Source organism: Haliotis rufescens, unplaced genomic scaffold (genome assembly GCF_023055435.1).
Source record: "Haliotis rufescens isolate VD_foot unplaced genomic scaffold, xgHalRufe1.0.p SCAF_59, whole genome shotgun sequence".
Lineage (NCBI taxonomy): Eukaryota > Metazoa > Mollusca > Gastropoda > Lepetellida > Haliotidae > Haliotis > Haliotis rufescens.
In genome coordinates, this window is record NW_025964323.1 from 2,334,716 (window position 1) to 2,406,804 (window position 72,089).

General features: G+C 38.9%; 1 protein-coding gene and 3 long non-coding RNA genes across 4 annotated transcripts; all 4 read left to right on the top strand.

Moving 5' to 3' along the window:
• Positions 1 to 2,197: 2,197 nt before the first annotated feature.
• Positions 2,198 to 23,882, top strand: LOC125374588 (keratin, type II cytoskeletal 1-like). Its single transcript, XM_048385497.1, has 3 exons — positions 2,198 to 2,211; positions 15,763 to 16,014; positions 23,737 to 23,882. Exons 2-3 carry the CDS (start codon positions 15,774 to 15,776, stop codon positions 23,805 to 23,807), a joined length of 312 nt encoding a protein of 103 aa, XP_048241454.1. The 5' UTR covers positions 2,198 to 2,211; positions 15,763 to 15,773; the 3' UTR covers positions 23,808 to 23,882.
• Positions 23,883 to 29,152: 5,270 nt separating this feature from the next.
• Positions 29,153 to 31,863, top strand: LOC125374581. Its single transcript, XR_007218677.1, has 2 exons — positions 29,153 to 29,189; positions 31,472 to 31,863. It is a non-coding gene; the product is annotated as an uncharacterized LOC125374581 (long non-coding RNA).
• Positions 31,864 to 37,544: 5,681 nt separating this feature from the next.
• Positions 37,545 to 39,841, top strand: LOC124142844. Its single transcript, XR_006862208.2, has 2 exons — positions 37,545 to 37,589; positions 39,465 to 39,841. It is a non-coding gene; the product is annotated as an uncharacterized LOC124142844 (long non-coding RNA).
• Positions 39,842 to 49,987: 10,146 nt separating this feature from the next.
• On the top strand, positions 49,988 to 53,587 carry LOC124142843. The gene is made up of 2 exons (XR_006862207.2): positions 49,988 to 50,110; positions 53,220 to 53,587. It is a non-coding gene; the product is annotated as an uncharacterized LOC124142843 (long non-coding RNA).
• The last annotated feature ends 18,502 nt before the right edge of the window (positions 53,588 to 72,089 follow it).

The following is a 72,089-nucleotide window of genomic DNA, read 5'->3' on the forward strand; positions in this document are numbered from 1 at the left end:
CTAGACTCCATACACAAGGGACCGCCTCCGTGGTCTTGTGGTAGAGCGTCCGCCCGGAGAGCGGAAGGTCCAGGGTTCGATCCCGGGCCGCGTCATACAAAAAGACGTTAAAAGATTGTACCCAATTTCACCTCACCTCAATACACAAGGAGCATGCAAAAACAGTAGTATTGTTACCCCAATCAATGGATCAGTAGACATTCAGTCATAATTCTTAGTTCATTAGGCAAAATACAACCCAAGCTGCCTTCTCAGCCTGTGAAGCGCCAGAAGGTTAACATTCACATTACCATCTCATACTACCGGGTACCCATTTTAATGCGGGGTGACTAGGGCATATGTGCTACATGTGCTTTAGTGTCTGGCAGTCTCATGAGCTGGTCACACTGTCCACACGATCGACTAACAGTCTAAATAGGACCGAGGCAATATACTGTTATTAATAACTGTTTCATTGGTTTACAGAAATGACAATAAGCTGTGAGAGAGAAAATACAATCAGCATAAAACAAATAAACTATTGGAATTGTATGAAATGTGTAAAGGAACATAACTGTTTGTAGGGTGATTACGTTTCTCCTTAACGAATCAGTGTGAAACACACCGACTCTAATTGTATGTACTACCAAAGAGTGAGTTGAAATTTAACGTCACATCGGCATTATTTCAGCAATATAGCGACGAGACCAAGTTAATATGCTTACAATTGAGTCATTTATGCAACGTTATATTTAAATTTTTTTATGAAACATATTTCAGCATATCAATATCAAGTATACAATTTTAAAACACGGGCTATAGACCACGAGTAACCAGCCACCACGCTGAGGATCATGGGGACTTACATTACTTCTGCTTCCTACATGATACCCCAGCAGGATTTACATCATCACTTTAGCTACTGGTTGTTGTGCACAATGCTAGCTAAAATTAAGAAATATTCAACAATGAGTTGACTTAAAAACGCTGGTTGATTATAGTTTCATCGATTATGATAGGATTACGTGTCACCCAGGGGGACAATAATTTTACGATACTTTAACCTCCTGGACAGAGGCTTCAATAATGTCAGTTGATAATAGCATCACACCAAATTTAAAAACAAGCATTTTGCTAATCACATACATTTCTAAAATCTATTATACAGACCAATTTATTTCATGTAATTTATGATGAGATGCCCGCTGACCCTCTCAAAATGTGAATACCTTGCGATTGCAAAGTCCACACAGTCGAGGAAAATATGCTTGACGGTGAACCTTTCATCACAAGGGAAACACTTAGGAGATTCGTCCTTATCTGTCTTAAGCAAATATACGTGAGTAAACCAACTGTTGCCAATACGACATCGTTGTAAAACGACCTCGTCATGTCTTGACTGACAACCCAAGTAGGTTTGACCGATTGTTGGTTTTAATTCGTGAAGTTTATTGCTTCCTATCTGGGTGCCCCTATTACCAAGCAGAGTTGCGTCCCGGTTCGCCCCGATTATGTTTCTAGGTTTGTCAGCACCATACCCGTGCTCGTGGGTTTCACCGAAGTGGTAAACGCCTGAGACCTGCATCACTTGGGGCTTTCCTCCCACGTTAAGCTGACACGCCGTGATATAACTGCAATACTGTTAAAAGCGGCATTTAACCCAACTCACTCACTCACTCACTATTACCAATACCCAATTGCGTGGATTGATGCGCATGATATCAATCACTGGATTGTCTGGTCCAGACCGCCGTCATTTAGCGGGAATATTGCTGAGTGCGGCGTTAAACAACAAACTAACCAACCTACCAACTATTACCAAAGATGAAGCTGGGACTGAAACCTTGAAAATACATCATCTGGAAATAAGAACATCACCATGAAGTAGGGCAAAATCTTATGAAAATTCCCTTATTTCAAGACACTTTTTAATTTCTTTTGAATTCGTACAAAGGGATGGGTGAATATATATGTTAAACCAAAACAGTGAAAATTTTATCCATTATACTTTTTAAACTTTTTAACTTAATCTAAAACATCAATCATAATTCATTTATCTTTAAAGTATAATAATTCAAAATAACTCTTCAGTGACCTGAGCTGCACCAAATCTTGACGAGTGTCACACACAATGATCTAGTACCGAAAAAAATAGGACCAAACAACTAATGTGATCTGTATATAAGGCTTAGTTACTGGAGAAAACGTTACTCTGAACCTCGTCGCAGTTCGGTGAGTATACCTTGTTTCAAGTGAGAAAGAGAGTATGAGTTTTGTTTAACGCTGCCTCAAATGTTGTCACGGTTATATCACGGCGTTTCATCATGTTATAGGAAGAAAGTGATGCGCATATTACACGTTGGACATATCCAACTTGGTAAAACCCACGACCCAGCTATCGATCAGCCTCAGAAATTACATTTCGAAAGATTGGCACAGTGTTGTTTCAACGGTGGATTAATGTTTGTATTCATGACTATGGCCTTTCAACCATCATTTTGGAACCTGCATTGTTATGCAGCAGACATGTTTGATAAACATTATGTGATTGTTGTGAGACGTTGTTGTGTCTGTTTTTATCCCCAGTACAGGTTCATGTTGATGGTAACAAAATTACATGATGACAACGAAGAAAATATTATTATAGGGACATGAAATATACTAAAAGGGGTATTTTTAGTCACGTCAATGATTATTATTCGATAATAACCACCTTTTGTCGCGTGATTGCATGTTTAATGGGAAAAAAATTGTGTCAAACCGGGTGCCCAAATGATGGCTGAGAGACTTAATGTACATACCGTACCATGCAGATTGAAACTGTTGTCCAAACGAAACTTGTTTAGATGTCACTTGGCAACTGATACATGCTGCAAGGTCAATTCACGCTTAACCGATGAATCCTACTATGCATACGTTATGGAAAACAGCGATCAAACCACCAAATTATTCTAAAGACACATCATGAAAAGGTTCATGAAAAGCATCCTCTTTTGACATGGTACTTTCTGACAGCTTGATTTAGGGCTATGAATAAAAATCAAATGTTCTTAATCAAAATTTAGATATATAATGATTGCTTTTTCGAATACATTATGCAATTTATTTGTGAAGGTGAGGTGAGGTGAAATTGGGTTTAACGTCACGTCCAAGATTATTTCATTTATGTAGCGACGTGCAATTTATTTAACACGTCCCATTTTAATTCTGGAAACCCAAAAGTCCAGAAACTCTACGCTCTTTGCCCAGTCTCGGTTAAAGATATTTACAAAATTAAACATGCCGTTTTCATGGGAACATACCAAGGAAGAAAAAATGAAAAAAAAATGTTTAAAAACTCAATATTTAGACTATGTCGCCCATGGGCCTGCCCATGGGCGAAGTCTGGCCCATGGGTAGGCCCATGGGCAGGCCCATGGGCGAGAATATGTTCCTTTACTTAAAACTCATGTTTTTGATTCGCAAATACATTTAATGTATTCATTCAAGTATCATGACACAATATTTAACTCATTTTAACTTAATTCAACGATTTTATAGCGATATTGAAATATTTCGCCCATGGGCGAGAAAAAGGTTTGGCCCATGGGTAGGCCCATGGGTAAGCCCATGGGCAGGCCCATGGGCGAGAATATGTTCCTTTACTTAAAAGTCATGTTTTTGTTTCGCGAATACATTAAATGTATTTATTTAAGTATCATGACACAAAATTTAACTCATTTTAACTTAATTCAACGATTTTATAGCGATATTGAAATATTTCGCCGATGGGCGAGAAAAGGGTTTGGCCCATGGGCGAGAATATTTTCCTTTACTTAAAACTTATGTTTTTGTTTCGCAAATACATTCAGGTGTTCTTACTATTTTCATGGCACATAATGTAACACAATTTTACTCAATTCAGCTATTTTACAGATTTATTGAAATATTTCGCCCATGGGCGAGAAAAGGTTTTGCCTTCGAAATCCTTGATTATTATATCATGCCAGAGTTCTGAAATTCAGTGACAATGCTGTTGAACAGTAGAATCTGATTGACGTATTGTGCAGAACCTGTTTGACACTATGGGTTCCAGGACCACTAACACTCTGAGCTGAAAAAGTTTGGTCCTAACCGCACCCAACATCTTTAATGAACCCGGCCTTATCTCTCAAAACGTTTTGGCAGTTTATCATACGAATTCATGTGCGTGTACAACATTAAATTTTAGTTAGTTTATATTTCATTTCCCATTTTATGACCCGTTGATACATCCCACTGTGCAATTACGTGACAGGTACGCGTGCGCGTATTTTAATGGAAAGAAACTATTCGTCTTTTATTGCATAACGTTTGGCTGAATATCTTACATTCTAACGAAATCTCGAAATAATTATTTAATTACAAGCAGTGTCGAACTGACTAGTGGGAATTATGTTTCAATGCGATTGAGGAAAACGTGAGTGAATATTGTGACACTAAAGCAACTTTTAACTGCATTGTCTCTTTTAGTATGAAAATGGTAACAGTTCAGAAAAAACAACAGCCTTCTTATGATAATTCTCATTAGTACGTTGTATCTAATTACAGTGTCGGCCTTATTTACAGGTGATTCTACAATACCTGCTCTCGGTCAATTACGATCTACCACACCACGCGTGAATAAACAGTTATGCAGGTGTTGCTGTGGGCAAATACCTAGCCTGAAAATGTATATTTTTTTTAGGATACATGTTTTACAAATGTTCGTTGATATGTGGATATATTAAGCACAAAGACAAAAAAATGTTTTTTAAAGATGAATTAGTGCCTTGATATATTCATCGAGATGTGCATCATCGTTTAATGGGGTCATTCAATAAACGTATGTTTGGAGGAGATATCAAAGGAGCCGCCCAATATACACAGTGTCGTCCGGTGAACTACCACCCCACCCTGTCCATTAGAGTTATGTAATCGGTACACAAATATATTTGATGCGGTGTCAGTGCGGAAGGAGTTTGAATTACGTCCGCCAGTTGTCACAGAAATCCTCAAAGTATAGAAACAATAAACAAGGTCAATCCGTACTAATTACCTAGTGACGCACGTAACAACGACTGTCAATAGGGAAAATGGTGAAGACAAATTGAAATAGATTTTAATAAAACATTACTGTACTACATAACTCGCAAAAGCGGTGCCTAAAAGTTTTGACCGTGTTATGTGTGTTGTAAACTGACGAATAGCAAGTAATTGTCATGCCGTACGCATGGTTCCATATACAAATTCAGTTATACAACCGGTATGAAACTGAGAACTGAGATACCAAGTACAACCTGCATTCACACACGGAAGCAATATACTTGTGTGTATGTCCTCTCCTCTAAAAAATGTATCACTAAAGTATTTGCATTGTAATAAATATAGTAATGATAAAACTTGGTAATTTGGTAGGTCTCCGACAGATATGATTTTCAGTTTTTTTACACCTTTGATTGATACGGATTACGTACCTGTAGTCTAGTCACTGTCTCTAATGTATCTGCTTGTTAGAAATTTCAAATGTCTTGTTAAAGCACTGTTCCTAAAATACGGCAGTTTCTTTTATCGGGTATAAAAAGTTGATTCGTCTGGTCACGCAGTCATTTTTTACTTGATCGAATGATTTCCACAAAAAATTGCGGCAGAGAGTTTTGTATTTTATTATATTTTTAGAAGATTTTAGAAGATGCTTACATCACTGTATCTCAGAACGTAAAACTGATAACATTCAAACATGTAATTAGTACACAGTTAATTGTTACATATAATTTCCTGCATATTCCTTTTTGAACAAAAAGAAGAAGAAGAAGAAGAGAAGAAGAATATTTTATTATAGTGTCACCCGCTGTACATATAAAATGACAAGGCAAGATGTAAAAATTCAGCGGCCGGCCAAAATGGCCTACGAGACACTAAAAAACTCATAAAAACATTATTTTATATATGTACACACCACATTTAATAGCAATTATGAAAATAACATTCATAATATTATCCCCCATACAAAAATCCTATATACACACAACCACATCCATTCCCACATCCAGACCTTCACCCACAGCAGCTTACGCAAACCACGCAAACACACCCGCACATTCAGACACACCCAAACCCTCATTGACATCACTTCAATCACATCCGAACCCTCACCGTCACAAATCACTCTCACACACACTCTATTTCTTAAACACACCCTCACCTGTATCCGTTCCCGCATCCACACCAACTCCCTCATCCGCACCCATCAACCACGTCCTCACTCGCATCCTCATCCCTCCCCGTCTCCACAAAAAAGAAGCACCAACCACGCACAAAGACACCAACAAAGTAACAATCTACCGCCGCATACACACACTCCCCCCCCCCCCCCCCCCCCCCCCCACACACACACACAACATGAAACAAGCACCCATCACAACCTCTCGGGCCAGCCACCCATCACAACCCCCACACATCAACCCTACAACACAGCAAAACATGATAGATGATAAGAATTATCACACGCACACAACTACCCAGTTTATTGTTTTATATATTTTCTTCTCCGATACATTGAGAAGATTAATGCAGCAAGTGGTTTAACCAGTTCGTCGCACTGCATTAAGAATACGGTTTGGTCTGCCGGAGACATCGTAATAAACGAGGGGTTAATAAGGGATACTTTCTGCCAAAGATTAAGTCTTAGCTCTCTATAACAGTCACACGTTACCAAAAAGTGAACTTCATCTTCAACAGTTTGGCCGTTACATAGTTTACAGACGCGTTCAGAAACAGGGGTTTTCGGGCGTGTATAACGACCTCTTTCTAATTCTAAGGGTAAAGTTCCACAGCGAAGTTTAGCTAAAGTGCTTCGTCGTGATCTATCCAGAATATGGCGTACATAAAATGAAACATTCAGTGTATTTTTAAACAATCTAAACGTTCTAAGCTTATTGCCTGTAGTATGGCCAGTGTCATTCCAAACTCCACGCAACCAGTTTTCTCTGTCAAGTTCTATCAGTTTTGATTTCAAAATTTGGAAATCTATATTACCAATATTATAGAGATCCAAAAATGGTAGATCAAAAGAACCAAACATTCTTACAACTCTGCTGTCCCAGGACTTTCGGTATGACAGAGACCAATTTCTGATACGAGCTATAATTCTCTGCGGGGGAGCTGAATTCAACTTCTTCCAGAAACGCACAACTTCGATTTTATGTTTAGTAATAATCGATGACCAACCCATCTCCCCTCTTACGGCCAAATTAGAAGTAGTTTTTCCTACACCCAAGAAAAAGCGGCACGCTCTATTTTGGATGGCATTTATGCAACTAAATTCTCTGGTTCCCCAAATTGCTGCACCATACGTTAAGATAGGTTGTACAAGATTGTCATACAAAGTACTGAAAACATCATAGGTCATTCCTCCAACTAATTTAAATTTACTAATAATTACACTGAGGGCTCTTCCGGCAGATTTAGCAATTTGTTTAGCTGTGAAATTTAAATCTAGGTGTTCCTGGAGCCAAAGTCCCAAATATTTATATGCATTACAAATTTCAATATTCTCTCCTCCACAGTGAAAACTGACACTGGAACGCGTAACAGACTGCTGTCTATAATGGACAATTTTAGTTTTTTTGATATTAATTTGAAGACGCCATCGTCTGCACCAATTATCAACGCAATTTAACATTCGTTGTAATGAGTGCTCGTCGCCGGCTATAAGAGCAATATCATCGGCGTATAAGAGTAAACTAAGCATAGAATCATCGCCGATGTCAACACCACAGTGCAGGTCATTAATTTCCTCAACCAAGTCGTTAATGAACACGGAAAAAAGTGTCGGTGATAACACACAGCCCTGCTTCACTCCACTGTACACAGGGAAATCCTCTGTCAAGTATCCGTTAAGGGACACACAGGATCGAGTGCCATCATATAACGACTTCACTGCAGAAAAATATTTTCCGTTAACACCAAGTTTAAGTAATTTGTACCAGAGACAATCCCTGTTTACTCTGTCAAACGCCTTCATTGCGTCTATATAGCATACAAATGTAGAGCGTTTTTGAGATTTCCTATTATTAATAACAGAATATAAAGAGTATATATGTTCTACAGTGTTCCGCTTTCTACGGAATCCATTCTGCTCATCGGCCAAAATAGTATTACGTTCAAGCCACTTTGTAAACCGTGTGTTTAAAATGTCAGAATAGACTTTACAAGGTACTGATATTAATGAGATCCCACGGTATCCAAGTGGGTCTCGGGGATCGGCATCTGGTTTCAGGATTGGTGAAATAATACTATGGCGCCAAACATCAGGACAGGTATTATATTCAAAACAAAAAGTAAAAAGCCTCAGTAAAATGTCCACACAGGAACTATTTTTGAGCGCTTCTGCAGGTATAAGATCGGATCCCGCCGCTTTGCCGCATTTAACACGGGCGAGTGCATTTACAACCTCTTCACGAGATATTGGTACATTTAGGTGACTAGCATCGAAGGGGGGATATTCTACTTTGTCACTGTTAATTTCGGATTTAATTTTCTGAAAATGAGCATCATCAAAGGTATTTAATGGATCAGCATTATATAAACTGCTGTAATTTAAATTCCAAATATTAAGAACATCCTCCTTGTTTGTGATCACACTTCCGTCACGAATTACCTCCCATGGGATAGAGTTTCGCCTATCACTAGCAATACCTATTTTGCCAATAACTTTCCAAAACTCGCGGCTATCATGATGTTTATATTTGTCAAGCAAGCGCTGTTGTTCTTGTAACTGGTACGAGCGTTTATAGTTACGATGCAGTTTATCAAAATCTTTCCGTTCAGACACATACTTCTGTTTTAACATTTTCTTTCTTAAAGAAGATTTACTTTTCAACCAATCCTGTTCGGCTAAACAAACAGAATCCCATTTGGATTGGAGGGCCTCACACCAATAAGGTTTATACATGGATTTACCTTTTGTTTTACTGATATTGCTGTGAGAGACAACATCAACATTCCTGTCCAGTTCAGAATATAAGCATGACAAAAACTCAGTACAAGCAGCATTTACATCCCGCTGAACAGACAACTGTGTCTCTATCTTATGTATTGTCTCTGTTACCATGGCTAAAGCCTCCTCACTCTGGAGAAAATAACTGGTAATGTCACGTTGTTTATAACGTTTATGTTTGGGGGCTCCAATCATACAGTCAGAATCATCAGTATGGCTAACTAGTCTGGGAGCTAATATATCACATACAAGCACGGAGTGGTCGGGGATGACGTCTGGTGCATTATAACCATTCACAAGAGATGACATTTTGATCACATTAAAATCTTTAAAGCAAGATAAGTTTTCATGTGTTGTTACAATATAATCTACCACTGAACAGCCGTTTTTGATGTAAGTAAAGTCATGATGCCCCACACGGCCGTTCAACATACACATATTACAGTTTATCAGAAAATCAAGAAATAGATCACCATAGCTATTTTCTTTAAAGTCAATAACCATCCGATCACAAACCTCATCGACGCCTTCGATATAATCCGTCTTGGTTCCAGTTCTTGAATTAAAGTCTCCACATATGCACATTAATCCTTCATTTTGGAAAAAAAAGCCTACATGTATACTGATATCGGTGTCCACTGTTAAAAGGGTATTAGTGCAGTCAGCCATGGTAAATGGAGAGACAATAATAAGGTGATTAATTATAGTCTGTTGCAGAATATGCGGTATAAGTGTAGTCATTGATACATATACACATTACACATATACAGATGAAATACACGATATGATGCAGTGCAAGAACAAATTAAGATACGGTTTCTATTAAAAATAATTATACGATTTTGGATTTAATTAGCATGTTTAAATTTTCAGGCCAACACGGCTGAGATACAGGATCGGCATACTCAACTGGAGTTGTTTTCTGCCGGTCGTAAGTTCATTGTTTGACTGAGCACACTCGTGTCGGGGTTGCGATATTTTCTTCTCTTTGTTGGCAGCCTGCCACCGGTCTGAATTTTGAGAAAGGTCTCAGCATGGGACTGTTAATTACTTCTTAATGATGTCTACAAGCTTACAAACTTGTAGATGTTGGGTGCGGTTAGGACCAAACTTTTTCAGCTCAGAGTGTTAGTGGTCCTGGAACCCATAGTGTCGAACAGGTTCTGCACAAAACGTCCATCAGATTCTACTGTTCAGCAACATTGTCACTGAATTTCAGAACTCTGGCATGATATAATAATCAAGGATTTCGAAGGTGAACGAGGGGAAAGGCAGACGCACGTGGATTTACCCTCAGGTTATTATTGTCTGGAGTTCACATTTTGGGGCATTTCATATACTAATTGAACAGAGTTCACCTGCACATGTCCACTTTAGTGATACAGACTGTAACCAAAAATGCAAAAGAGCCGTAGCTCTTAATCCCTTATAACAACGGTAACAACAACCAGGGTGAGGACACAGTAAGGTTAAACCGTGTCCAACAGACAATCTGAGGTGGCTATCTCCCATCAAGTCAGCTCTGCTTTTAAGCGCATAGTTTTTACATATTGATATAACAGGAATTTAAAAAATTATATTTAACAAACCTACACATTACCAAATACAAAACTGTATAACCCTCTCTAGACTTCGTTCCAATTAACCTGGATCATTCAACTCGCTCGCGAAGGTCGTATGCGACTTTAAAGTGAATACGTCTACAGTGTACAAGTAACTTTTAACTGTATCATATATACTCATGATAAGCAATTATTTTCGTTCCTAATTCGAATGAGCACATTCTGAGGCTAAATCTGCAAGAGGACAGATAAAATATTTCTTTGTACAATGCAAACGATACAAATGTAGCGGCTGATAATAGATACAATGATTTAATAACCTGCAATATATCAAGTGTTCTCGTTCAATCTATTGTACATATTGAAGTGATTGTAAAGTTTCAAGGAGTACTAAAATGTTGTGGTATTATGAATGTATTTAGAATATGAATAGCGAAAAACAGTCACCATATCGGATGTACATGTATAACTTGTCTTCCAACACCACGCTTGTGCCGAGGCCCATGGTCATAAAACTAATCGGTCCCATAAAAGGAGCAAATAGTTTCGCAGATACTTCTTGCTATGGTTCACTCACAATTGTCAGACGACCTAATCATCAGTCAGACCAGTCAAGTGTGACCAGCGTACCTGCCTGGTTTGGGCTCCTAATTACTGAACTGCCCAATACTTTCATACTGTGGGCAAAGTAAGCGGCCTCGTTGAGTGATACAGACTAACCAGATTATGATTGTGTTTGTAAGTTGCGTTTAATCTGTGTCGGGTTGCAGTTGTTTTATTAGTCAAGACTAGGGGTAGTTTTTTCAATGAAACCTTTTAGCCGTTGAGTTTGTTTTTCATTCATTTCATTAAATACATTATGAGGTAGAATAATAACATCTCCCTAATCTGAGTATAATCTCACATGTACTCTAAGTACCGTACTATATTACTTTGCGGAGACACTGAGTGTAATTTTTTAGTTGGCATTGTATGCTGTCTGAATGACTTTACACAAATCCCTGCATTCAATAGACCCGTGAAGATCTTCAACAAACCATTCTTGGCGTAAAAGGGCGACAGTGCTTGTCGCAAGAAGCGACTACCGGGATCGGGTGGTCAGGCTCGCTGACTTGGTTTGATGCATGTCATCGTATCCCAATTGCGTGGATCGATGCACATGATGTCAATTACTGGATTGTCTGGTCCAGACTCGATTATTTACAGACCGCCGCCATACAGCTGAAATATTGCTAAGTGTGGCGTTATACAACTAACAAAACACAAAAAGAGAAAGTGTATGAGTACTAAAACTTGCAATAGATATGCGTACCCTACGTACACACATGAGTCCCATTCGACAGTCTACAACACACGAATAACTGTCAAACAAGTTTGGGTACCCTTTCTGTTCAGGCAAGTTATTTAGTTCGATAATTTTGTATTAAAATCCTTTTCAATTTGTTTTCATCCTTTTCCCCTATTCCATGCATGTTTATGTTGCTACATCTTATTGCTCATGTTTCCAAGTATTGTAAAACACTTTAATGTTTCTCCTTCTTAATCTAACGTCATAACATTTCCGGTCATTGCCATCATCTAATACACAAGAGATGATACCAAGACATACTTTATTCGGTTTTATGGTCTATGTGGTCTTACAATTGATTTTATTAGTCTTTAAATCTTATGTCTAGTAAATATTTTCACAAACAGGGCTGTTAACTGATATAAGGAATGTAACATCCAGTTGAGGACTGAATACGACGTACGTTATTCTGGTAACGACATTTCTACAATTAATATTTTGAATAAGCCGTTAATACGCCAGTTGTGACAGGGATGATGGTATGGTAGATGTAGCAGACATATTGACAGCCGTTGTTACGCGAGTCACTAGGTTATTAGTACGGCATTGGCCTTGTTGATTGGTACTATACTTTCTGTGGCCACTGGCGGACGTAATTCAAACTCCTTCCACACTGACATCGCACCAAATATATTTGTGTACCGATTACATAACTCTTACTGACAGGGTAGGGTGGTAGTTCACGCGAAACGGACGACACTGTGTATATTGAGCGGCTCCTTTGATATCGCCTCACAACATACTTTTAATGAATGACCAATTAAACGATGATACACATCAGGATCGCGGAGAAAATACAAGCTTCGTTCGCGTTGAATATATATATCAAGGCACAAATTCATCTTTCATAAACTTTTTGTGTCTTGGTGCTTAATATATCCACATATCAACGAAAATATGTAATACATGTATCCACAAAAAATATACATGTACAGGCTAGGTATTTGCCCACAGCAACACCTGCATAACTGTTTATTCACGCGTGGTGTGGCAGATTGTAATTGACCGACAACAAGTATTGTAGAATCACCTGTAAATAAGGCCGACACTGTAATTAGACACAACGTACTAATGAGAATATGAGAATTATCATAAGAAGGCTGTTACGTTTTTCTTAACTATTACCATTTTCATACCAAAAGTGACAATGCAGTTAAAAGTTGCTTTAGTGTCACAATATTCACTCACGTTTTCCTCAATCGCATTGAAACATAATTCCCACTAGTCAGTTCGACACTGCTTGTAATTAAATAATTATTTCGAGATTTCGTTAGAATGTAAGATATTCAGCCAAACGTTATGCAATAAAAGACGAATAGTTTCTTTCCATTAAAATACGCGCACGCGTACCTGTCACGTAATTGCACCTTGGGATGTATCAACGGGTCATAAAATGGGAAATGAAATATAAACTAACTAAAATTTAATGTTGTACACGCACATGAATTCGTATGATAAACTGCCAAAACGTTTTGAGAGATAAGGCCGGGTTCATTAAAGATGTTGGGTGCGGTTAGGACCAAACTTTTTCAGCTCAGAGTGTTAGTGGTCCTGGAACCCATAGTGTCAAACAGGTTCTGCACAATACGTCAATCAGATTCTACTGTTCAACAGCATTGTCACTGAATTTCAGAACTCTGGCATGATATAATAATCAAGGATTTCGAAGGCAAAACCTTTTCTCGCCCATGGGCGAAATATTTCAATAAATCTGTAAAATAGCTGAATTGAGTAAAATTGTGTTACATTATGTGCCATGAAAATAGTAAGAACACCTGAATGTATTTGCGAAACAAAAACATAAGTTTTAAGTAAAGGAAAATATTCTCGCCCATGGGCCAAACCCTTTTCTCGCCCATCGGCGAAATATTTCAATATCGCTATAAAATCGTTGAATTAAGTGAAAATGAGTTAAATTTTGTGTCATGATACTTCAATAAATACATTAAATGTATTTGCGAAACAAAATCATGACTTTTAAGTAAAGGAACATATTCTCGCCCATGGGCCTACCCATGGGCGAAATATTTCAATATCGCTATAAAATCGTTGAATTAAGTTAAAATGAGTTAAATTTTGTGTCATTATACTTCAATAAATACATTTAATGTATTTGCGAATCAAAAACATGAGTTTTAAGTAAAGGAACATATTCTCGCCCATTGGCCAAACCTTTTTCTCGCCCATGGGCGAAATATTTCAATATCGCTATAAAATCGTTGAATTAAGTTAAAATGAGTTAAATATTGTGTCATGATACTTGAATGAATACATTAAATGTATTTGCGAATCAAAAACATGAGTTTTAAGTAAAGGAACATATTCTCGCCCATGGGCCTACCCATGGGCCAGACTTCGCCCATGGGCAGGCCCATGGGCGACATAGTCTAAATATTGAGTTTTTAAACATTTTTTTTTTCATTTTTTCTTCCTTGGTATGTTCCCATGAAAACGGCATGTTTAATTTTGTAAATACCTTTAACCGAGACTGGGCAAAGAGCGTAGAGTTTCTGGACTTTTGGGTTTCCAGAATTAAAATGGGACGTGTTATTTGTATATAATTCAAATACAATCGATACAAATTTGATTATCGCTATTTTGATTTGTGTATTTGCACACAGCAAAACAGCCTATGCGTCGAATGCTCCCTTTCCATAACCTTACTCCATTATAAAAATCTGAGTGAACAACACAGCAAAATAATAGATATTAGATGACAATAGATAACACTGGTTGAGGATATCTTTATTTGTAAGATGAAAAGTCAAAGCAGATAATCTTTGAATGAGGGATGAATAATTGTAGTGGACCTTATCATGGGATGATCGTTTACTGTAGCCATGGTTCCTCGTATGCCTTTGCTAGTAAATAAAATATTAAACACATTTATAGAAATCTAACAAGGGCAGGGTCACATGTATGCAGCAATGCAAGGTCATTAGGAAAAGTAATATGTGTAGTACTGACCGTCCATTCTATTTTCTGGGAGCCCGAAAGGTCTTTGAAAATACGTTCCAGAAATACTTAACATGTCACTTTTACCTCAGGTTTTAGGGGGGAAATATATTCTTTGCTGGATATGCCGATATCCTGGATATGGGGGATATGCAAAGCCATTAGTAGACACACACCTAGAATATTTAATGGTTAAATATTAGTGTATACTTATTCAGATTAACAGTATGCATATTTTCAGCACATAACTCAGACAGAAGCTAACTTAATAAATAATAACATGTTTTTCATGGCCTCTCAGTCCATACAAAGGGGCCCGGTCGTCTAAGGTGCCGCGATTCGCTGTGCAGAGTTGCAGAAACCTATGATTGTAGGTTCGAATCCCAGTTCGCCCCGATTATGTTACTAGGTTTGTCAGCACCATACCCGTCCTCGTGGGTTTCACCGAAGTGGTAAACGTCTGAGACCTGCATCACTTGGGGCTTTCCTCCAGCATTAAGCTAACACACTGGGACATAACTGGAATATTGTTAGAAGCAGTGTTAAACCCAACTCACTTTAAGTCCATACACATCTATACATTCGAAAAAAACAACAACAGTACTCTGGCGATCGAACATGTGTCTTATGTATGTAACAGAAGGGAGGCACGAAAACCACTGCGCACTTCCGGAGTAGCTGTCAAATTAGAGTAACAAATCCGAATGCAACATTGTCTGCCATTTCCAACGTTAGGCTAAAGTCTGAATGCCATCTGAGCAGGGTATGATGCAAACCTTGTCATATTTGGTATGAACAACACACAATTACATATTTACACAACCCAAAACAAATGTGACTTAAAGTTTGACACCAATTTTGTTGAATTTAATCTTACGCTGCATCCTGATTGACCAGTTAACGTTTAATTCTCTCAACAGAATCATCAACAATGAACACCCTCGCTGTTGCACTCTGTTTGGTTCTGGTGGCGATGGCCTCAGCCACATATCCACCAGGAGGAGGATACGGCCGTGGGGGAAATGACATCTGGAACAACCAATACAAAAAGCAGGTGGCTAATATCAATCAACAACAGTCCAACAGGCAATATGTTGATCAAGATCAGTTTAACCGCGGAGGACGATTCCCCTATAGCGGCGGCTATGGCGGCGGCTATGGCGACTATGGCTTTGGCGGCCCTGGCTTTGGCGGCCCTGGCTATGGCGGCAAGGGTTTCAGATATTGAGATGGGTCACTGTTTGATGGAATATACACACTGAGTATGTGAAGTGTATGATGTAAATGAATAAACCATAGCTGCACAGGTTTTTTAACTTGTTACTTCTTACGAATTTCCCTGTACATCAACTACCTTCAGAGAACTCAGATATCCTCAACTGACACATATTGTACTGGATTTAGTGACACCTCAAAGGTAGACAATGACTAGGAAACTTGGCAGTTCCTGCACGTTTTATTCAATTCATCTGAACCCATTCTCTGCTAACACAATTGATATTGCATATTAAGCTTAGATTTTATTTTTGACCTATTTAGACAAACGCAATTTGTTGAAGTTTCTACTTTTCAAAGTCAATATTGAAAAGTACAATGAAATATCCTCACACTTGGTGTCAAATTATCCGTAACCCAAATGGAAATTGGATACCACAGGTTTATTCTTTGTTTTTTACGAGTGGAAGTTCATAGTGACGTTTCCAATTGAACGTTTACTTGAAACCTTTCTTCTGATTGAGTTTCAATTTCGGACACCAAAATTTAACTAACATTGTTGGTATCCACTGTATAAAACTATCAAAGCCTACAAATCTTAAAAATGACACTGGTGAGTTTCAGGTTGTTATGTGAAACTTAATGGAAACAATAAATTAAATATTACTAAACTTGAACATGACGCTGACATAAAAAAACCTGGATAACAATTTCAATTTTATGTTGTTTTTGTGTGACATTTTTGCAAATGATAAATGTATATTTGGTTATTATCTCCCTTTATTATCTCCACTTCAAAGTGACTAATGTATAGGTACAACCAACCCACCAAGCAATCAAATGCAGTCGATAGATGGGAACTAAGGTGCTACATCATATCTAAATCGAAACCCCAAACAAATCGTGACATTGTTATCATGCATACAACATCCAAAGCTGTTTCAAGTCTTGTCTGTGCCATGCATTTATGGGTCACAGTCTTTGCTTGCGTACAACAGTTTACAATCTATCTATAATGCTGAAACAGAGCTTGTACACTTGACAGAAGAAGAAACACTGCATGGAGCTTTCAGTTTGCATGCTGATAACAGTGATTTTGTAATAGAATTATGCACCTGTAGTGTCTTTATAATTTTACCTCAGTCAGAATTGTGTAGTGGAACTCACAGCAAATTATATCTCAGGGGCTGTTATGTACACAAATCATTCTAAGAGAGTGCTTAGCCACCAAACTCAATCAACACTTGCTTCTCAAGAAGAGATCATTCTTGAATTACTCCATCACCCTGTCCGGAGACCAGCGACCGGCACGATCGAACGTGTTGTTTATCTCTCCAGCAGTTGGCTATATAAGGTGTCAGACTGAGTCATTCTTCTGCCTTTTGGAATTGAAGAGGATTTTGTCTTGTTTGTTGTGCTGTTGTAGCACAGGGTTCTCGCATCATATGGGAAGTCAAAGTGGTGTTTTTGAGATCACCATTAACAGTAGCTATGGTTGGTTGGTTTGTTGTCTAACGCTGCACTCAGTAATATTCCAGCTATATGACAACGGTCTGTAAATAAACGAGTCTGAACCAGACAATCCAGTGATTAATATCATGAGCATCGATCCACGCAACTGAGATCGATGACATGCATGAACCAAGTCAGCGAGCCTGACCACCCGATCCCGTTAGTCGCCTTTAACGACAAGGACAGTCGGCTGAGTCGTCAGCACCATACACGTTCTCGTGGATTTCACTTGGGGCTTTCCTCCCACTTTAAGCTGACTTGCCGTCATATAACTGTAATACTGTTAAAAGGGGCGCTAAACAGTACTCACTCACTATTATGGAGTCCAGAAAACTTTGATACAATAGAAAAGGTACATCTATTAAAGGATTTTTAGAATTCAAAGGCTGCAAATGTTGCAGTTATTTGTTTGTTTGTATGACGCCGCACTGAGCAATATTCAAGTTAAATGACAGTGGTCTGTAAATAATCGAGTCTGGACCTGACAATCCAGAGAACTAGCATCGATTCACGCAATTGGGATACGATGCCATCATCAACCAAATCAGCGAGCCTGATGACCACCCGATCCCGTTAGTCGCCTTTTTCGACAAGCATAGTCGCCCTTTACGCCAAGCATGGGTTGTTGAAGACATATTCCACCCCGTATCTTCACGGCTCTACATATATTAAGAGGGTTTCGATTTGGGGCGGGGTGGTTCAAGTGATTTTGTCTTTGGAGATGGTTATTCTGGGGGTTAGTATAGTATGTCGGCTGCATGGTTTTTTGTATAAATATTCAGTAACTGTCAATCAATAAAGATGTTATCTCAGTCGCGTTTATCAATCTTAAGAAAACGGCGTTTTCGATAAGAAATAATATTTCATAACTATAAAATATTAGGTACCAGTAGGTTTCCCGTTATTCTTCATTATATGGATATGGTTCGATTGATTCTAAATATATTGTAGGACCATCTGGAAAGATCTGTTAAAATGAGCGCCGGAGGATGAAAACCTGCTAATTCATTTGATAGGTTAAAGCGAGCTATGGATGCTGTTATCTCGAGCAGATCTCACCACGCAAAGCTGCTGTCACGTTGGGAATACCAAAAAGTACTCTTCATGACGTACTCTTAAATAAAGTATCCCAAAGTCTCATCACCCATACTATCACAGGAAGAGAAAAGACATCTTCCTGATTGGCCTATACACATATCGAGTACAGGGTACGGTCGGACAAAGGACGAACTGTTAGAACCGAACGATAATAATGCTGGTGAGTCGTGTTTCTCCATGTTTCCATGGAGTGCTTCCAGTACTCCAACAATGTGTGTCAGTATTGCATTATCAGATGTAATATATTGCCATTCAGAAAGATTATATTTTTCAGGGTACCTGTATTGTACCAATTCTCTGTCTGAACAATTCCAGAATGGCTGACATGGTATTAGATATGCATCATCTCGTGTATTCGACTCGCTAGCATTTGGATCAGGGTAGAATCTTTCCCATGACAGACTAGTCTTTACCCGTCCCAGGGGATAAGGCACCTCATCGTTGACCATACTTGCACAGCACCTCGGGTTGAAATATTAGTTCAAGCAAAAGACACTGTCAATTCTGTGCCGTAAATAGAAAAATTAAAAAGTTTCCAGCACTATAACTAGTGCATAAATTGAAATTGATATCAATGATGTTGTCAATAAAAAAAATCAAGTACGATGTTTTCTCTCTCTGCCGAGAAAACACGTCTGATATCTGGGAAAGATGCACACGCTCTGAATCTAACATGTGCAATTCGTTCTAATATGAACCGGGACGTGACTGGTTGGTAGAATTGATAAATTAATAAATTAAACGAGGGTTACATGATAATAACAATGGATGTGTGTACTTATATTGCACTAGCATCCATACACAAGGAGCATGCAAAAAACAGTAGTATTGTTACCCCAATCAATGAATCAGTAGACATTCAGTCATAATTCTCAGTTCATTGGGGAAAATACAATCCAAGCTGCCTTCTCAGCCTGTGAAGCTCCAGGAGGTTAACATTCACATTACCATCTCATCCTACCGGGTACCCATTTTAATTCGGGGTGACTGAGGCATATGTGCTACATGTGCTTTAGTGTCTGGCAGTGTCATGAGCTGGTCACCCTGTCCACACGATCGACTTGATCTGTTATGTTATGTCATGTTATATTTATCGAATATACAACGCGATATCAAGTTAACCTCAAGCATTTCAATGATGGAGTGGATCAACAAGCGTCTCGCTAGAGTATTCCAACTAACAGTCCAAAAAGGACCGAGGCAATATGTTGTTATTAATAACTGTTGCATTGGTTTACAGAAATGACAAAAAGCTGTGAGAGAGAAAATACAATCAGCATAAAACAAATAAACTATTCGAATTGTATGAAATGTTTAAAGGAACATAACTGTTTGTAGGGCGATTACGTTTCTCCATAATGAATCAGTGTTAAACACACCGACTCTAATTGTATGTACTACCAAAGAGTGAGTGAGTGAGTGAGTTAAAATTAAACGTCACATCGGCATTATTTCAGCCATATAGCAAAGAGACCAAGTTAATATGCTTACAATTGAGTCATTTATGCAAAGTTATATTTAAAAACAATTTATGAAACATATTTCAGCATATCAAGTATACAATTTTAAAACACGGGTTATAGACCACGAGTAACCAGCCACCACGCTGAGGATCATGGGAACTTACAGAACCTCTGCTTCCCGCAAGATACCCAGCAGGATTTACATCATCACTTTAGCTACTGGTGGTTGTGCACAATGCTAGCCAAAATTAAAAAATATTCAACAATGAGTTGGCTTAAAAACTCTTGTTGATGATAGTTACATTGATTATGATAGGATTACGTGTCACCCAGAGGGACAGTAATTGTACGATAGTTAAACCTCCTGGACACAGCCTTCAATAATGTCAGTTGATAATAGCATCAAACCAAATTTAAAATTTTTGTTATTCACATACATATCTAAAATCTATTATACAGGCCAATTTCTTTCAGGTAATTTATGATGAGTTGCCCGCTGACACGGGAAAAGAACTTTCAGGTTTACCCTTTCATTATGTGAATACCTTGCGATTGCAAGTCGAGCAAAATATGCTTGACGGTGAACCTTTCATCACAAGGGAAACGACCTCGTCATGTCTTGACTAACAACCCAAGGAGGTTTGACCGATTGTTGGTTTTAATTCGTGAAGTTTATTGCTTGCTATCTGGGTGTCCCTATTACCAAGCAAAGTTGCGTCCCTATGATTGTGGGTTTTAATCCCGGTTCCCCCCGATTATGTTTCTAGGTTTGTCAGCACCATACCCGTGCTCGTGGGTTTCACTGAAGTGGTAAACGCCTAAGACCCGCTTCACTTGGGCTTTCCTCCCACATTAAGCTGACACGCCGTGATATAACTGCAATACTGTTAAAAGCGGCATTAAACCCAACTCACTCACTCACACACTATAACCAATACCCAATTGCGTAGATTAATGCGCATGATATCAATCACTGGATTGACTTGTCCAGACTCAATTATGTACAGACCGCCGTCATTTAGCGGGAATATTGCTGAGTGCGGCGTTAAACACCAAACCAACCAACCTACTAACTATTACCAAAGATGAAGCTCTGACTGAAACCTTGAAAATATATCATCTGGAAATAAAAACATCACCATGAAGTAGGGCAAAATCTTTAATTAGAATATTTATATGAAAATTCCCTTATTTCAAGACACTTTCTAATTTCTTTTCAATTCGTACAAAGGGATGGGAGAATATATATGTTAAACCAAAACAGTGGAAAATATAACCATTTTTCTTTATAAAGGAGGATATGACTTAATCTAATACATCAATCATAATTCATTTATCTTTCATGTACAATAATTCAAAATAACTCTTCAATAAACTGAACTGCACAATATCTTAATGAGTGTCACACATAAGGATCTAGTACCAAAAGAAATAGGACCAAACAACTAATGTGAGCTATATATAAGGCTTAGATACTGGAGGCAACGTTACTCTGAACATCGTCGCAGTCCTGTGAGTATACCTTCTTTCAAGTGAGAGAGAGTGTGTGAGTTTTGTTTAACGATGCCTCAAATGATGTCTCGGTTATATCAAGGCATTTCATCATGATATAGGAAGAAAGTAATGCGCATATTACACGTTGGACATATCAAACTTGGTAAAACCCACGACCAAGCTATCAGTCAGCCTCAGAAATTACATTTCGAAACATTGGCACAGTGTTGTTTCGAATTCAACGCTGGATTAATGTTTGTATTTATGACTTTGGCCTTTCAACCATCATTTTGGAACCTGCATTGTTATGCAGCAGACATGTTTGATAAACATTATGTCTTTGTTGTGAGACGTTGTTGTGTCTGTTCTTAACCCCAGTACAGGGTCATGTCGATGGTAACAAAATTACATAATGACAATAAAGAGAATATTATTATAGGGACATGAAATATACTGAAAGGGGTATTTGTAGTTACGTCAATGATTATTATTCGATAATAACCACCTTATATCGCATGATTGCATGTTTAATGGGAAATAATTGTGTCAAACCGGGTGCCCAAATGATGGCTGACAGACTAAATGAACACACCGTACCATGCAGATTGAAACTGCTGGCCAAACGAAACTTGTTAAGATGTCACTTGGCAACTGTTAAGCATACGTTGTGGAAAACAGCAATCAAACCACCAAGTTATTCTAAAGACACATTATGAAAAGGTTCATGAAAAGCATCCTCTCTTGACACGGTACTTTCTGAGACAGGTTGATTTAGGGCTCTGAATAAAAACAAATGTTCTTAATCACAGTTTAGATATATAATGATTTCTTGTTCGAATACAGGATGCAATTTATTTGTGAAGGTGGTGTGAGGTGAAATTGGGTTTAACGTCGCTATTGCACTTATATATTGACGTGCAATTTATTTGTATATCCTTCAAATACAATCGATAAAAATTTGATTATCGCTATTTTGATTTGTGTATTTGCATATAGCAAAACAGCCTATGCGTCGAAAGCTCCCTTTCCATAACCTTACCCCCTTAGAAAAATCTGAGTGCACAACACTGCAGAATAATAGATATTTGATGACAATAGACAACACTGGTTGAGGATATGCAAAGCCATTAGTAGACACAGTGTATACTTAGTGTATACTTATTCAGATTATCAGTATGCATATTTTCAGCACAAAACTCAGACAGAAGCTGACTTAATAAATAATAACACATTTTCATGCCCTCTCAGCCAATACAAAGGGGCCCGGTCGTCTAAGGTGCCGCGTTTTGCTGTGCAGAGCTGCGTCCCTCGGGCACACCAGAAACCTATGATTGTGATTTCGAATCCCGGTTCGCCCCGATTATGTTTCTAGGTTTGTCAGCACCATACCCGTCCTCGCGGGTTTCACCGAAGTGGTAAACGTCTGAGACCTGCATCATATGGGGCTTTCCTCCAACATTAAGCTAACACGCTGCGATATAACTGGAATACTGTTAAAAGTTGTGTTAAATCCAACTCACTCGCAGTCCATACACATTTATACATTCACAAAAGTCAACAACAGTACCTGGCGATCGAACATGTGTCTATGTATGTAACAGAAGGGAGGCGCGAAAACCACTGCGCACTTCCGGAGCAGCTGTCAAGTTAGAGTAACAAATCCGAGTCCAAAATTGTCTGCCCTTTCCAACGTTAGGCTAAAGTCTGAATGCCATCTGAGCAGGGGTATGATGCAAACCTTGTCATATTCATCAACTTTACACAACCAAAAACAAATGTGACTCAAAGTTTGACACCATTTTTGTTGAATTTAATCTTACGCTGCATCCTGATTGACCAGTTAACGTTTAATTCTCTCGTCAGAATCATCAACAATGAACACCCTCGCTGTTGCACTCTGTTTGGTTCTGGTGGCGATGGCCTCAGCCACATATCCACTAGGAGGAGGATACGGCCGTGGGGGAAATGACATCTGGAACAACCAATACCCAAAGCAGGTGGCTAATATCAATCAACAACAGTCCAACAAGCAATTTGTTGATCAAGATCAGTTTAACCGCGGAGGACGATTCCCCTATGGCGACGGCTATGGCTATGGTTATGGCTATGGCATTGGCGGCCCTGGCTTTGGCGGCCCTGGCTATGGCGGCCCTGGCTATGGCGGCAAGGGTTTCAGATATTGAGATGGGTCACTGTTTGATGGAATATACACACTGAGTATGTGAAGTGTATGATGTAAATGAATAAACCATAGCTGCGCAGGTTTTTTAACTTGTTACTTCTTACGAATTTCCCTGTACATCAACTACCTTCAGAGAACTCAGATATCCTCAACTGACACATATTGTACTGGATTTAGTGACACCTCAAAGGTGGACAATGCTCGGGAAACTTGGCAGTTCCTGCACGTTTTATTCAACTCATCTGAACCTTGATTCTCTGCTAAAACAATTGATATTGCATATTAAGCTCAGATTTTATTTTTGATCTAATTAGACAAACTCAATTTGTTTAAGTTTCTACTTTTCAAAGTTAATATTAAAAAAGTACAATGAAATATCCTCACACTTGGTGTCAAATTATCCGTATACGAAACGGAAATTGGATAACACAGGTTTATTCTTTGTTTTTACGAGCGGAAGTTCATAGTGACGTTTCCAATTGAAGGTTTTAAACTAACACTGTTGATATCCACTGTATAAAACTATCAAAGCTTACAAATCTCAAAAATGACACTGGTAAGTTTCAGGTTGTTACGTGAAACCTAATGGAAACCATAAAAAATCTTACAAAACTTGAACATAACGCTGACATAAAAAAAACTGAATAACAATTTCAATTTTATGTTGTTTCTTTGTGACATTTTTGCAAATGATTAATGTTTATTTGTTTATTATCTCCACTTCAAAGTGACTAATGTATACGTACAACCAAACCACTAAGCAATCAAACGCAGTCGATAGATGGATACTGAGGTGCTACATCATATCTAAATCGAAACCCTAAGCAAATCGTGACATTGGTATCATGCAAACAACATTGAAGGCTGTTTCAAGTCTTGTCTGTGCCATGCATTTATGGGTCACAGTCTTTAATTTCATACAACAGTTTACAATCTATCTATAATGCTGAAACAGAGCTTGTACACTTGACAGTAGAAGAAACAATGCATGGAGCTTTCAGTTTGCAAGCTGATAACAGTGATTTTGTAAAAGAATTATGCACCTGTAGTGTCTTTATAATTTTACCTCAGTCAGAATTGTGTAGTGGAACTCACAGCAAATTATATCTCAGGGGCTGTTATGTACACAAATCATTCTAAGAGAGTGCTTAGCCACCAAACTCAATCAACACTTGCTTCTCAAGAAGAGATCATTCTTGAATTACTCCATCACCCTGTCCGGAGACCGGCGACCGGCACGATCGAACGTGTTGTTTATCTCTCCAGCAGTTGGCTATATAAGGTGTCAGACTGAGTCATTCTTCTGCCTTTTGGAATTGAAGAGGATTTTGTCTTGTTTGTTGTGCTGTTGTAGTACAGGGTTCTCGCATCATATGGGAAGTCAAAGTGGTGTTTTTGAGATCACCATTAACAGTAGCTATGGTTGGTTGTTTTTTTGTCTAACGCTGCACTCAGTAATATTCCAGCTATATGACAACGGTCTGTAAATAAACGAGTCTGAACCAGACAATCCAGTGATTAATATCATGAGCATCGATCCACGCAACTGAGATCGATGACATGCATGAACCAAGTCAGCGAGCCTGACCACCCGATCCCGTTAGTCGCCTTTAACGACAAGCACAGTCGGCTGAGTCGTCAGCACCATACCCGTGCTTGTTGATTTCACTTTAGGCTTTAGACACACCGTTTTATAAATGTAATACTGTTAAAAGGGGCGCTAAACAGTACTCACTCACTATTATGGAGTCCAGAAAACTTTGATACAATAGAAAAGGTACATCTATTAAAGGATTTTTAGAATTCAAACGCTGCAAATGTTGCAGTTGTATGTTTGTTGTATAACGCCGCACTCAGCAATATTCAAGTTAAATGACAGTGGTCTGTAAATAAGCGAGTCTAGACCAGACAATCCAGAGATTTAGCATCGATCCACGTAATTGGGATACGATGCAATCATCAACCAAATCAGTGTCTGTACCACTGTAAACGTGCTTGACGGTGGTTTCCTGTCAAACTAGGACGTCTGGCGGGTCTTCTGGCGACAATCCCCGCACATCTGAGGCGACGACGTACGGTTTGTGAAGATATTCGTCGAAGGCCAAGGATGATTCTTGCAGCCACTGTTGCTGGCTGGAATCGATTTCGTAGGTGTGTTGTTCGAATCCAGTTGTCTTGTCGATTATTGGTTACGCGTGGCCTGCCACTCCGAGGATGGTCTCTGACTGCATTCGTCTGTTGGAAAGTTGCCATAAACACCAAATGGTGTTTCTATGGACGTTAAATTGTCTTGCAACATCACGTTGACTCGATCCTGCTTCAAGCATACCAATGCCTCGCAGACGCTCATTTTCGGACAGGCGTGGCATTTCGTAATGATGAATAATTGCGTAATTTTGTTGTTTTTCGGAGTGGTTGTTGTCAGCAAGATGCTAAACAATGCATATGGAATCCCGTTGACGCACATGTTTTTATACCCATTCTTGGATAGTGAAATGCATCGGGCTTGCATAAAAGTCAACTTTTGCATCGAATGCATGCTTTTCTGTAGCAGTTGCGTTTTTGTGTCTTGATTCCATACATATACTACAATATTGAAAACCAAACTTTACTTGTTTGAAAAATACACTAAAATATTGGTGTCACAGGAACTTTTGTTGTTGAGTATATGAAATATTAGGTATCAGTAAGTTTCCCGTTATTCTTCATTATATGGATATGGTTCGATTGATTAGTTCTAAATATACTGTAGGACCATCTGTATAGATTTGTTAAAATGAGCGTTGGAGGAGGAAAACCTGCTTATTCAATTGAAAAGTTAAAGCGAGCTGTGGATGCTGTCATCTCGAAGCAGATCTCAGCACGCAAAGCTGGAATACCCAAAAGTACTCTTCATGACAAGCTCTCAAATAAAGTACCCTTACTTTATCACAAAGGCCCATCACCCATACTAGCACAGGACGAGGAAAGACATCTTTCTGATTGGCCTATACACATATCGAGTACAGGGTACGGTCGGACAAAGGACGAACTGTTAGAACCAAACAATAATAATGCTGGTGAGTCGTGTTTCCCCATGTGTCCATAGAGTGCTTCCAGTACTCCAACAATGCGTGTCAGTATTGCATTATCAGTTGTAATAGATTGCCATTCAGAAAGATGATATTTTTCAGGGTACCTGAATTGTACCAACTCTCTGTCTGAACAATTCTAGAATAGCTGACATGGTATTAGATATGCATCATCTCGTGTGTTCGACTCACTAGCATTTGAATCCGTGTAGAATTTATCTTTCCAAGACCTGCCTTTACCCTCCCCGGGGGATTAGGCACCTCATCGTAGACCATACTTGCACAGCACCTCAGGTTGAAATATTAGTTCAAGCAAACGACACTGCCAATTCTGTGCCGTAAAATTAAAATGTAGGAAAATTAAAATGTCTCCAACACTAGAACTAGTGCATATATTGAAATTGATAGCAATGATGTTGTCAATACAAAATATCAAGTTCGTTGTTTTCTCTCTCTGCCGAGAAAACACGTCTGATATCTGCGAAAGATGCACACGCTCTGAATCACACATGCGCACTTCGTTCTCATGTGAATCGGCATGTGACTGGTTCGTAGAATTTATATAAAACAAACGAACTATTGGAATTGTATGAAATGTTTAAAAGAACATAACTGTTTGTTGGGCGATTACGTTTATCCATAACGAGTCAGTGTAAAACACTCCGACTTTAGTTGTATGTATTACCAAAGAGTGAGTGAGTGAGTTAAAAGTTAACGTCACATTGGCATTATTTCAGCCATATAGCGACGAGACCAAGTTAATATGTTTACAATTGAATCATTTATGCAAAGTTATATTTAAAAACAATTCATGAAACATATTTGAGCATATCAATATCAAGCATACAGTTTTAAAACACGGGCTATAGCCCAAGAGTAACCAAAGATAGTCCACCTCGCTGAGGATCATGGGGACTTACAGTACCTCTGCTTCCTGCAAGATACCCCAGCAGGAATTACGTCATCACTTCAGCTACTGGTGTCTGTGCACAATGCTACCAAAAATTAGAAAATATTCAACAATGAGTTGGCTATAAACGCTGGTTGATGATAGTTACATCGATTATGATATGATAACGTGTAATTGTACGATACTTTAACATCCTGGACAGAGGCTTCAAAAATCAATTATGTCAGTTGATAATAGCATCACACCAAATTTAAAAACAAGCATTTTATCATTCACATACATATTTAAAATCTATTATACAGACCAATTTCTTTCATGTAATGTATGATGAGATTTCAGATTTACCCTTTTATAAGGTGAATGCCTTGCGATTACAAAGTCCACACAGTCAAGCAAAATATTCTTGACGGTGAACCTTTCATCACAAGGGAAACACTTAGGAGATTCGTCCTTATCTGTCTTAAGCAGATATTCGTGAGTAAACCGACTGTTGCCAATACGACATTGTCGTAAAACGACCTCGTCATGTCTTGACTGACAACCCAAGTAGGTTTGACCGATTGTTGGTTTTAATTCGTGAAGTTTATTGCTGCCTATCTGGGTGTCCCTATTACCAAGCAGAGTTGCGTCCCTATGATTGTGGGTTTTAATCCCGGTTCGGCCCGATTATGTTTCTAGGTTTGCACCATACCCGTGCTCGTGGGTTTCACCGAAGTGGTAAACGCCTGAGACCTGCATCACTTGGGGCTTTCCTGCCACATTAAGCTAACACGCCGTGATATAACTGCAATACTGTTAAAAGCGGCATTAAACTTAACTCACTCACTATTACCAAAACCCAATTGCGTGGATAGATGCGCATGATATCAATCACTGGTCCAGACTCGATTATTTACAGACCGCCGTCATTTAGCGGGAATATTGCTGAGTGCGGCGTTAAACAACAAACCAACCAACCTACCAACTATTACCAAAGATGAAGCTGGGACTGAAACCTTGAAAATACATCATCTGGAAATAAGAACATCACCATGAAGTAGGGCAAGATCTTTAATTAGAATATTTATATGAAAATTCCCTTATTTCAAGATACTTTTTAATATGTTTTGAATTCGTACAAAGGGATGGGTGAATATATATGTGAAACGAAACATTGGAAAATAAAACCATTTTTCTTTTTAAAGGAGGATATGACTTAATCTAATACATCAATCATACTTCATTTATCTTTCATGCATAATAATTCAAAATAACTCTTCAATGAACTGAACTGCACCATATCTTAACGAGTGTCACACACAATGATCTAGTACCGAAAAAAATAGGACCAAACAACTAATGTGATCTGTATATAAGGCTTAGATACTGGAAGAAACGTTACTCTGAACATCGTCGCAGTTCGGTGAGTATACCTTTTTTCAAGTGAGAGAGAGAGAGTGTGTGTGAGTTTTGTTTAACGCTTCCTCAAATGATGTCTCGGTTATATCACGGCGTTTCATCATGATATAGGAAGAAAGTGATACGCATATTACACGTTGGACATATCCAACTTGGTAAAACCCACGACCCAGCTAACAGTCAGCCTCAGAAATTACATTTCGAAACATTGGCACAGTGTTGTTTCAACGGTGGATTAATGTTTGTATTCCTGACTATGGCCTTTCAACCATCATTTTGGAACCTGCATTGTTATGCAGCAGACATTTTTGATAAACATTATGTCTTTGTTGTGAGACGTTGTTGTGTCTGTTCCTAACCTCTGTACAGGGTCATGTCGATAGTAACAAAATTACATGATAACAATGAAGAGAATATTATTATAGGGACATGAAATATTACCAAATAGGTATTTCTGTTACGTCAATGATTATTATTCCATAATAACCAACTTTTGTCGCGCGATTGCATGTTTAATGGGAAATAATTGTGTCAAACCGGGTGCCCAAATTATGGCTGACAGACTAAATGTACATACCGTACCATGCACATTCAAACTGCTGTCGAAACGAAACTTATAAAGATATCACTTGTTAACTGATTCATGCTGCAAGGTTAATTCACGCTGAACCCATGAATCCTGTTATGCATACTTTATGGCAAACAGCGCTCAAGCCACCAAATTATTCTAAAGACACATTATGAAAAGGTTCATGAAAAGCATCCTCTCTTGACATGGTACTTTCTGAGACAGCTTGATTTAGGGCTATGAATAAAAATCAAATGTTCTTAATCACAATTCAGATATATAATGATAGCTTTTTCGAATATACGATGCAATTTATTTGTGAAGGTGGGTTGAGATGAAATTGGGTTTAACGTCGCTATTGCACTTATATAGCGACGTGCAATTTATTTGTATATCCTTCAAATACAATCGATGAAAAATTTGATTATCCCTTTTTTGATTTGTGTTTTTGCACACAGCAAAACAGCCTATGCGTCGAATGCTCCCTTTCCATAACCTTACCCCATTAGAAAAATCTGAGTGAACAACACAGCAAAATAATAGATATTAGATGACAATAGATAACACTGGTTGAGGATATCTTTATTTGTAAGGTCAAAAGTCAAAGCAGAAAATCTTTGAATGAGGGATGAGAATTTTAGGATTACCTCATCATGGGATGATCGTTAACTGTAGCCATGGTTCCTCGTATGCCTTTGCTAGTAAATAAAATATTAAACATATCTATACAAATCTAAACAAATGTGAAGCACAGGGCAGAATCACATGTATGCATCAATGCAAGGTCATTTGGAAAAGTAATATGTGTAGTACTGACCGTCCATTTAATTTTCTGGGAGCGCGAAAGGTCTTTGAAAATACGTTCCAGAAATACTTGACATGTCACTTTTGCCTCATGTTTTAACGGGGGAAATATATTCTTTGCTGGATATGCTGATATCCTGGATAAGGGGGATATGCAAAGCCATAAGTAGACACACACCTAGAATATTTAATGGTTAAATACTAGTGTATACTTATTCAGATTAACAGTATGCATATTTTCAGCACAAAACTCAGACAGAAGCTGAATTAATGAATAATAACATGTTTTTCAAGGCCTCTCAGTCCATACAAAGGGGCCCGGTCGTCTAAGGTGCCGCCATTCGCTGTGCAGAGTTGCTTCCCTTGGGCACGCCAGAAACCTATGATTGTGGGCTCGAATCCCGGTTCGCCCCGATTATGCTTCTAGGTTTGTCAGCACCTTCCTCGTGGGTTTCACCGAAGCGGTAAACGTCTGAGACCTGTATCACTTGGGGCTTTCCTCCCACATTAAGCAAACACGCCGCGATATAACTGGAATACTGTTTAAAGTGGTGTTAAACCCAACTCACTCTCAGTCCATACATATTTAAACATTCAAAAATAACAACAACAATACTCTGGCGATCGAACATGTGTCTTATGTATGTAACAGAAGGGAGGCGCGAAAACCACTGGGCCCTTCCAGAGTAGCTGTCAAATTAGAGTAACAAACCCGAGTGCAACATTGTCCGCCATTTCCAACGTTAGGCTAAAGTCTGAATGCCATCTGAGCAGGGGTATGATGCAAACCTTGTCATATTCATAAACTTTACACAACCAAACACAAATGTGACTAAAAGTTTGACACTAATTTCGTTGAATTTAATCTTACGCTGCATCCTGATTGACCAGTTAACGTTTAATTCTCTCACCAGAATCATCAACAATGAACACCCTCGCTGTTGCACTCTGTTTGGTTCTGGTGGCGATGGCCTCAGCCACATATCCACAAGGAGGAGGATACGGCCGTGGGGGAAATGACATCTGGAACAACCAATACCCAAAGCAAGTGGCTAATATCAATCAACAAACGTCCAACAGGCAATATGTTGATCAAGATCAGTTTAACCGCGGAGGACGATTCCCATATGTCGGCTATAGCGGCAGCGCTCGCTATGGCGGCGCTGGCTATGACGGCGCTGGATATGGCGACTTTGGCTATGGCGGCAAGGGTTTCAGATATTGAGATGGGTCACTGTTTGATGGAATATACACACTGAGTATGAGAAGTGTATGCTGTAAATGAATAAACCATAGCTGCACAGTTTTTTAACTTGTTACTTCTTACGAATTTCCCTGTACATAAACTACCTTCAGAGAACTCCTCAACAACATATTGTACTGGATTTAGTGACACCTCAAAGGTGGACAATGCTCAGGACTTAGGCAGTTCCTGCACGTAATATTCAACTCACCTGTGCTTTGATTCTCTGCTAACACAATTGATATTGCATATTAAGCTCAGATTTTATTTTTGACCTAATTAGACAAACGCAATTTGTTTAAGTTTCTACTTTTCAAAGTTAATATTGAAAAGTACAATGAAATATCCTCACACTTGGTGTCATATTATCCGTAAACCAAATGGAAATTGGATAACACAGGTTTATTCTTTGTTTTTACGAGTGGAAGTTCATAGTGACGTTTCCAATTGAAGGTTTACTTGAAACCTTTTTTCTGATTGAGTTTCGATTTCGGACACAAAGTTAAACTAACACTGTTGACGTCCACTTTATAAAGCAATCAAAGCTTACAAATCTCAAAAACGACACTGGCGAGTTAAATGGAAACCATAAAAAATATTACTAAACTTGAACATAACGCTGACATAAAAACAACAATTTTATGTTGATTCTTAATGACATTTTTGCAAATGATCAATGCATATTTGTTCATTATCTCCCTTGTTCAAAAAGACTAATGTATACGTACAACTAACCCACCAAGCAATCAAACGCAGTCGATAGAGGGAAACTGAGGTGCTACATCATATCCAAATCGAAAACCCAAACATGGGTATTATGCAAACAACATCCAAAGTCTTGTCTTGTTTCAAGTCTTGTCTGTGCCATGCATTTATGGGTCACAGTCTTTGCTTGCGTACAGCACTTTTCAATCTCTTTATAATGCTGAACAGAGCTTGTACACTTAGCAGAAGAAGAAACACTGCATGGAGCTTTGAGTTTACAAACTGATAACAGTGATATTGTAATAGAATTATGCACCTGTTGTGTCTTTATAATTTTACCTCAGTCAGAATTGCGTATTGGAACTCACAGCAAATTATTTCTCAGGGGCTGTTATGCACACAAATCATTTTAAGAGAGTGCTTTGCCACCAGACTTAATCAACACTTGCTTCTCAAGAAGAGATCATTCTTGAATTACTCCATCACCCTGTCCGGCGACCGGCGACACCCTGTCCGGAGACCGGCGACACCCTGTCCGGAGACCGGCGACACCCTGTCCGGGGACCGGCGACACCCTGTCCGGAGACCGGCGACACCCTGTCCGGAGACCGGCGACGCCCTGTCCGGGGACGGGCGACACCCTGTCAGGAGGCCGGCGACACCCTGTCCGGAGACCGGCGACGCCCTGTCCGGGGACGGGCGACACCCTGTCAGGAGGCCGGCGACACCCCGTCCGGAGACCGGCACGATCGAACGTGTTGTTTATCTCTCAAGCAGTTGGCTATATAAGGTGTCAGACTGCGTCATTCTTCTGCCTTTTGGAATTGAAGAGGATTTTGTTTTGTTTGTTGTGCTGTTGTAGCACAGGGTTCTCGCACCATATTGGATGTCAAATGGGTGTTTTCTAGATCTCCATTAACAGTATCTATGGTTGGTTGTTTTTTTGTCTAACGCCGCACTCAGTAATATTCCAGCTATATGACAGCGGTCTGTAAATAAACGAGTCTGAACCAGACAATCCAGTGATTAAGATCATGAGCATCGATCCACGCAACTGAGATCGATGACATCCATGAACCAAGTCAGCGAGCCTGACCACCCGATCCCGTTAGTCGCCTTTAACGACAAGCACAGTCGTCTGAGTCGTCAGCACCATACCCGTGCTCGTGGATTTCACTTGGGGCTTTCCTCCCACTTTAAGCTGACTTGCCGTCATATAACTGTAATACTGTTAAAAGGGGCGTTAATCAGTACTCACTCACTATTATGGAGTCCAGAAAACTTTGATACAATAGAAAAGGTACATCTATTAAAGGATTTTAGAATTCAAAGGCTGCAAATGTTGCAGTTATTTGTTTGTTTGTATGACGCCGCACTGAGCAATATTCAAGTTAAATGACAGTGGTCTGTAAATAATCGAGTCTGGACCTGACAATCCAGAGACCTAGCATCGATCCACGTAATTGGGATACGATGCCAACATCAACCAAATCAGCGAGCCTGATGACCACCCGCCTTTTTCGACAAGCATAGTCGCCCTTTACGCCAAGCATGGGTTGTTGAAGACATATTCCACCCCGTATCTTCACGGCTCTACATATATTAAGAGGGTTTCGATTTGGGGCGGGGTGGTTCAAGTGATTTTGTCTTTGGAGATGGTTATTCTGGGGGTTAGTATAGTATGTCGGCTGCATGTTTTTTTGTATAAATATTCAGTAACTGTCAATCAATAAAGATGTTATCTCAGTCGCGTTTATCAATCTTAAGAAAACGGCGTTTTCGATAAGAAATAACATTTCACATTTTACCCTTGCAATAAGACTGAAGGTTTTAACGTTTACAGTCAGCAGTGACACCCCTCAGGACCCTCATCCATTCTAGTCTTTAACTATAAAATATTAGGTACCAGTAGGTTTCCCGTTATTCTTCATTATATGGATATGGTTCGATTGATTCTAAATATATTGTAGGACCATCTGTAAAGATCTGTTAAAATGAGCGCCGGAGGAGGAAAACCTGCTAATTCATTTGATAGGTTAAAGCGAGCTATGGATGCTGTTATCTCGAGCAGATCTCACCACGCAAAGCTGCTGTCACGTTGGGAATACCAAAAAGTACTCTTCATGACGTACTCTTAAATAAAGTATCCCAAAGTCTCATCACCCATACTATCACAAGAAGAGAAAAGATATCTTTCTGATTGGCCTATACACATATCGAGTACAGGGTACGGTCGGACAAAGGACGAACTGTTAGAACCGAACGATAATAATGCTGGTGAGTTGTGTTTCCCCATGTTTCCATAGAGTTCTTCCAGTACTCCAACAATGGGTGTCAGTATTGCATTATCAGTTGTAATATATTGCCATTCAGAAAGATGATATTTTTCAGGGTACCTGTATTGTACCAATTCTCTGTCTGAACAATTCCAGAATGGCTGACATGGTATTAGATATGCATCATCTCGTGTATTCGACTCGCTAGCATTTGGATCAGGGTAGAATCTTTCCCATGACAGACTAGTCTTTACCCGTCCAAGGGGATAAGGCACCTCATCATTGACCATACTTGCACAGCACCTCGGGTTAAAATATTAGTTCAAGCTGTGCCGTAAATAGGAAAATTAAAAAGTCTCCAGCACTATAACTAGTGACTAAATTGAAATTGATATCAATGATGTTGTCAATAAAAAAAATCAAGTACGATGTTTTCTCTCTCTGCCGAGAAAACACGTCTGATATCTGCGAAAGATGCACACGCTCTGAATCTAACATGTGCAATTCGTTCTAATGTGAATCGGGACGTGACTGGTTGGTATAATTGATAAATTAATAAATTAAACGAGGGTTACATGATAATAACAATGGATGTGTGTACTTATATTGCACTAGCATCCATACACAAGGAGCATGCAAAAAGCCGTAGTGTTGTTACCCCAATCAATGGATCAGTAGACATTCAGTCATAATTCTCAGTTCATTGGGGAAAATACAATCCAAGCTGCCTTCTCAGCCTGTGAAGCTCCAGAAGGTTAGTATTCATATTACCATCTCATCCTACCGGGTACCTATTTTAATTCGGGGTGACTGAGGCATATGTGCTACATGTGCTTTAGTGTCTGGCAGTCTCATGAGCTGGTCACACTGTCCACACGATCGACTTTATCTAATATGTTATGTCATGTTATATTCATCGAATATACTACGCGATATCAAGTTAACCTCAAGCATTTCAATGATGAAGCGGAACAACAAGCATCTCCTTAGAGTATTCCAACTAACAGTCCAAAAAGGACCGATGCAATATGTTGTTATTAATAACTGTTGCATTGGTTTACAGAAATGACAAAAAGCTGTGAGAGAGAAAATACAATCAGAATAAAACAAATAAACTATTCGAATTGTATGAAATGTTTAAAGGAACACAACTATTTGTAGGGCGATTACGTTTCTCCATAACGAATCAGTGTTAAACACACCGACTCTAATTGTATGTACTACCAAAGAGTGAGTGAGTGAGTGAGTTAAAATTTAACGTCACATCGGCATTATTTCAGCCATATAGCGACGAGACCAAGTTAATATGCTTACAATTGAGTCATTTATGCAAAGTTATATTTAAAAACAATTTATGAAACATATTTGAGCATATCAAGTATACAATTTTAAAACACGGGCTATAGACCACGAGTAACCAGCCACCACGCTGAGGTTCATTGGAACTTACAGAACCTCTGCTTCCCGCATGATACCCAGCAAGATTTACATCATCACTTTAGCTACTGGTGGTTGTGCATAATGCTAGCCAAAATTAAAAAATATTCAACAATGAGTTGGCGTAAAAACTCTGGTTGATGATAGTTACATTGATTATGATAGGATTACGTGTCATCCAGAGGGACAGTAATTGTACGATACTTTAACCTCCTGGACAGAGCCTTCAATAATGTCAGTCGATAATAGCATCACACCACATTTAAAAACAAACATTTTGTTATTCACATACATATCTAAAATCTATTATACAGACCAATTTCTTTCATGTAATTTATGATGAGTTGCCCGCTGACACGGGAAAAGAGATCTTTCAGGTTTACCCTTTCATTATGTGAATACCTTGCGATTGCAAGTCGAGCAAAATATGCTTGACGGTGAACCTTTCATCACAAGGGAAACGACCTCGTCATGTCTTGACTGACAACCCAAGTAGGTTTGACCGATTGTTTGTTTTAATTCGTGAAGTTTATTGCTGCCTATCTGGGTGTCCCTATTACCAAGCAGAGTTGCGTCCCTATGATTGTGGGTTTTAATCCCGGTTCGCCCCGATTATGTTTCTAGGTTTGTCAGCACCATACCCGTGGTCGTGGGTTTCACCGAAGTGGTAAACGCCTGAGACCTGCATCACTTGGGGCTTTCCTCCCACATTAAGCTGACACACCGGGATATAACTGCAATACTGTTAAAAGCGGCATTAAACCCAACTCACTCACTCACACACTATAACCAATACCCAATTGCGTGGATTGATGCGCATGATATCAATCACTGGATTGACTGGTCCAGACTCAATTATGTACAGACCGCCGTCATTTAGCGGGAATATTGCTGAGTGCGGCGTTAAACAACAAACCAACCAACCTACTAACTATTACCAAAGATGAAGCTGTGACTGAAACCTTGAAAATATATCATCTGGAAATAAAAACATCACCATGAAGTAGGGCAAAATCTTTAATAAGAATATTTTTAAGAAAATTCCCTTATTTCAAGACACTTGCTAATTTCTTTTCAATTCGCGCAAAGGGATCGGTGAATATATATGTTAAACCAAAACAGTGGAAAATATAACCATTTTTCTTTATAAAGGAGGATATGACTTAATATAATACATCAATCATAATTCATTTATCTTTCATGTATAATAATTCAAAATAACTCTTCAATAAACTGAACTGCACAATATCTTAACGAGTGTCACACATAATGATCTAGTACCAAAAGAAATAGGACCAAACAACTAATGTATATATGTATATAAGGCTTAGACACTGGAGGCAACGTTACTCTGAACTTCGTCGCAGTTCGGTGAGTATACCTTCTTTCAAGTGAGAGAGAGTGTGTGAGTTTTGTTTAACGATGCCTCAAATGATGTCTCGGTTATATCAAGGCATTTCATCATGATATAGGAAGAAAGTAATGCGCATATTACACGTTGGACATATCCAACTTGGTAAAACCCACGACCTAGCTATCAGTCAGCCTCAGAAATTATATTTCGAAACATTGGCACAGTGTTGTTTCGAATTCAACGCTGGATTAATGGTTGTATTCATGACTATGGCCTTTCAACCATCATTTTGGAACCTGCATTGTTATGCAGCAGACATTTTTGATAAACATTATGTCTTTGTTGTGAGACGTTGTTGTGTCTGTTCTTAACCCCAGTACAGGGTCATGTTGATGGTAACAAAATTACATGATGACAATGAAGAGAATATTATTATAGGGACATGAAATATACTAAAAGGGGTATTTTTGGTACGTCAATGATTATTATTCCATAATAACCACCTTATATCGCGTGATTGCATGTTTAATGGGAAATGATTGTGTCAAACCGGGTGCCAAAATGATGGCTGACAGACTAAATGAACATACCGTACCATGCGGATTGAAACTGCTGTCGAAACGAAACTTGTTAAGATGTCACTTGGCAACTGACACATGCTGCAAGGTCAATTCCCGTTGAAACCATGAATCCTGTTAAGCATACGTTGTGGCAAACAGCGATCAAACCACAAAATTATTCTAAAGACACATTATGAAAAGGTTCATGAAAAGCATCCTCTCTTGACATGGTACTCTCTGACAGCTTGATTTAGGGCTCTGAATAAAAATCAAATGTTCTTAATCACAATTTAGATATATAATGATTTCTTGTTCGAATACATGATGCAATTTATTTCTGAAGGTGGGTTGAGATTAAATTGGGTTTAACGTCGCTATTGCACTTATATAGCGACGTGCAATTTATTTGTATATCCTTCAAATACAATCGATAAAAATTTGATTATCGCTATTTTGATTTGTGTATTTGCACATAGCAAAACAGCCTATGCGTCGAAAGCTCCCTTTCCATAACCTTACCCCCTTAGACACTGACGAATAATAGATATTTGATGACAATAGACAACACTGGTTGAGGATATGCAAAGCCATTAGTAGACACAGTGTATACTTAGTGTATACTTACTTATTCAGATTATCAGTATGCATATTTTCAGCACAAAACTCAGACAGAAGCTGACTTAATAAATAATAACACATTTTCATGGCCTCTCAGCCAATACAAAGGGGCCCGGTCGTCTAAGGTGCCGCGATTTGCTGTGCAGAGCTGCGTCCCTTGGGCACACCAGAAACCTATGATTGTGATTTCGAATCCCGGTTCGCCCCGATTATGTTTCTAGGTTTGTCAGCACCATACCCGTACTCTTGGGTTTTATCGAAGTGGTAAACGTCTGAGACCTGCATCACGTGGGGCTTTCCTCCCACATTAAGCTAACACGCCGCGATATAACTGGAATACTGTTAAAAGTGGTGTTAAATCAAACTCACTCTCAGTCCATACACATTTTATACATTCAAAAAAGTCAACAACAGTACCTGGCGATCGAACATGTGTCTTATGTATGTAACAGAAGGGAGGCGCGAAAACCACTGCGCACTTCCAGAGTAGCTGTCAAATTAGAGTAACAAATCCGAGTCCAAAATTGTCTGCCATTTCCAACGTTAGGCTAAAGTCTGAATGCCACCTGAGCAGGGGTATGATGCAAACCTTGTCATAATCATAAACTTTACACAACCAAAAACAAATTTGACTCAAAGTTTGACACCATTTTTGTTGAATTTAATCTTACGCTGCATCCTGATTGACCAGTTAACGTTTAATTCTCTCACCAGAATCATCAACAATGAACACCCTCGCTGTTGCACTCTGTTTGGTTCTGGTGGCGATGGCCTCAGCCACATATCCACAAGGAGGAGGATACGGCCGTGGGGGAAATGACATCTGGAACAACCAATACCCAAAGCAGGTGGCTAATATCAATCAACAACAGTCCAACAAACAATATGTTGATCAAGATCAGTTTAACCGCGGAGGACGATTCCCCCATGGCGGCGGCTATGGCGACTATGGCTTTGGCGGCCCTGGCTTTGGCGGCCCTGGCTATGGCGGCAAGGGTTTCAGATATTGAGATGGGTAACTGTTTGATGGAATATACACACTGAGTATGTGAAGTGTATGACGTAAATGAATAAACCATAGCTGCACAGGTTTTTTAACTTGTTACTTCTTACGAATTTCCCTGTACATAAACTACCTTCAGAGAACTCAGATATCCTCAACTGACACATATTGTACTGGATTCAGTGACACCTCAAAGGTGGACAATGCTCAGGAAACTTGGCAGTTCCTGCACGCTTTATTCAACTCATCTGAACTTTGATTCTCTGCTAAAACAATTGATATTGCATATTAAGCTCAGATTTTATTTTTGATCTAATTAGACAAACGCAATTTGTTTAAGTTTCTACTTTTCAAAGTTAATATTGAAAAGTACAATGAAATATCCTCACACTTGGTGTCAAATTATCCGTAAACGAAACGGAAATTGGATAACACAGGTTTATTCTTTGTTTTTACGAGCGGAAGTTCATAGTGACGTTTCCAATTGAAGGTTTACTTGACACCAAAATTAAACTAACACTGTTGATATCCACTGTATAAAACTATCCAAGCTTACAAATCTCAAAAATGACACAGGTAAGTTTCAGGTTGTTACAAAACTTGAACATTACGCTGACATAAAAAAAACCTGAATAACAATTTTAATTTTATGTTGTTTCTGTGTGACATTTTTGCAAATGATCAATGTATATTTGTTTATTATCTCCACTTCAAAGTGACTAATGTATACGTACAACCAACCCACCAAGCAATCAAACGCAGTCGATAGATGGATACTGAGGTGCTACATCATATCTAAATCGAAACCCTAAGCAAATCGTGACATTGGTATCATGCAAACAACATTCAAGGTTGTTTCAAGTCTTGTCTGTGCCATTTAGTCTTTGCTTGCATACAACAGTTTACAATCTATATATAATGCTGAAACAGAGCTTGTACACTTGACAGAAGAAGAAACACTGCATGGAGCTTTCAGTTTGCAAGCTGATAACAGTGATTTTGTAATAGAATTATGCACCTGTAGTGTCTTTATAATTTTAACCTCAGTCAGAATTGCGTAGTGGAACTCACAGCAAATTATTTCTATGTACACAAATCATTCTAAGAGAGTGCTTAGCCATCAGACTTAATCAACACGCTTCTCAAGAAGAGATCATTCTTGAATTAATCCATCACCCTGTCCGGAGACCGGCACGATCGAACGTGTTGTTTATCTCTCCAGCAGTTGGCTATATAAGGTGTCAGACTGAGTCATTCTTCTGCCTTTTGGAATTGAAGAGGATTTTTGTCTTGTTTGTTGTCCTGTTGTAGCACATAGTTCTCGCACTATGTGTGAAGTGAAAGTGGTGTTTTTGAGATCACCATTAACAGTAGCTGTGGCTGGTTGGTTTGTTGTCCAACGCCGCACTCAGTAATATTCCAGCTATATGACGGCGGTCTGTAAATAATCGAGTCTGAACCAGACAATCCAGTGATTAATATCATGAGCATCGATCCACGCAATTGAGATCGATGACATGCATCAACCAAGTCAGCGAGCCTGACCACCTGAATCCGTTAGTCGCCTTTAACGACAAGCACAGTCGTCTAAGTCGTCAGCACCATACCCGTGCTCGTTGATTTCACTTGGGGCTTTCCTCCCACATTAAGCTGACACGCCGTGATATAACTGTAATACAGTTATAAGGGACGTTAAAAAGTACTCACTCACTATTCTGGAGTCCAGAAAATAGAAAAGGAACATCTATTAAAGAACTATTAGAATTTAAACGCTGCAAATGTTGCAGTTGTTTGTTTGTTGTATAACGCCTCACTGAGCAATATTCAAGTTAAATGACAGTGGTCTGTAAATAATCGATTCTGGAACAGACAATCCAGAGATTTAGCATCGATCCACGCAATTGGGATACGATGCCATCATCAACCAAATTAGCGAGCCTGACCATCCGATCCCATTAGTCGCCTCTTACGACAAGCATGGGTTGCTGAAGACCTATTCAACCCCGGATATTCACGGGTCCAACCCCCTTTGAGGATACAACCACTAAGAATCTTAGTTACAAGTTAAACACTACTAATACTGTAAAATGGTAGCTGTGTACACTAATCAGTTCAATATTTTCTAAAAAGCTAATTGTTAAATGAGAGGAAACAACAGTAACAACATCCATTATTGATGAGGCGCTGAAATATTTATCCCTTGTTAACTTAAAAAAAAGCCAAGCAGGACATGCTTGACTGTGATTCTTTCATCAAAAGGGACACAGAATGGAGAATACTCACCTTTCAATTCATGAGTGTATATACTTTAGCCAATATGACATCGTCATAAAATGACCTCGTCCAATATCTGACCAGACTCGATAATTTACAGACCGCCTTCATTAAGCTGGAATATTGCTGAGTGCTGCGTTAAACAACAAACAAACCAATCAAAGGGGTTGAAGTACAGGAAAATCATTGTACCCCTGAGGGGACATGGAAGACCACATCTTACTACTTTCTAATAATTGTTTCTTTTAATCTTTGCGAAACTTCCTCAACAGCAAGAGGGATGGTGCAAACCCTGCTGGGGACCCGTGCAGGTAGCAGACGTATCGTATGTCACTACTGTCCCTATCATGGTGGCCTACCTTTGGTTGCTGGTGATCTCTAGCCCGTTTATATATTGTATTGTTAAGAATCGTGATATCTGTTCATAGTTCAATACAAGTTTTAAATATATATCTGTGATAATCTAGTTGTTTTACCGCCTTTAGTCGACAGGTTTCGTCATCTAAATTTATGTGTTATCAATGTTCTCGTCACGATATGGCAGAAAACATTGCCGAGTGAGTGATTTGGTTTAACGCCGCTTTTAACAGTATTCCAGTGTGTCAGCTTAATGTGGGAGGAAAGCCTCAAGTAATGCATGTCTCAGACGTTTACCACTTCAGTGAAACCCACAAGCATTGGCATGGTACTGACAAACCTAGAAACATAATCGGGGCGAACCGGGATTCGAACCCACAATCATAGGTTTCCGGCGTGCCCAAGGGACGCAACTCTACACAGCGAATAGTGGCGCCTTAGACTCACTTACTTAGCATTCAGGAAGGTGTTTTTCAGGTCACCTGCTTTGTACACTAGTATCTGTCTGAACAATTCCTACAGTTTATTTTCGGCATACTCACATACCTGTGTATCCAGGCTGACTATGCCATCTGGCTCTAATAGGGTTCCTACTGCTTTCCCCTCCCCTCTTTTCTCTTTTTATGTCTCCCATCCATGATATCTGTAATCAATGTTTTTAGAACCAAATTGAGTGTACCCGTATGACGGTCCACGATAGTTCATATGGGGTCTCCCTCTCCCTCTGAATTAGGGGTCGTCACACTTATTTCCTCTGTTGACGAATGTACTGGCCGATTTTCCAATCCGCTGCACCTACTTCCTCAATATTCCTTATGATATCTTCCCCAAACAAACGTTCAGGTTCTGTGTCAGAGGCTGTGGTACATAAGGCTAAACATTCCAGAGTTTTATCTTCCCACCTGTGGCTTGTTAACAGGTTAGTATCACAAAGTCAATATTCAAATAATTCCATAGGAATGTCAGATTTGTGCACAGTCTCTATTCCCAAAGCCCAAACTGACTCGATCGAGCTGGTCGTAATCCCTAATTCAATCTTCTGCATTTTTGAGTCTTCAAACCGGATGAGACACGAAATGTTATCCAACAATATCTTGCTGTATGTTGGAACATGCAGAATGGAGCAGCTGGCCAGTTGTTTGTGGAATTTTAATCGAAACAATACACAAAACATCAATTAAAGTCCAAATGAAATGTATGCAACATTATGCAATTATAACACTGATAAAGGGTCATTTGTATATGGCATGTTAGAGTCATAATGCCATTATCCAGTCACCAGATCGCTGCCAAGGTGGTGCTGACCGCTGTCTCAGGGATCTACGTTGGTTGTCCAGAGGAACAGAACAACCAAGGTCTGTATCCTCTTCATCCTCGGGATAACTGATGGTCCCAGGTGAAGATCCACCAGTGTTTATGGTCATGTCATGAGCATCACTGTCACTGTGCGATGGAGGTTCATCGGCTGTTGCTGATTGTCGTCTTACCTCTTCAACAACATTATCTTTCTCCATAAGACCTCCTATTTTGTCTCTGGGTTGAGACGCAAGAAGTGTGGGTCTCACAGGGTAACAATCAGTGGGACGAACATCATAAACCTTGGATCTAAACTGATTGTGAGTAAACTTTCTGATCTTAAAGCCATGGTCCGAAAGTCCAATGACCATGTATCTGTCTAGAGCATGAGTCTTGTCTCTGTCCGACTTTGAGATATACTTGATCTCCAATTGTTACATCGGCAGTGTCTGAACGGAGATGCCCATGTGCCTTAGACTTACTGCTTGAAGTATGATTAAGTTGTCTGGAAAGCTGCTGATTGACTGCCAGTTGGCGGTCACATAATAGGAGCTGAACCCCAGTAATCTGGTCACGTTGAGTGATCACCTCTCGACCTCCCACCCTTTCTAATCCTTGTATACAGGTTGGCTGTGGCTAAGGTTAGAGTAACTGGAGAAAGAGGACCACCTTCTGGGCTCAAGTGGAGACATTCGACACCTAGTTCCTCAATAGCCCGTTCAGCAACAGGGTTCTTGTTAACGTTTTTAGGGGAGCCCAGGCTAGGTGAATATCATGCTGTGACAATATCTGGTCCTTGGCCAGTGAAACGAATACAGGAGCAGGATCCACTCTGATTGTGCAACCATCTGGGCCAAGATGCTTAAAATCAGCAGTAAGCATGAGAATGATGTTGCTAACTGATCATGTCGTTCGTTTTGTACAACACAGGCTTGGGTGAAGGATGAAACAACTTCCCTCAACACATAAACTAATTGTCCATAACGTTTCATGATATCAGCTGCAAAGTCAAAGTGAGTGCCAACAGTGTCCGGGGAACAAGTTGTTGACTGTGGATACAATTGTGATGGTATGGATTTCAAAGATGCCCAATGGTGACAGGAAGCATTAGCATCAGTGACTGCCTTGTCAATGTCAAGTGCATAGAAATACCTGGTAGCATGATGGATGATTGAAGCGAATGTGTAGGGCAGTGATGAAATCATTGATGACAGTCCTTGGTATTATAATGCGATCACGCTTTGATTGAAATGGTTTCTCATCTGGCACAATCAAAAGGTTATCACTGGCAATGGAAGCTACTCTCAAGTAGCGTTTGACATCCGGGATGTTTGTAATTTTCTTTGACGGTCTGGTTCCTTGTGACAGCTGAGAGTGAGTTCTGCGGAATTCTGGGCATTCCTGTTGAGTGGCCTGCCATGCTGCCCGACTTGTGAAAGGCATCTTGGCGCCACCATCCACAACATCTTTAACGGAGAGTGACATGATGACAGAGTCCACAGATTCTGAGACAAACTTGCATACCTGACAAGTCTGATCAGTACACTCGACAGGATGTGTACTTGCATAATCTGAGGGCAAGTTAGCAGCACCTGAAATATGTGCCTCTGAGATCTGATGTCTGCTCAGGATGGAGAGAAATGTAGTCACTCTCGATCTAGTAGAGAAGGCACCTCGCAATAGTTTGTTGTGTGCCTGAACACAGGTTTTGACAGACAGTCGTCCCTGAGTTTCCTTTTTAGAGGCTGTTATATAGGGTGCAAAATGTCTGACCGAGGAGGCGATTGCAAGTGCCTCCAGTTCGCATGGTAGCCACTGCAACTGATGTTTCTTCAACTTCACACTGAAGAAGCCTGCAAGTCTAGTGTTGCCATCGCTGCTGACATACAAAGTTGCGGCAATTCCTTGTGATTTGATAGAGGCATCAGTGACAATACACAGGTGGTCAGATGTACGAGGTATGGTAATAGTTTGGCAGGAGGCCAGCGCAGACTGGGCACTTTCAAAGGTTTTCCTAGGATCATCAGTCCACACTAGTTTGTCAGAGGATTGTTTACCAGCCACAGCATTGTCAAGGGGATTCATTAAGGATGCATATCCGGGAAGAACCCTGCTCAGAGCCTTGTATGCCCCGATGAAGCTGCGCAACCCCCATACTGTAGGAGGTGGTTGAACAGCAACAAGGGCGGATATCTTGTGAGCACTCGCCTTTAAGGTTCCATCAGACATAATCCATCCAAGAACATTGGTAGATTTCGGGCATACAACAGCCTTGGTTGCACTCAGGTGGAGGTTGTTGTGTTTCAAGGCAGACAAGACCATGCCCCAATTGGAGAGGGTTTCTTCCGGAGATTAACCACCACAAAACAGATCATCTGCTAGTTTGATCACTCTACCATCTTGGATAAGATCCCCCCCAAACTCAACTCATCAGCTCTTCCAGGTACGCCTCTGACCCTGGCATGCCCATAGCACAGCGGGTATAGACACGTAGGCCCTTGTAGGGGGTCACAATACCACAATACTTCATCAAACTGTGGGATGGGGGATCTGGTAGAAAGACTTCAGCAAGTCTTATTTACAATAAACTTCCATTTCCTAATTTCTTGAAGGATTTTATCCACATGTGGCATCAGTGTAGGTTGGGGTTTACAGTCTTGGCTAACCTCTCCAAACGATGTGACCAATCGGCTTCTGCCTCCAGATTTCTTAACGAGAAAGGACATGCTTTGGTATTCAGTTGTGACGTTGACCTGTCCCAGTTTGGCGAATACCCCTTGTGTCTCAAGTACATCAAACATTGCTTGTAACATGTCCATTTCCTTATTATACTGCGGTAAACGGCCTTTCTGTTGAGGGGGAAGAGTCGGTCCCATGTTAACCACAGCCTTTATGTCTCCGCTCGCTCCATTGTAATTGGAGATTGAAGGGTTGAACACATCATCAAACTCTTCATTGAGGGAGGTAAACCTTTGACACATGTTATCAGGAAGGATGGCATCTGGGTTTATTGATACACACTTGGAAAAAGGTCTGGAGGTACCTGCAGTTGGTGGAGGGTTTGGCTCGTTCATCACAGGATGTAAATCCCCCTTGGGAGTTGGACTTGTAATTGGTCTCACTTGACAAAAGTGCTCATGATTCTTAAGTGTGATTTCATTGTCAGTTGTGTTTGCAATTCTAATCACGTGACCAATAGACATCACATCCTGACATGGGGGCCATGTTTTTGAGATTGGAACACCCACGTTGCTAGGACAGACCAGGGTAGGTTCCAGAGCCCAATGTAAGTCAGATGGGGTATCTTGTGGAATATTCACATCAATATACTCCCCAGGGAGTATGATTGTCTGTCTGGATGGGGCTCTTAGTACGGATGCCTGAGTACGTCGCACGGATTGCTGGACATAGTAGACGACCTTGGATCCTGCAATGACGATTTTGTTCTTGGCTGGTCTAGCCGTGATGTCGTTAAGCTTGAGGAATGGATTTCCTGCAAGAACATCTACATCCAGCTGTTTCACAACAAGTCCCCACGACCGAGAGTACACTGAACCTCGCCTACCACTTCTAATGGGGTGACACCATCGGCCTGACGGGCTCGTTCAGATGCCTTAGTGATCGGGAGGTTGATGGCAGATGCAAAGGAGGCCCGAACCATATTTGTGGTAGCACCAGTATCCAAAGTAAGACGAACAGGATGACTTCCATAGAATGCATTCAGGTACGGCAAAGGCTCTAAATTGACACGCTTGATACTATGGTGGTCAAGAAGCAAGTTTCTTTTATCGTGAGACGACCCCTGAAGATTCTGGGGTAGCATAAGTCTTCAAAAACCCATGCTTGCCGTAAACTAGCTAACTGCAACCACAAAGTCACTATCATATTGTTCATGGTAGGTGTGAGATCCTCATCAACAGTTATTGCTTGACCATGGTGTCTGATACCACAGGTAGTTGTCCGGAGGTTATCCTCGAAAAATGACATGATCCTATGATACAGGTCCTCAGGATGTTCATCCGCCTGTAGCTTAATATCAGCAATGTCCAAGAAATGGGAACCAGTAGACTGGAAACCATAATGTTGCCTTATTGTCTGCTAAATATCCTGAACGGATGTTGACTTTTTGATGATAGAATTTCTTGAAATAACAGGACAGAAATTAGCAATCTGGCCTAGCATCAAGTCTAGTTGAGCATTTTTCTGAATCGCTGTATTTCTACGAGCGGCATGGACATTTTCACCGTCGTTCGTATAATCTAAATTCATTACTGAGAAATGGGGCAAAGTATTCATCAAGTGATAAAATGTATGTCAAATTCTGGCGCCAATTCTCAAGTCTCTTGTTTCGTTTACTGCCATTGCTTTGGTGCACTTTGCTGGTCCATAATGCTTACACAATGCGAGTTCCTTCACTCGCATGTACTTAACGAACTTACGTGCACTACGATACAACGGCCGACAGACAGTTCGTTTGATGTATGAATTGTTCACTGATTGAAATAATTTGAGGGTGTACGGTTGAAAAGTCACTCCTGTGTGTTGGAATGATATTGCGACGTGGATTCAAAACCGCTGCCACCACACCAAGGATTAGTCAACACCGCAGTCTCAACTCAATGCAGTTTATTCCGCACCCAAAACATCGACAGACAAACCGGAAGTGGCGGTTCAACCAAAAGTTGAAATAAAGAAAAGCGAACGCGGAAGCGTGTAGTGGCGCTTGGTCAAAGAGATCCCTTTTATCCGCATCTACAAAATGTAGTCCAAGACAGGTGCAAAATTCTTTTTATTTGCTCCGAATCTGTTTTGCTGTCAACGTGCGCTTGTTTCAGTTTTTCATCATCATCGGCGATTACAGGATCAAGCGAGACTTCATAAGATTTTGAAGTAAGGTTATCTAGGTTATTTTCGTACAGTGTACATTTTATTTGATCATTGTCATTAAACTTCTGACAGTCCATATCAGACTCGCAAAACTGATTCGGTACGATCATCGCTTCGTGAATACCATAGAAAATTGTCTTTCATAGTTTGAGTGAGCTCATCTCCCCGAAGCAAGTGAGTTAACTGACTATAAAAGTCCAGTTTCCACCCTTGCCGAACTTGGCGTCAATTATTGAGTTATATTTTGGCTGGACTAACGAGTCACAGTCCAATCAAAATCGCGCAACGAAATCGAAATCCGGTTCGTAAACTGTCTTGCAGATTTCGGTCGATTGCAGGGTTTGCAAAGCTTGTGCACCGACAACTCGTTGTCAACAGATATTTTCTAAATCTTTTCATGTTTTTAATCAAGGTGCTCACGTGATTTGATGAACTTTGCAATGTAAGACTCGTTTTATCACAACATAGATCTTGCTTACCGATCAGATCGTCTTGACTGGGCGCCGCCATTTTGTTTGAAGCAAATGCAAGTGATACGAGAACTGGAATCTGATTGGTCCATAGGAGAGGCTTAGAAGGGACATAACTGGTAATAGCCATAGGTGACACTACGTTCGTGCCTAGGAATTCAAGCCCAGTTCGGCAAGGGTGGAAACTGGACTTTTAAAGTCAGTTGACTCCCTTGCCTCGGGAAGATGGAGTGAGCTGGGCAGCTGCACCATTCATCTTTTTCACTTCAAGCAGAATAGCTGACATGGTATTAGATAATGCATCGTCTCCAGCTAGTATGTGAATCAGGGTTATTGGTAGGGAGAGTGTCTGATTTATTACATCTCCTGGTTTGGGGTTTGGGTGAGGGATTCTCTTTCTCATTATCGCACATTATCGTCCACACTGCTTGCACGGCACCTCGGACCAAGATATTAGTTCAAGGAAAAGACACTGCCAATGGTGTGACATAAATGGGCAAATTAAAACTTGACACGGGACGTGACTGGTTGGTTGGTAGAATTAATAAATTAAACGAGGCTTACTTAAGAATAACAATGGATGTGTGTACTTATATTGCGATAGCCTCCATACACAAGGAGCATGTAAAACGCAGTAATATCGTTACCTCGATCAATGGATCAGTGGACATTCGATTATAATTCGCAGCTCTCAGCGTTTAATGCTGGGTGACCGAGGTAGATTTCGAACAAAGTCACTTGCCTAAGAAGACGCTACATGGGATTCAGTGTGGGGCACCATCAGCAGTCTAACTGCCAAACGAGGTCACCCGACTTTGCTCGCATTACATAACATTAACATTACATAACATTAGCCTGATGAGTAATGCGGGCGCTGTGGATAATAATACATCGATCTTTCGTGTATAATTATACAAAACAACTCTTCAAAGAACAGACTTGCAATATATCTTGACGAATGTCACACACAATGATCAAGTACCGAAAAAGAAATAGGACCAAACAACTAATGTGATATGTATATAAGGCTTAGATACTGGAGGAAACGTTACTCTGTACATCGTCGCAGCTTGGTGAGTATACCTTGTTTCAAGTGAGAGAGAATGAGTTTTGTTCAACGCTGCCTCAAATGATGTCTCGGTTATATCATGATATAGGAAGAAAGTGATGCCATTTATTTGGCATTTGTTTTCTTATTACACAATGAAATTTAATCATAAATAGATCTAATAATTAGATACATATTAATATACAAATTATTTCGATCTTGTGTTTCTGAACTATGTGTGTGCTTGTTAAAATGTCGGGTTTGAATGGGATAATAATAAAGTATATGTTCATAATTTTTAATTAATTTGGTACAGTGGCATACACATCCATGAGCATTCTATATGATGCAATATAGCCACTGGGGAATCCGTGTACAGAACAACATAAAGAAGTATGCATAGCATTATTTAAAAATAGTTATGATGATTATAATCATCGTGATAGATGAAATATATGTGTACGAAATTATCTACAAATAAACTACTCAATAACAGAAGTTAAGTTACATTTTTGTTCAAGCATAGGAAAAAACCCAGTATGATCATGATGGTAATACATAACATTAAAAGTGCACATGAATTGTAATATTTGAAGATGAAAGATGGAGACACATGTGTACTTTCCGCTATTTATTTGTGAACTGTTTAACTAGGGGTGATGATTAACCGGTACAAATGAAACCTGTCTTGACTATGAGTACCATAGTTTCTTCAGCTTAAAGCCAGTATCAAAGCATATCCTGACATCATTCAGAGCATAATATACATGTAGGTCTGACAGAATAAATAAATCACATACATGTAATAGGATATCATCATTTATTCAGCCAGTGAATAAAATGATGCATTTGATTCGGTTTGCTTCACACTCTTATGCTTTAGAAGTACTGCTTCCATACCTGGATCAACACACAATCAGTGATTTAGCTTTGAATTCTTGAGAATTTATACTGAACTTCTTGACCAATTTTGCATTGTAATTTACATACTAACAAGTTCCAAAACTCATTATGTATTTTTTTGTTTTTCATTCAGGACATCATGTTCATCAGCTTTGCGTGTTTTCAGATTCTTCAATTTGTTGTAAAAAAAATAAAAATCTCAGATGTCTGATTGTTGAAAACCCTTTGGAGGTATTGTAGATTGGTCAGTAGATACATCTTAAATTACAATTATTTTTAATTTGCTTGAAAGTTATGGTTATTTGTTACTTGCATGTGTGTTCCTTAGAATGCATTATTTGAATTTTGATAATAAATAATATGTATCATCATAACTCGGTGACAACCCCACCTCCCCCACCCCAAATATCATGTTTATGACAATAGACAGATGGGAACATTCTTAAATTTTAACAACTGATTAGCATTTTAGCAAATATGTCTTTGATAAACTACAGCCCTTGAAAATGTGTGTTTCACACATAGATTCCTCCGGTTTTCTTGAATGAAATCAGTAGCCACATTCAGGACAAACTGTTTGGGTGTCTCGATCTCAAACATGGCGTTGGTATCTAGTAGAATTTCATGGCATAGTGATTTTCCATGTCAACTAGAAAACCTGCCAATGGTGTAATTTATAATAACATTTTCTACAAACGCATGCTTTAGTTTCTTCAGTTGATTTATTGACACACCGTGACTACTGTTACATTTTTTAAAAACATTTCATTCTGTGAAAAAGAGAATACACATGGATGTGTATGGCACTGTAACAAATTAATTCAAAATAATGAACATATTCTTTATTAGTATGCCATTCACTCCCGACAGTTTTACAAGCGCACACATAGTTAAAAAACACTATATTGAAATTAATCAATTATTAGATCTATTTGTGATGAATTTCATTGTGTAATAAGACAACAAATGCCAAATAAATGGCTGTTCATGTGAATAAAATCCAGAGGCCAAATATCAGACCCAATGACAGACCCTATCATTTAAACACCATTGTACGGATAGTGGGCGTTCAATAATTCCGCTAAACCACCATTTCACAATGGAAGAAAACGGGGCGTAATCGGCGACATTTGCTTCATCAAATTTGCTAAAATAAAGATGCTAACGGTATTTCATTGACGTGATCGTTTAATTCCATGTATTGTGTATACGATTTCGTGACAACAGTGAGCTTACACGAAATATTAACGCACATATCACTGTTGAAAATGGGGTGTGTGTCATTGTTTACATTTCACCGATCGTGTCTCAAAACAGCTTAAATAATGTTTTCCTTCACTAAAAGTAATAATGGACGTTATTCTCGTGACATATACATTGCAAGAGCATTCATGAAATTGCTAAGAAAAAATATTAACCACCCGTTCTAGCGTTTTTCTACAGTAAATACATGGCGTGTCCGCCATGTTTGTTCGTCTAGTGGAGGCGGCCATTGTGCAGTCGTTGCCTGGGTCAGTGTAGCCCCAGAGCAGCATACCCAAGGAACCAGGGAGCCTCATCATGTGCCTTTGCCAGTGAATAAAATCTCAAACAGATTTACACAACTTAAAACAAATGGGAAGCAAAGGACAGAACCAAGGTCTTTAGGAAAATTAACATGCTTAATAGTGACGCACCATTTTATTTTCTGGGCGCCCGAAAGGTCTTCTTTAAAAATTTGCCTATATCTGGATATGCTGATATACTGGATATTGGGCATATGTTTGTGTTTGTTTGTTTGTTGTTTGACGCCGCACTCTGCAATATTCCAGCTATATGGCGGCGGTCTCTAAATAATCGAGTCCAGAAAATCAAGTGTTTGACATTATGAGCATCGATCCACACTTCTGTGAGCTCACGTTATAGAGTTTGCAGGTTCATAATCATACCTGAGAGTTGTGTTGAAAATATGTGTACTAGTAATCTAAGTAAGTATGCACTAATAATCAACCATAAAAAGGTCTAGGTGTGTGTCTACTAAAGGGGCATATGCACGCCCATTAGCAGATATATTAGTAGGTGTATGAAACTTACAAACCTTATCATATTCATAAACTTTGGTATATTCAAACATAAAATTACCGATTTACACAACCAAAAAGAAATGTGACACAAAGTTTGACACCAATATTGTTGAATATAATCTTACGCTGCATCCTGATTGACCAGTTAACGTTTAATTCTCTTGCCAGAATCATCAACAATGAACACCCTCGCTGTTGCACTCTGTTTGGTTCTGGTGGCGATGGCCTCAGCCACATATCCACGAGGAGAAGGATACGGCCGTGGGGGAAATGACATCTGGAACAATCAATACCCAAAGCAGGTGGCTAATATCAATCAACAACAGTCCAACAGGCAATATGTTGACCAAGATCAGTTTAACCGCAGAGGATTCCCCTATGGCGGCGGCTATGGCGGCTATGGCGGCTATGGCTATGGCGGCGCTGGCTATGGCGGCAAGGGTTTCAGATATTGAGATGATTCACTGTTTGATGGAATATACACACTGAGTATGTGAAGTGTATGACGTAATTTAATAAACCATTGCTTCACATGAGTTTTAAACTTATTTCTAACGAATTTCCCTGTACATAAACTACCTTCATAGAACTCAACTTCCAAAGCAAAAGCAGCAAAAGGAGAAACTGCAAACACCACCAACAAATGCCATCTATACTATAGAGCTCTCCATAGATGTCCATAACTATTTTGGTCCTTTGGACATGGACATGTACACCAATAGGAGTACCGCAAAGTCTTCCTCACGTTCTCGTGATATTTATCTCATGGAAGCACCACCATGAATCCATAACATATTTTACAATGGAATTGCAGAAGTCTACACAAGAATTTTATTGAAATACAGCTACTTATGATAAAGCTACTGGAGGTTCTTCTATCCTGGGGAGGCAGGTCAAAATCCATAGCCCTGTTCCACTTAACAGTACTCTTGAAACTGTTGATTTCCGTGTTACTTTAAACATGGCGTTTACATTATGTTCACTGTATCTTTTACCTTCCTCAACTATCCGTCAGTCGAATCTTCACACTTTGAATAATCTGCTCCCAAAGCCTTGTATCATCATGGGCGTTTTAATCGGTCATAGGGGAGTACTGATACAAATAATAAGGGAAATGTCCTTGACGATTTTATCTCAAACAATGATTTATGCATCTTCAAAGATGGATCTCATACTTGTCTGCATCCTGCCACTGGCACATTATCTGCCTTTGATCTTTCACGGACAGATGTAAATATTTTAAACGAGTTTGAATGGTTGGTCCATGATGACATTTGTGGAAGTGACCATTTTCCAACTACACTATCAATCCCGCTGGCGAACTTTACAAAGTGGAAGGTCGAACTTTACAAAGGCCAATTGGTCTTTATTCCAAACATGATGTACAGAATTTACGAAAGCAAACCCACATATATGTAAAACATGTTTTGTTAATGATTGCAATCAAGCTAGAACAAATAGGAAGAAAGCTGAGACATATTTCCGCCGACATCCTACCGTCCACAACCTGAATGATCATAAACTCACAAGCACCAAGTCGATGCGTATTTTTAAACAAAATAAACGTCAGTCATGGAAACGCTATGTATCTAATATCAATTCCCGCACACCCATGTCCAAGGCGTGGAACATGATTTAATAGAATAAGGGCAAAGGTTCAAAATCTGGAGTTCACCATCTCAAAGATGGTAATAAACTATTAACTACTAAATCGGAAATTGCCAACAAGTTTGGTGAAACTTGAACAAAAAAGTCAATTTTAACTGATAGTGGTGAGGACAACAATGAAATATTCTCCCTCCATGAATTACATACTGCCCTGGGGTAATATCATGACGCTACAGCAGGAGCTGACAACATTCATTATCAACACCCGAAATACTTGTCCGATTCATGTTTGGAAACTTAATATATATGATGAACATTGGACAACTGGAAAGTTCCCTCCTCCCTGGCACAATGCTATTGTCATTCATAAACCAGAGCCTGAACGGGAAGTATGGTCCATCCAATTACCGTCCCATATCATTAACTAGCTGTGTTTGTAAAAAAAATGGAGCGCATGGTCAACAATCGATCAGTCTGGTACTTGGAGACCAAAAACCTCCTGATTGACAGCCAATGTGGTTTCCGAAAAAACAGAAGTGAGTGTGAGTGTGTTAATATTTAACGTCACATCTGCAGTATTTCAGCCATATCGTGACGAGAAGAACATTTATAATACCCATATTTAAACTGAATAAAGACCTGTCAACGATGGACAGTAAAATAACTAGATTTATCACAGATTTTATTTAAAACTAGTAGATAGCAATAAAGATATAACATCATACGAAACAATACAAAATAAAAATGAGCTATCATGATCGCCAGCCACTGAAGAGAGATCACCATGCTAGGGTCCATGGGGACTTGCATTTGCAGTACTTTTGCTACCTGCATGGACCCAAGCCGGATAAAAAAAACAGAAGTACCATTGACTATTAAAAAAACCCATTGTCAACAAACTACATACTGCATCATGGGGGAGCCTGCAAAAGCAGTTTAGGAAACTTAGACACAATTCACCACTAAGGCCTAAGACTTTGTTTTTGAGCTATTAGGTCCTCCCCTGTGAATGTGTAAGCTGTTGAGCCTTCACTTGAACAGCGCCGCATTAAACCTATCACATGCAATATATCACTAAATTGCTTTCGAATCAGTTAAAGACAGACAGACAGATTTATTTGTATAAGGCCATTTGACCCATTGTACAAAATACATTTACATTTTATTTATCTAAGAGTTACCTAATTGATACTTTTTTGTGTGTGTGTGTTGAGAACACGTACATTAGAAATTTTGCAAAATTTATCATTGCATCGTTGTTGGATACTTGACAGAGTCTTTCTAAACAAAAATAATTATGATTAACAGTCTTTGGGATATACATTTCCCGCCGACTTGCATAAAGAGGACAGTTGTATATAACATGAAGTTCATCCTCAATTACATGACAGTGTTTACGTAAGACGGTATCCTCCTCAATATTAGCAAAACCCCTACGTATAATTTGAATACCAAGAGTATTCTGTCCACATCTAAATTTGGTTATTAGCCTTCTATATTCACAATGCTTAATATTTGATAAATATTTTTCACAAACGATATTAGATTTATGCAGTTTATAGAATGAGAGGGTCTTGCTGCCTAGAGATGCATACCAATCTTGAAACGAACAATCTTTAACTCTTTCGCTGAACATATGTACAAATAATTCTGCATTGCCAACGACTTGTGCAGCCCATACATCCCCAAAACCATAATGACTTAGCAAAAGTCTGATATGCGATGCCCAGTTAGGACGTTTTCTATCAGAAATGGATAATAACGTTTTATAACACTGATTTGGGTATCTGTTTGGACTCATTTGCAAAATCTTAAACCAATATTTAATGCATTTTACATAATAAATAGTATGAAGTGGATACCTTCCACATTCACCATAGGCTACTGCATTTGCAGTCCTGTAGCCCGTGTGAAGTAAAAATTTACAAAATTTGCGGTGAACAATTTCAATCGTATTCCATTTTTGGTATCCCCAATCTCAGCACCATACATTAATATCGGAACAATTTTTTTAGCAAATATAAAGAATGCTTGCGTAACCGAAATGTCATAACGTCTTATTAACTGACCAAAGTGCTTTGCTTGCTTGCTCACATAGAGTTTTACAGGCCTTAGTCCAAAATAATTTTGGAGTGAAAACAAGTCCCAAATATTTATAGGCGTTAACCGTATTCATACGTTCACCGTTATAATACCATTTCTCATTTTTGTGACAAGGGTCCTCCCATTTTAAACACGATAATTTTACTCTTTTCAGTATTAATATCCATACCCCATTTATCAGAGTATAAATATAATTCATCAAGACGCTTTTGTAATTTTAATACACTGTCTGCAACAAGTATTAAATCGTCGGCAAACAACAGGGCAATTATATTTAACACTTCCTCTGAGATAAAAACACCATCCTGGAATTTACTTTCCAAACATATAACTAATTCGTTGATAAACAAAGAAAACAGTACTGGACTAAGAGTACAACCTTGTCTTACCCCACATGAACTATCAAAATACTCAGCAATTTTCTTGCCATAATCGTATGTTACAGTTGCTTTAATATGATTATACATACTCTGGATAATACATAAAAACTTGCCATGAATACCATTTTGCAATAAAATATACATTAACTTACTCCTATCAACCATATCAAATGCTTTTCGAAAATCAATAAAAGCGCAATATACTTTTGCTTGCAAAATGAAAATGTTTTCAATAGTTGAATGATCTTTCTTAAACCCCCCTTGATATTCACCAATTATGCCTTGGTAGTCTAAGAAACATTGTAGTCTTTTATTCAGAACATAAGAAAACATTTTACCCATTATATTGAGAAGTGATATACCACGAAAGTTATTAGGATCACTTTTACTACCTTTTTTATGGGTGGCATTATTATTCCCGTTGACCATAATTTTGGTTAATGTCCACTGGTCAACACTGCATTAAACAAAATGACAAGATATAGAGTTAATACATTTTCAACTGATTTGTAAAATTCTGGTGGGAGTACATCATCACCAGGTGATTTTCGACACTTTAAATGGTGAAGAGCGTTTACAACATCTTGTTCGATAAAATCACACGATAAAATATCATCTTGATTTTGACAGTCTGGGCATAAGCTATCATTATGATGTTAAAGAAAGACTCACTGACTTTAGTTGAGAAATTCTCATCCCCTATTGACACTGGATTAAGTAATTCCTTAAAATAATCTACCCAAGTTGCGGGTGCGATGCTAGAGTCCTGCGAGCGTGCGGTAATATAACGTTTAACAAGTCTCCAAAATGTTGTACAGTTGCTATCATTCGCAGCATTAACTAATGCCTTTGTAATGCTCTGCTTAAAATGAGTCTGTTTTTGTTTACATAAAGATTTAAATTTGTTTCTAATGTTCTTGTATAAGTTATAGTTTTCCGAAGAAGACACCTTTCTGAATGTATTCAAGAGTTTATACTTTTCCCTCTTCAAGTGTTCACACTCTTCATCAAACCATTCTGGTTGTTTCTTAAAGCCTATATATTTTGACCTCTTTACTTTCATATTCCTTCCATAATATTGTATTATGTGCTGTAACTTCTCTGCGGCTTTATCAACATCAATTTCCACACAGGTTATAAATTCATTTAACATTTATTGCACTAATTCACTTTCAAAATTATTCATATAGTCTTCACTCTTATTCACGTTCCATATATATCTACACCTGTCCTCACCTAGGCTGTAATCCTGATCTAGAGTGTCTACTACATTAAACAATGATGAAAAAGAAGCAAATATGGGAAGATGGTCTGATTCAGTGCGACTTATAACTTTAAAGTCCTCTACATACTTGTAAAAGGATGATGACACACAAATATAATCTGGTGAGCTAACACCTGTTGCTCCAACATAGGTATAATCCCCTTCATCAGAAAACCGGCCATTTAGTAAATATAAACCAAACGTCTTACAAACGTCTAAGAAATCTTTCCCATAATTGTTAACGACTTGGTCCTTGTTCTTTCGCCCTGCAGGGCTGTCATACTGATCGTACACAATATCAGTTAAACCCTACATACAATGGTGTTTTCAAACCCTTGATACATTATTCGAACTTTGTCAACCTGGTTCCACCACTTGGAATCAAAATTCAACCAAACATCTTTGCAGCTAGAATAGATCTAAATATTATATCACCTTACCGATTTCTATCTTCTCCTCCCTGGCAGATGGTAAAGCCAATGGCAGCCCTCACTCTCACTGAGCTAAGAAGCATGGAACAAGTTCTTTGGTATATCACCAAGAATATAACCAAATCCGAACAAAATATAATTCTCATAGATCCATTTTCACAGACAGGTCCAAGAATGGTGGCAAAGATACATGTACATGTGTCACCACCATTGGATCCAAAACTGTCGATGCTGCAGCAAAATCACCTCTTCACCCCTTATTCCGTACAGCTTAACCATCCATCAAAAGTTATACTCGGGATCTCATGCAAAAGAGATGGGACACCCAGGTAGGAACTAATAAACTTCATCAATTTTAACCATCAATCGGTCTCACCTACTTGGGTTTTCAGTCAAGACATGATGATGTCGTAATGGCCACAGTCAGTTTACCTGTGAATATCTGCTTAAATCAGATGAGGACAAACATCCTACTTGTATCCCTTGTGATGTAATGTTCACCGTCAAGCATATTTTATTTTACTGTGTGGTCTTTGCAGTTGAATCAAACAGTGAATCTGATCATGAAAGATCTCTTTTCCCGTGTAGGCGGGCATCTAATCTTAAGCTACTTGAAAGAGATCCGGGTGTATCATACATTTTCAATATGCATATGAATAACTACTTACTTGTTTTTACATTTGGTGTGATGCTTTTATAAAGAAAGATTATCGAAGTCTTTGCCCAGGAGATTAAAGTACAGCCCCCCTGTGTGGCGCTTAATTCCTATCATAACCGATGTAATTATCATCAACCAGTGTTTAAGCCAACTCATTGCTGAGCATCCTTTTAATATTGGCTAGTATTGTGCACAACCACCAGTAGCTAAAGTGATGACATAAACCCTTCTAGGGTATCCTGCTGGGTGCAGGAAGCTGAGGAACCGTAAGTTCCCATGATTCCCAGCGAGGTGGCCTAGTTTTGGCTATGGGGCCCGTGTATTGAACAGTATAAATAATATCGTGATGCCCAAATGTTTGACAAATTTCGTTTTAAATATAACCTTGTATGCAATGATCGCTTTTGTATATATCAACACGTTCTCGTCGTTGAAATATTGCTAACTCACTCACTAAAGTTACACATATTGGTCTGGATTTAGTGAAACCTTAAAGGTGCACAATGATCAGGAACCTTGTATGTTCCTTCACGTTTATTCAAGTCATCTGAACACAACTTTAATTCTCTGGTGGCACACCATTGATACATATTAAGCTATGAGTTAATGATTAACTTAATCAGACATAGGCAGTGTGGTCCATTTGATACATTCCAAAGCAAATATTGGTAATTCGTCCTGACCGGACAAAGTGCAATGAAATATCCTCACACAGCTAAAAATTTTGTTTCTTGATATCTGCAAACCAAATTGAAACTTGGTAGCATATGTCTATTCTTTATTTATACGAGTGGAAGTTCTTAATGATGTTTCGTGTTGAAGGTATACTTGGAAACTTTCAACTGATTGTGATTCAAAAGTAAACTAACACTATTTATATCCATTGTATAAAACTATCAAAGCTTACAAATATCAAATATGACACTGGTGAGTTTCAGGTTGGTACCTGAAACTCAATCGAAACCATAAAAAATATTACAAAACTTGAACATAACATTGACATCAAAACCTGGATAACAATTTCAATATGCTAGGTATTAATGTTGTTTCTTTGTGAAAGTTTTGCAAATGATTAATGCATATTTGTGTATTCTCCGCCTTCTTCAATCTAACTACATGCAACAAATGTTATATTAGGGATAACACTTTCTTAGTAAAGTACAGATCCTCGTACGTTTTAGGTTGAGTCCCATCCAGGATTCGAAACCACACTGATAGAGTGAGGCACCTTATCGCAAGCACTTTAAGTCAGCGATCTAACCCACTCAGCCACCGAGGCTTCCACAAAAATGAAAGTCCGACATGTGTACTTTACAAAGAAAGTGTTATCTCAAATATAACATTTGTTACATTTGACCACTTTCTAAATGGCATTGTGTGTTCATAACTACATACATACGGATAAGCAAACCCACCACGCACAAGCTCATAATATAGTCAGAATTGTTATTGCTTGTCTACATCAATGAAGAAGATCATGATACAACAACATGAGACATACACTTTAGCTCCTGACATATTTGCTGAATCTTTTAGCTCCTGAAATATTTGCTGAATCATGTCTTGAGACAATGTTCGTCCTCCCTCATGGCATAATGCCATTGTAGCTCCTTTTACAAAAGCCTGGTCGGGATCACACACATACCTCTAAGTACCGCCTTAGTACAACTGTGTCTGTAAAACCATGGAACGAATGGTAAATAATCGATAAGTTGGATATTTTGAAACCAATAATCTTATCACAATTTGTTTCGACCGCATCTGTGATCTAATGGATAGAGCATCTGCCCGGAAAACGAAAACGAAAGGTCGTGCGTTCGATCCCTGTCGTCACTTTGCCTGGCGATTGGCATTAAGGGGCTAAAGCAAGGACAGATCGGCCTGGAGTGAGTATATTGTGTCTGAGTGACACAATGCGGTATGGTGTCTCAGTGTCTCAGTGGGATTGTACGATATACTCTGCATTGGTCCGGACCCGTACAAGCGACGTTAAAACCCAATTCACCTCACCTGAAGAATATCAAGTTGATAACAATTGAATTCGCAAGTGTGAAATTCCAGAAGAAAGCATTTTCAGGCTATCTGTACCTGCAATTTGTGGTAAATGTCATTCTTCGTCCCTATTGGTTCAGTTGCCTGCTTTGAGCTTTGATGATTTTAAAGCAGCAACAGGACAACAGTGCAAATCAAAAAAGGATGTCAAAGTAACACATGAAGGTGAAGCCATCCTCAGTCAACACTCATTAAATCGCGACGTAGTTACTACCACCAAAGGAGGGAAATCTCTGGTCAGTCAGCAAGTCTCTTGCTGCTTATGTTGAGCAAATACAACTGGGAGCGAAAGTTGCAGTTGACATTGACCGTGAACTTCACATGTCCAAGTGCCCTTGTTCTTGTGTTACTCATTTCACCCCAATGCGATGCCAATATCGGAATGACAAAGACACTCCTCACATTACCAGACAAACCAGTATCCGTCAGATAAAGGGGGAATCAGAAATGGCAGAGATTGACTGGCTACTGAACTGTCAGGAGGAAGTCACAGAAGGAGATACAGTTTCCAGTTTCGTTGTATCTGGAGACATCGATGCAGTGCCAATCCACTCATGTGCTGTGTCCCTCCTTTGGCCTCGTTTGGTAAACAACCTTTTCAGAAATAATGTCTACGTCATTCAAAAGCAGAATCTCATCTATGATATTTTTAACATTGCTGCAATGTTAGAAATCTTGAAGAAGACCGACAGTGACTGACACATTGGGGTCAAAATTGAAGTGGCGCATCAACCAAGTCAGGCACGCTAACTTGGTTGATGCATGTCATCGAATTTCAAAGGTGATCTTTCTTCTGACGACCGATTATTACATTTGTATCATGACACAACCCCTACTTTTTAAAGTATATATTGTAATGAGAGTTTAAGACGGCGTTGTTTGAAACTATATAGCTTCCAACTATAAACTGTCAGAGAGTATGAACGTCAAGACAAAGCTGCAATCTTTCATTATGTATTGAATCTATTTTTGTAACTTTTACAGGCTACTCCATTAATCATGGAAACGTAATCCGGTTTTGAGCAAATGAGTGATCTGTACAATTTGAGAAAGTTTCTCTGACCCCATCCCCATAAGTTGATGATACAACTTTAATACATGTGGCAAGAATATCATATGACGGTCGAAAATATGTTTATAAGTAATTTTCTGCGGCCAGAAATGATTTGGGTCATTGTTGGGGTTACTTCAGATATGTATATGGTTAGTGTTAGTTTAAGAAAACGTTAAGTTGTTGGCCAGTGACCAATAATCTATTTTATTGTAGCTGTCCCTCAATAGCATGCATACTTTATACTGGATATTTTGAAAATGTCCATCTACTGAATACCACATTTTTTTTACCTACTGTTTATCTTGTGCTTCCAGGTAATGCTGTATGCCTTCTGAGGATCGAAGAACATTACAACTACGTTTTGTTTATACAGGGTTGATATAAGTATTCGTCCGTCCGTCCGTCCGCTTCTCAATGTGGACAGCTTTTCTCAAACACTAATCAACTTTACACACTGATGTTACTGGTCACGATCTCAAATGAGTATAAAAAGTGTTGTCGTAGATTCATTTTTAAAGAGGTATGGCACTTGCTCCATTATTTTCAACTCAATGCAAACTCTTTGAAAGGGGGACAACTACTGAAATTACATGAACGAATATGTTCATGCTTATCTGAGATATACTTGTCAAGACTGAGTTCGAAAATTGGTCCTGTCGATAATTGTTTACAGAGTTACGGTCCTTGATCCGTGTTATTTTACTAAGAGTTCTTGGGAACAAACCTGTAAAATTGAAATCCCAATCCCTGCCTTATTTGTCTTCTGTTCACATGTTCTCTCTTACCACTCATTATAGCTAAAATGGATAGAAATATCATTAAACCGCCCGCGTTATCAGAAATGAGCGGGCCACTGTACCTTGATAATGCCCTCATATTGCTTGACGACGGGCCATTATCACGCCCGTTGTTAGGTGACGTCATATGATAGGGATAGGTGACGTCACGTTCAATAGTGACGTCATCTGGTTTGTTCTATGACGTTTCCATATTCGTAAAAGTGGGTCAGTGACATCCGTGTTGAATGCAGTAAATGTTTCAAAACCGATATTGTTGTTTCTTTTTATTTGATAACAAATTCCATCCATTTTAGCTATAATAACGGTAACGCTATTGTTCAGGGCATTATCATTTGCAGAAGCCCTCGGTCTTTTCAACTGCCCTCCTTCGTCGGCCAGTTAATGAAAGACCTCGGGCTTCTGCAAATGATAATGCCCTGAAAAATAGCGTTACCCTTATATTAACAAATGACCCTTACTGCCTCAACAGAAGCCGACCATGACCACACATGTACATGTATTGATTAGTTCATGAAGGAACCCTTATATTACGGAATTGTATTGATCAGAAAGAAATCTGAACGTGCGTCATTTCGGCTATAACATTACAATTTAGTTAAGGCTTTTTGTAAGAAACCTAATATGATGCCCACTCCCTGAAGCTGTATATGTTCATCTACATGCTAATTATCCCCCGCCACGAAGTGGAAGGGGGATATAGGAATGGGTGCCGTCCGTCCATCTTTCCGTCCTTCCGTCCGTCACACTTCGTTTCCGGAGCAGAACACAAATACCATGAGAGATATCTGAACCAATTTGGCACATACATAGGTCTAGTGGTGAAATGGTTCCTTTTGATAGTTTGGAATTTAACAAATATATTTTTCGAGTTTCCATGGCAAAGACTTTGACTTAGACTGAAAATGGCGGTAGTCCTTGTTTCCGGAGCAGATCTTGAAAGCCGTACCATATTTCTTCACCAAACATTGCACATAGATATGTCTAGTGGTGAACCGGTGCCTTTTGATAGTTTGGGATTTAAAAAAAAATATTTTTTCGAGTTTCCATGGCAACGACTTTGACTTAGACTGAAAATGGTGGTAGCCATATTTCTTCACCAGACTTGGCACATAATGTCATCTCGCAATATTGAATACATTTCCTTTCTTGTTGGCAAGTTCTGCATTGCTTGTGTGTATGATCCTCCAAAAGTGTCATGGACACGGTTGTCGCATTCACTTACTTACTTCATGCAGAAACTTCAGGATCTCTCCAAGCAGCATCAATATGAACATGTCCTAATTACTTGGGATTTCAACTGTGATCTGAGTGAAAAACTGAAACTTGAAGATTTCTTTAAGGTGCGGAAAATGACTCAACACATTCACTCTCCAACTCACTGTCTTGGAGCTACACTGGACTTGTTGTTTACTGATCATGCCAGTGCTGTAGCAGTCCAGACTCCAGTCTACTACTCAGATCATCAGAAGATTGGTGCTGTACTTCTTAGTACACCTCATGGTAACCCCTGCTCATTGCTCTCTAAGTAAAGTGAGAACTCCCTTACTTCTTTGATGATTGTTTAAGTAATAACACAACTCATTTCAAATACAACAGTGTAACCTACTCTTAAACCTACTCAACTGTATAAACACTGCCTCCTGTCCTGTACCGATATATATTCTTGTCAACCATACTCTGTACTTCACTTGCTTGATAACGGTAATAGAACCTACACCGAAACGTCGCTCCTAATTGTAATAAAGAAGTTGTTCGTCAATATGTCTCATCCTTACTCATTACAAATTCAGTTACGTATTCAATCATAAACTGCAGATGGTAAAACAACACCAGTAATAACTTTTCCTGTCGCCCTGGTGTTTTGCATTTTGGATATCCAGTGCAATAAGACACCGTCCTTGTTGACACTCGATGGTAGGTGGGGAGGAGCGTTGCTAAACCACGTTCTCTCATTATGTCTGTAAAACACCCTGGTTATGTGCAATGTGGTTTCCGGAAAGACGAAGAACCATGGATCATTTAGTTCGCTTAGAATCATTCCTTACAAATGCAGTTAGTGAAGCCAGTGGTGGACCTAACATCAACTACACTAAACGAATCTCACACAAATCCGCTAATTTATCAACAACAACATAATGAAATACGAAACACATTTGATACTTACAAATCTATATTTACTAATATGTTATGTGCTTGACTGTATGGATTTTTCCATCACAAGGGATAACTATTTCAAAGTGTCGTCTATAAAGTGTTTTTTTAATATAAATTCTCACTTAATTTTTTTTCTTCAAACAAAATTGAATTGTTCCATTACTTTTAACATATTAATATGTTTTGTATAAAATAAATGGCGTTTTAAAATTGGTATGAGATTGTTAGCGGTTGTATCCTCAAAGGGGGTTAAAGTAGTGTAAAGTTATTGTTCCCCTGAGAGTATATCGTAAGACCACTTTTTTCCAAGAATATTTACATCTACTATGCTTTTAAACGTAGAATATTTGAAAATTTAATTGTGTAAAAATACGTACAATCGCCAACGACTGAAGGAATTGTGTAAATCCTGCTGGTGTCCAAGCAGGTGGCAAAGGTACTCTAAGTCCCCACTATAAGCCCCTAGTATGGTGATCTACCTTCAGGAGCTGGGGATCTGTAGCTCGTTTTTATCATGTATTGTTATGTATGGTCAGATGTTTTTATTGTTCTATACTAGTTTTATATCAAATCTGTGATAAGGCTAGCTATTTGAGTGAGTGATCATGAGTTAATATCTAAAGTCACATCGGCAATATTTCAGCCATATCGTGACTTGAACAAGTTATGCATTTATAGCATTTATAAAAAAAACTATCGTCGAAGAACAGTACAAAATGTTGCAATATATCACAGATGATAATTTAAAAACTAGCTTTCGAACATTAAAATGATTGGATTATGACAGACGACACATTATAAAAACAGGCTATTGATCACCAACAACTAAAAATAAGCCACCATACAAGGTTTTGGTTTGGTTTGTTGTTTAACGCCGCACTCAGCAATATTCCAGCTATATGACGGCGGTCTTTAAATAATCGAGTCTGGACCAGACAATCCAGTGATTGACAACATGAGCATCGATCCGCGCAATTGGGACCGACGAAAAATGCATCAACCAAGTCACCGAGCCTGACAACCGGATCCCGTTAGCCGCCTTTTACGACAAGCATAGTCGCCTTTTACCCCAAGCATGGGTTGCTGAAGACCTATTCTACCCCGGATCTTCACGGGCCTCCACCATACAAGGGACCATGGGGACTTACAGTACCTTTGCTACCTTAATGGTTCCCCAGCAGGATTTACACCATCCCTTTAGTCATTGGCGATTGTTGACAAGATTAGCCGTAAATCAAATTATACAAATATACTGCGGTTCTGGTTATTTTAATGTCCTTCGACGACAGGTTTTTATACAGTCTAAATATATCTATTTTGAAAATGGTACTTTCTCTCGTCACAATATAGCTGAAATATTGCCCATGTGACGTTAAATATATATATAATATATAAGCTTGGTATTGCATGGTCAAGTTTCCCTACATGACGAGCAATATTACAGCAGCTCCAGCCTTTGGTGTTGGTTTTGACAACCTTTGTAGTTCAATCGGGAACGCCTTTCTATGAGGATTTCAAAGAGCGTCATATGACTCTTGCTCAAATGATGTTTTATCCGTGTTACAACATCCTTGGAACAGCTTTTGGTAGGCTTTCAAAATGTTTTATAGTAGACTTGCGTAGGAAATTTGACGCAAAATAATGTCCGGTTAAATATGCCATTTCCTAGTTTGATTCATACCATATGCACTTCTTTTTCAATTCTCTGTAAGAACTGTTATGGTTGGAATGTATTAGATATCCCAGAGAATGTTACCTAATGATGAAATATGGAGAGTACCTCGGGTGAAACTTTTGTTTTGAGTAAGCTATTCATATGCTTATATTTCATAAAAGTTATGAAATGCAGATACTTTTCCATTCAAATTTAAGCAAAGATGTAAAGACATTAGAATGCAAACATGGCACAGTAATATAGAACTTTAACACCCCATAGCCATAGAGTCTTAAATATTCCATTTAGAATATACAGATTTGATGCACAATCTATGTACATTCCAGTGCTCATCACACTACGAATAATATTGTAAACATCTGGCTGAAAAGGCAGACAAATAGTATACAATGACAGTGAAAACAATTTATACCAATAATTAATACTATATGTATCCAATCCTAAAAATTATCAAACATGGATCCTGATGTTATATATTTCGCTTTTTTTTAATCGACACTTAACAATATAAGGTATAAAGCCTTTGCTTTGTATGTGAGGTCCAATATTATTCTAAATTCTTCCAACTCCAGCAGTAAATTATAACAGTGACATTGTGATTGAAGTAATGACAAAACAGGTATTAACTGTAAAACAAATATGTATAAATATTGTTTGAAAATGTATAAAGGCACATAACTGTTTGTAGGAGTATTATGTTTCTCAATAAGGAATCTTAAAAATACAAATTCTGCTTCTGTCTTTCCAAGGATGAAGCTGAAGCTGACACTTTGAAAATGCATCGTCCCGAAATACAGACATTTGCATGAAGTTAAACAAGAAAATGTTTGATGTGAACTGTAAACTCTTACCTTGACATTTTATTTCCATACACTAAATACTTTCTTTTGGATTTGTCCAAAGAGATGAGTCAGTACAAATGAGAAAAATATTTCCTTTTGTCAATTAAAAAAGGTATGACAAAACTAATACATCAACCATTTTCATCTCGATCATATTATTGAAAAAATGTAACTATAGAGAAAAGAATAATGCAAAAAACGCACAATTTTACCTTTGGGCTTGTCCTGCACAATGATTGAGTGCGGAAAAGGAGGACCAAACAACTAATGTGATCTGTATATAAGGCTTAGATACTGAAGGAAACGTCACTCTGAACATCGTCGCAGTTCGGTGAGTATACCTTGGTTTAATGGAGTGAGTGAGAATGATGTTTTTTTCAACGCTGCCTCAAATTATATCTCGGTTATATCACGGTGTGTCACCATAATATGGGTTAGAATGCCCTTTCTAAGCGATTAAGAGAGTAGATTTTTTAATCCTGCGGGGCACACGGATTTGCTGTGCAAAGTTGCGTCCCTTCGGCAAGCCAGAAACCCATGATTGTGGGTACGAATCCCTGTTCGCCCCTATTATGTTTCTAGGTCTGTCAGCTACCATACCTGTGATAGTGGGTTTAAACGACTAGGAACTACATCCATCAGAGCTTACGTCCTACATAATGATGCGAGGCGTGATATAACTGGAATACTGTTCAACGCGGCGTTAATCCTCACTCACTCACTATTTAACGCTCCCAAGATTGACATTTCAGTTATATCACGGATGTCATCATTACGTATAGTGGGGAGGGTTGGTGAAGTGATTCACACATTAGACGTTGGACATATTCAATTGGTAAAAGCCACGACGCAACTGGCAGTCAGACGTTGACACAACGTTTACCAAACCCCAGCACAAATGTTTGGCAGACGTTACCACAATGTTGGTTCAATGTTGATTGATGTTTGTATTACCCCCAATGCAGCATGGGAAGTCTGATTGCTTTGTGGCCACAGCTGACTAGTCACAAAAAAATATTCTCAAGCTGCATTGCCGTTTCATGAAAAGCGTCCTTGCTTGGCAATTGCTTTTGGTTAGTTTGATGTGTGGCTATGAACACAAATCCAAATTTTCTTTATCATAATTTTGTTTTTTAATTATCATATTACGCAAATCACTCAGAAACAGTATAAAGAAATTAAATTTGATTGGTAAATTTGCAAAAACATTGAATGGCCACCTGTTACATAACCTTGATCCTTAAACGAAATACAAGTAACCAACACTACAAAATATTGCCAAACCAAATTGATCTTGTGATGAATGGTTCAGGAATGAGTTGATGAAGAAGACCTTATTATTGGATGATCTTCAACTGAATCAACCATATGCTTCAGCTACCGAATAAAATATTAAACCAATTTACACAAACATAAACAAATTATAATCACATTTGACACCAACTTAGTTTAATTTAGTTTTACGCTGCATCATGATTGACCAGCCAGTTAACCTTTCAATTCTCTTGACAGAATCATCAACAATGAAGACCGTAGCTGTTGCACTCTGTTTGGTTCTGCTTGTGGCGATGGTCTCAGCCACATTCTACCAACCCTCATACCAATACGGAAGGGGATATGGAGGATACGGGGGAAATAACGTAGATAACAACCAAAACTTCAGACAGTATGCCACCATCAATCAACAACAGTTCAACAGGCAAAACGTTGACCAAGATATCTATAATCGCGGCGGCTACCCCTTCTATGGCGGAAAGGGCTATAATGGATATTAAGATGGTTCATGCACATTGTCCATAAGGCAGGACTCCAACTCTTGCGCATATGACATGTATGAGGTGAATTAATAAATCTTTGCATGTTTTTGAAATTTGTGTTATCCTTGAACACCTATCTTTCTTTGATTTATGATCAGCTGGATTGAAAAGTCATCTATTGGTAATTGTAAACGAAATAATCATTCAGACATCATTAACTAACATTTGAAAGCAACGCACTGCAAAACAAATCCATATATACAAGCTTGTATATGCTTTTGAAAGATTCAGAGCATATACAATTTTGGAATGATGAGATATACAAATTATAGTGAGTGAGTGAGTGAGTTAATATTTAACGTCACATCGGCAGTATTTCAGCCATATCGTGACGAGCACTGATATAAAATACAAATATTTGAATGGATTAAATATCTGTCATCGAAGGACAGTAAAAATAACTAGAGTATCACAGTTTTGATTTTAAAACTAGTTGAGAACATTAAAAAGAATACATTTTCAATCAACAATACAATATAAAAATGGGCTATAGATCACCAGCAACCAAAGTTAGGCCACCTTACTGGTGACCGTGGGGACTTACAATACTTTTGCTACCTGCACGGCTCCCCAGCAGGATTTACACCATCCCTTCAGCCGCTGGTGATTATATGCAATTTAGCCAACACTTAAAATAAACAAATATTCTACGTCTAAAACTGTGGCAAGAATAAATGTACTTTGAATGCTGTGGTCTTACATATCCTCTCAGGGGGACAATAATTTTACGTTACTTCAACCCCCTTCAAGGATACAGCCGCTAACAATCTCAGACATCAAATTTATTTTACCAAGTATAAAAACTATAGTATATACAAAACATATCAATCAAAATTTATGTAACAATTCAATTTCTTTTAAAAAGGCAATAATTAAACGAGCATTGATACTAAAAAGATCCTTTAAGGATGAAACTTTGAAATATTTATCCCTTGTGATGGAAAAATCAACACAATCAAGCAGGACATGCTTGACGGTGATTCTCTCATCACAAGGGATACAAAATGGAGGATCCTCACCTTTTAAAATATATTCATTTGTATATCTTGAATGGCCAATACGACATCGTCGCATAATGACCTCTTCAAATCTGGACTGACAGCCCAAGTAGGTGTAACCGATATTTGGTTTAATTTCATGTAATTTATTTATACCCACTTGGGTGTCCCACTTCTTCTGCATTAGATCTCTGATATAACATCTTATAACAGGTTTATAATCACTGTAGGGTAGAAGAAGTGGTGTCACAGATTTGTTGAGTGCTGCTTTTGCAGCAGCATCAGCCATTGTGTTACCAACGATTCCGACATGGCTGGGTAACCAACAGAAAGCGATGTCGTATTGGCCAGTAGCTAGATCATTGAATAATTCGACAATTTCGAGTAAAAGTGGATGTGTACTGGACATATTGTGAAGAGCCTGAAGACATGAAAGAGAGTCTGAAAATATTATGAACTTCTTATGCTTAGATTGATTTTGAATGTACACTACTGCCTAGAAGTTCATTCCCCTTACACGCATGGGCAACGCGTTACGCAACCAGTGTGCATCGGGTTGGTCACGCGTGTGAGACCCGTGTGCAACGCGTTGCACACGGGTGTGCACCCCGTCCGCCACTCGTGTGCAACGCGTGACACACTCATTAGAGGGGGAACAAACTTTTGACCAAAGGAGGACCCGTCTTAAGCTGAACCTGGAGGTGGTAACAAGGAGAGAAGATTTTGTTATCCTGACGAAAAATGATAATACACATGTATTTCCTAATGTCTCCTTTCTTTATGTGATTTTGTGGGAATAACATGAATACTGTTGCGATTAAATAGATCTGTTTTGTTTTATACGACCATTGCTTTTAAATCCGATGGTGTTAAGAGAATACATGGTCCTGGAACATGTTATTGCAATTGAAATGCTTTTATTGTGATTTGACATTAACCGTCTGTAGTACGACTTTCAGTGATAATATGTATGAGGTTTGGCGGCGCATTGTTTTTATTGGACCCTAATTACTTTATGATGACTTGGACTCTTTATCACAGCTCCATAGCCGTGAGGCTGGAAAAGAGCAGCATGTAATTAATGAGGGTGGGTTATATCATTGAGGATACACTTGAGGGAGAGAATACTAATTACCGTACTACAGGAAGAGACCTGTAGACGTAAGCGCGGGGTTGTGTTTTAGCTGGCCGTTTGATAATGG

Coding starts and splice junctions, on each gene's coding strand:
- LOC125374588 (XM_048385497.1), top strand. CDS start 15,774: ATGAACACCCTCGCTGTTGCACTCTGTTTGGTTCTGGTGGCGATGGCC. Junction 16,015..23,736: donor CGGCTATGGCGACTATGGCT/TTGGCGGCCCTG, acceptor ATGGCTATGGCA/TTGGCGGCCCTGGCTTTGGC.